Source organism: Leucoraja erinacea, chromosome 1 (assembly GCF_028641065.1).
Source record: "Leucoraja erinacea ecotype New England chromosome 1, Leri_hhj_1, whole genome shotgun sequence".
NCBI lineage: Eukaryota > Metazoa > Chordata > Chondrichthyes > Rajiformes > Rajidae > Leucoraja > Leucoraja erinaceus.
In genome coordinates, this window is record NC_073377.1 from 149326583 (window position 1) to 149387530 (window position 60948).

At 44.4% G+C, this 60948-nt stretch overlaps 1 protein-coding gene across 1 annotated transcript; it reads left to right on the forward strand.

Moving 5' to 3' along the window:
• Nucleotides 1–10667: 10667 nt before the first annotated feature.
• On the forward strand, nucleotides 10668–46729 carry fam241a (family with sequence similarity 241 member A). Its single transcript, XM_055645567.1, has 2 exons — nucleotides 10668–11069; nucleotides 45943–46729. Exons 1-2 carry the CDS (start codon nucleotides 10668–10670, stop codon nucleotides 46174–46176), a joined length of 636 nt encoding a protein of 211 aa, XP_055501542.1. The 3' UTR covers nucleotides 46177–46729.
• Nucleotides 46730–60948: the final 14219 nt, after the last annotated feature.

Consider the following 60948-nt stretch of genomic DNA (forward strand, 5'->3'; position numbering starts at 1 on the left):
ATCTCCTTATGACTATTATCCAGGCATTTCAAAGCCATGCATCAAATTGATTCTGAAATGTTTCTTTACTTTGTTGAACTGTCTGCAACCTAGAACCATCTGTATAAACAATGTAATGGGGTATTTTGTAATTGGGTTAGGGAACTGTCAATAAATGTATTAAATGATCTTTATTTATGATTGGCGTGTAGGGGTTGCCCCCACCCCCCCCCCCCCCCCCCTCGCATATATTCTGTGCCACAGGGTCCGATCAAGTACAAAAGAGAGAATAACACACGAGTCATGTTGGTCTTCTGGTGGTGCATTTGGGATTGTGTTGACTGTCTGGAGGTGTCAACTCGCACGAGGCTGAAGGGCTTGGACGAGCAGAGGCAAGGATTGGACCCGTGATGTTGGTTAGGTATCGTGTAGGGTGTTTGTTTGTGAAGAATAAAGAAGTTTAGTTGATCCAGTGCTTGACTCTGTTGGATGATCAGCCATGATCATATTGAATGGTGGTGCAGGCTCGAAAGGCTGAATGGTCTACTCCTGCACCTATTTTCTATGTTTCTATGTTGACTCAGTGTTTTACTGAACCGGATTAACAGGGAGAGAATTAGGAGCATAATTACAGGTACATGTGGCAATAAACTGACCTTGAAACTTTGACTTTGAAACCTTGATTAGTAATTCTGCTCCTTAACACTTTGCCAGCAATTACTGCTGTAAAATAAGCATGCATAAACATACTTCTCTCAGCCAAATGTAAAGCAACGCAAATAGTCAGCGACAGAACTGTCAGACCCAATGAATTAGCGGAACCAAGATACACTGGGGGAAGAACATCAGACAGTTATGTAGAAATAAGGCAAGTGTCGCAGTTCCACATATACACACATGAAACATTAAACCCATGCATAGTTTTTACCAATAACCAATCATTGTTTATAATGTAAATCAATATTTGTTTGAATGTCAGATTTATTAGTTTGCTCATAACACAAGTCAGATGAACATAGAAAAATAAGTCACTGGAACAGGCACTTTGGCTCACAATATCTGTGCTGAGCATGATGCCAAGCTGCACTAACCATGTCCACCTGCATATGATCCATTGCACTCCATTCCCTGCATATCCATGTTTTTCTGTCTCCTCAATGCCACTGTCATATCTGCCTCCACCACCACTAATTGCAACATGTTCCACGCACCCACCACCCTCTGTGTAAAATAACCTATCCGCGTATGTCCTTTAAACTTTGACTTTTTCACCTTGAAAGCTATATCCTCTAATCTTTGAATTTTGTAGCTAACACTCTCTAATCCAGGCAGCATCCTGTTAAATCTCTTCTGCACCCCCTCTCCAAGCTCTCTCATCAGCCTGGAGAAGGGTTTCGGCTGAAACGTTGCGTATTCCACGGCCGGGGTGGGGGGCACCTCTCAAAACATGGATGGGTAGGTCCCCGCCGCGCCAATTTATGTACTTGACACGCGATTACTGACGAGCTACGATGTTAAGAGCAAAGATACTAGAGGAACAATAGGATCTTTGGTTAGGACCTGGGGCATTACTGAACTCCACCAGCGCTATCTGTGGATTGGAAACCAATCCCATGGGCCGACTGCCAAGTGACCCAGGACACAAAGGAGGGGCACCTCTTCTGACGGGCGGTAAATTCAGTATAAAGTTAGTGCACACTCGGAGATCATGCACAGAACACTTCTACTACAACTGTCTGATCCACACTGTGAGGAACTCAGTGTAAAGCGATGAAGGCTCTACAGTTAATGATCGCGATCCTGCTGGTGACCGCGCAAGTCACCATTCAACTGGCAGGGGGGTCTGGTAAGTGTCCATTTGGTTCTGTGATTACTGCGTGGTAAATATATATATAATTGTAAACGTAAACACCATCGTCTCAAGAATTAAACCAGGATTTGTGCATTGTAGAGGTATGATTTCAATGTTTTTTTGTTTGAAGTATTTTGAAGATTATTTAGGGCCAACATGAGAGATGGGAGCAGGTGATTATTATTTTTGGTATTGCTCGACCTCCAAAAACTGGGGGATAATAATATAGGCCATCCCCCAGCTCAAAAATTGGAGGGGATATATCCTCCACCCAACCGCCTGATCGACGCCAGTTCCTTCCACGGTACAGAGAATTTGACAACAAAAACCTTTAAATGTGATATAATTTCAAGTGCTATTTTTTTTTTTTGTAGTTGGATAAAGGGACAAGAAATAATCATAACATTTCCTGATTTTGCAAAGTCATTCAAATTATGTTTTGCTCAGGGGGGAAAATCTGAGTACAGGTGCACAACCTTTTATCCGAAAGCCTTGGGACCAGACACTTGTCGGATTTCGGACATTTTCGGATTTCCGAATGGAAGATTTTTAGCGTAGATTAGGTAGGTAGCGCGGGCGGCTTGAAAAGTCTGGAGCGGCTGCTTCCTCCCCGGAGACCGGGGAATCATTGTAAATCATTGCATAAATGTTAGTCAGTTAGTTTGGAGGGATTTTATGGGGTGGTGGTGGGGTGTGAAGGGGGAAACTTTAATTCTTAGTCCCCTACCTGGTCGGCGACTCCCAACATCGCAGAGCTGGGGGCTCCGTCCGGCCGCGGGCGGCGCCGGTTGGAGCTCCGACCCCGGCAACTCTACCCCTGGCTGCGAGGCGCTCCAAATCCAGCGCCCCCCGCGGCCGGACGCCCGCAGTCCCAGCTCCGCGAATGTTGTGTGTCGGCGGCCACAGCGCTCCGGAGCTTACCGCACGGTGACCCCGTAAGGCATTGCCCGCTCCAATTGGGAATTGCCCAAAATTCAGATGTGACAAAATGGAGGATCTCTGCATTTGCAGAACCCGCTTGGTGACTTTCTGCAAATAGCTGCAGCTATGAGGGGCATGGCTCCCGGGTGTCTTAAGATGTATGAGGGTTTTACAGAATGAGCTGGGCTGGGCTGCAAATGCATGTTCAGGATTGGCTACAGGATAGGGTGTTTTACTAGTATTGTCAATAATGTTACATGGTGTAGGTGAAAAAGATACTTATCTTAACTACTAAACCAGGTTCGCTTCTTAATAAACAGACACCACACAAACTGTTTGGTAGACCAGTTCAAAACTTTACTTAACATCGGCCGATGGAAGGGAGGGAGAACTCCAGTCAAGTGACCAACACAGACACTTGACTGTCCTCAGCCACCTTCTCTGAACAACAGAATTACATTGCTTTAAATAGGGTTCTTTTGTCCCCTTAACACCTTCCACAGACATTAATCATGTCAGAGGTACAGGAAAAGGTTTCCACAGAATACATCACATCAAACCTTTTGTTTACATGGTACAAGATATACTAAAAACATTGGCTATTTGCTTTATCTCCAAATAGACCACCCCTAGCTATTTTCGCTGCTTCCTCTGTCATTTGGTCCCTCATAAACATAGGTCATTTGTTTACAAAGATGTGACTGTATTTCTCTCTTCCTTTATTGCCTCCTCCCCCATAAACATTGGTCATTTGGTTTATGGCATCTCACTTTAAAGATTTGACCAGCTAACTCTCTAGCTGCTCCTCTGCCTGTCACTTGGGAGACAATGTTATAGGATTTATTATCTCACACACACCCCAACCTGAGGCTGAGTTTCTCCAGCTTTTTTGTGTAACCTTCGATTCTCCAGCATCTGCAGTTCCCTCTTAACCTGAGGCAAGCCTAATTTGACACTAAATATAAGCTGTAAGCTAGCCCAGAAACCAATTTAATATCTTCTTATATTTTTAACTAAAATTCGGCTTCATCATAGGCACCATTGAATATTTGTTTATTTGAATTGTTTATGTTACCAGGGGAAATGTTTCTTTACTTTATTGAACTGTCTGCCACCTAGAACCATCTGGATAAACAATGTAATGGGGTATTTTGTAATTGGGTTAGGGAACTGTCAATAAATGTATTATATAATCTTTATTTATGATTGGCTTGTAGGGGTTGCCCCCCCCCCCCCCCCCCCCCCCCCCCCCCCCCCCCCCCCCCCCCCCCCCCCCCCCCCCCCCCCCCCCCCCCCCCCCCCCCCCCCCCCCCCCCCCCCCCCCCCCCCCCCCCCCCCCCCCCCCCAAGTATTTTGTGCCACAGGGTCCGATCAAGTACAAAAGAGGGAATATCACATGAGTCATGTTGGTCTTCTGGTGGTGCATTTGGGATTGTGTTGACTGTCTGGAGGTGTCCACTCACACGAGGCTGAAGGGCTTGGACGAGCAGAGGCCAGGATTGGACCCATGGTGTTGGTTAGGTATCGTGTAGGGTGTTTGTTTGTGAAGAATAAAGAAGTTTAGTTGATCCAGTGCTTGACTCTGAGTTGGATGATCAGCCATGATCATATTGAATGGTGGTGCAGGCTTGAAGGGTTGAATGGTCTACTCCTGCGAGTGGACACCTCCAGACAGTCAACAATATATTACCAAACATTTGCTGCATTTATGTTGAGTGGAGGCTATATCCCCTCCACTTTTTGAGCTGGGGGATGGCCTATATTATTATCTCCCGGTTTTTGGAGGTCGAGCAATACCAAAAATAATAATCACCTGCACCCATCTCATGTTGGCTCTAAATAATCTTCAAAATACTTCAAACAAAAAAACATTGAAATCATACCTCTACAATGCACTAATCCTGGTTTAATTCTTGAGACGATGGTGCGACACTTGCCTGATCGACACCAGTTCCTTCCACGGTACAGAGAATTTGACAACAAAACTTTTAAATGTGATATAATTTCAAGTGCTATTTTTTTTTTTTTTGTAGTTGGATAAAGGGACAAGAAATAATCATAACTTTCCTGATTTTGCAAAGTCATTCAAATTATGTTTTGCTCAGGGGGGAAAATCTGAGTATTTTGAAAGTATACGTTCTCCTTTTGATATATTTCATTTTGATTTGAATTTAGAATCATCAAACCATGACATTAATAAAGGGGGTATATGTTTGTGGAAACGTTACTTTTTTTAAAGTAAGACTTTCGAGAAATCTAAAATGCATTAGAAATATATATTTCAATGCACTGAATCTCTTGGCAAATGCATTAGAAATATATATATATTTCAATGCACTGAGTCTCTTGGCAAATGCATTAGAAATATATATATTTCTCTTGGACACAGTGGGTGAATCTTGGACCAGAGGACAGATTTAAGGTGATGAGAAAAGATTTCGTAGGAATCTGATGAGTACCATTTTCCACACAAAAGGTGGTGGGTAGTGCTTCTACTCAGCGGCTGTGGAAAGCATCTTGTCCGGAAATATTACAATCTGGTTTGGGAATTGCTCTGCCCAGGACAAGAAGGCTCTGCAGAGAGTAGTGCGTTCAGCCAAATGCACTATGGGAACTTCACTCGCCCCCCTGCAGGAACTATACATCAGGAGGTGCAACTCCAGAGCCAATAAAATCATGGGAGACCCCTTCCACCCCTGCAACGGACTGTTCCAGCTGCTACGGCCAGCCAAATGCCTCCGTTGCCATGCTGTGAGAATGGAGAGAAAGAGTTTCTTCCCAGAGGCTATTCGGACTGTAAACTCCAATCTCACCAGGGACCAACTTTACTGTACCACTCTACTGCTTTTTTTTAAAAATTGCTGTTTTTTCCCCTTTTCCTTCCGCCCACAATATTCAATATGGGAAAGAATATGTGATTCTGTTACATTCTGTTTGGAGTTTGTTTGATTGTTTGTTTGTCTTTTTGCCCAAAGTCCGTGAGCATTGCCACTTTTCATTTCACTGCACATCTCGTATGTGTATGTGACGAATAAACTTGACTTGACTTGGGTGTATGGAACAAGCTGCCAGAGGAGGTGGTTGAGGCAGGGACTATCCCAACATTTAAGAAACAGTTAGACTGATACATGGATAGGACAGGTTTGGAGGGATATGTACCAAAAGCAGGTAGTGTAGCTGGGACATGTTGGTGGGTGTGGGCAAGTTGGGCTGAAGGGCATGTTTTCACACTGTATTACTCTATGACTACATTATATCTTCACCATGCATGAATGCTTCAAAATCAAGTGGTCACATTTTAATACCATATACTCAAGCATTGAAACATAGAAAATAGGTGCAGGAATAGGTCATTCGGCTCTTCGAGCCAGCCCTGCCTTTCAATATGATCATGGCTGTTCATCTGAAATCAGTACCTCTTTCCTGTTTTTCCCCCATATTCTTTGATACCATTAGCCCTAAGAGCTAAATGTGACTCTTGAAAACATCCAGTGAATTGGCCTGCACTGCCTTCTGTGGAAGAGAATTCCACAGATTCACAACTCTCTGGGTGTAGAAAGTTTGTCCTCATCGCAGTCCTAAACGGCCTACCTTTTATTCTTAATCTGTGAACCCTGGTTCTGAACTACCCCAACATCGGGAACATTTTTCCTGCAATTACAGTAAGTGAAAATCTAGCAGGCAAGCAGGATGCTTTCTCCAACCACCCCCATTTGAAGGCCACTATCTTCCACCACTTATATCCAGTGCTTGGTGCCTACTTCCTCCAGGATGCACCTGGTCCATGCCGCTCACCAGTGCTAATTTGGCGCAGAGGCTCTCACGGCAGCGGTACAATGCCTCCGACGACCAGGGACTCTTGCACTGAGGCTGCTCCATGGCTGGAGTTGCAGCGGGCGACTCGCCAGCCCCGGCTCCCCATCCACATCTGCCCCCGCCGGTATGTAGAATAAGGAGTAGGCCTGAGTAGAATTAGGACTGAGATGAGGAAACACGTTTTTACCCAAAGAGTTATGAATCTGTGGAATTCTCTGCCACAGAAGGCAGTGGAGGCCAACTCGCTGGATATTTTCAAGAGAGAGTTAGATTGAGCTCTTAGGGCTAAAGGAATCATGGGATGTGGGGAAAAAACAAGAATGGGGTGCTGATTTTAGATGATCTATTTTCCTATGCTTCTGTTTCTATTTATGTGCCCACGTGTTATATTCCCGAGCCGAATGCTCATTTCTGTATAAAATGCTTGTGCCGCATTTTCGAATACAAGAAGCCTCTGCATTTCGGCATCGCAAAGTGCCCATTAGCCCAGAATTGTTTCGGTTCATATCTGTCCCAGGGTTAGTCCCAGTAAAACAAAATACTTTATTTTATGAGTTCTCCTTGTTCTGCACATTACCGAGTGATCAATTGATACATTCTTGCTTTGCAATTTCATGCAGACAATCCGAGTGATGTGGAGAACTATGATGCCCTGAAGATGGTGAAACGAGAGCGTGATCGCCAGCTGAATCGTCCACCTGTGGGATTTGATTTTGCAGAGGGAATGAATCAATGATCCAGAAGTAAATTCCATGAAGTTCCTAGCTGTATTAACCATGAATTATCGACAGGACGACAATTTTTTTGTGATTAAGTAGCTCTCATAACCCCTAACAGGACTCTCGTTTCACTTTTTTCCCCTGTTGCCAGACGGGCAACCTTGGCAGCTTTTTAGGTTGCCAAATGACATTTTAGGTGGTCATTTAAGATGGCTTGCATGACGCGTGCTCGGACGAAGTGCGTAGTTACCAGTCGGAATTATGCTCAATGAAGCATTCACATATTATTTCTGCTTCAAATAAAGTCACAAACTAATATATTCACCAATCAAGACATGATATATACCACAATGACATGCAGCAAAATTATAACACAGTATCTCAACTCTTTTTACACATTGCAATGAATGCAATTTTTATTATTTCTTTTCACTTCCAAACAAAAATGTGGTTGGATCATTCAGCGTATGATCAACTTGTGTCAATAAATCCCGGACCTTGATAACATATATGCTTAACCATGCACACTACAGATTGATGCAAGCATGCTTTCTGTGAAGGACCGAAAATTATCATGACATGGCCATAGCATGGGTCGTCACTGCTAATGTTACATAAACACTCTCGCTTCCCACATAATTTATCCACAACAAAATATACAGGTTGAAAGGAATTTTCTAAAGGCATTTTATGATAATAGCTGTTAAAACTGACTATACCCATCTGACAGGTTAAACATTACACTGACTAACAAGAGATGGCCAAAGGACATAAATGCAGCAAATGTTTGGTAATATATTTAAAGATGTCAAGACGCCACATTACCAGACATTCAGATTAGATGTATGTGGCAATGAAGATACCCAGTTTGTAAGCACCATTTTTAAAAAGAATTGTTGATAAACACTTTTTCCATCATTCCCACTTCAGAATTAACGTTAAAATTTTAACTGAAATATCTCCTGACCAAATTTGTGATGTACATGACTGACTGTAGAAGTAAAACCTGAATAAATCCAACGTATAGTTGTGAATGTTGCTCATTAAATAACTACAGTACTGATACTCCATATTAACAGCATTGATTTGCCATTAAAATGAATTCTGTAATAACGTGTCAGTGACAATCGAACACTGCGGTTTTAATGTTTCACGTGTTCAAAATTTAATTAATCCATCTTTATGGATTAAAACAAATAATAACATTGGGAATTAAAACATATTTGATTGCATTCCGTTATCAAACATAGTCAATGTTAGCTCTGAAGACATTTCCAGCACAATAGGGTGGGAGGGGGTGGGGGTGTATGAATCAGTGCAGGATGGATAGATGGGGGGGGGGGGGGGGGGGTTGAGAAGGCAATCTGTGTGGATTGGATGGATTGAGGCAGGGGAATTTGTGAGTGTTGGTTGGAGCAGGTTAAATTGTGAGGGGAGAGCGCGGGGGATGACAGTGGGGTTGAATGGGGGGGGGGGGGGTCTGTGCAGGATGGATGGGGGAGCAGTGCAGGATGAAGGGATGAGCAATGCAGGATGGATGGGAAGGGGGGTCAGTACAGGATGAATTGGGGGACCAGTGTAGGATTGATGGGGAGTGGCAGGAAATCAATGCGAGGAGGTTAGGGAGATCAGTGCAGGATGAATAGGGAGGTTTCATGGCAGTCGGGTCACGACCCATGACCCGTAATGTTGCTAGGCTACTCCAAATGGAGTACACGCCATGAGTCTCTAGAATTATCTACTGCAGAGACATCAAATTTCTCGGCCATGAAGTCTAGCATTAAATTTGCCGGTTTGTTCCTATAAGGTTGCCGGCAATCGTTACTTTTTTGCTTATCTCTCATTCATGTGTTCTATATCACTCTACATCATCATCTATATCTCTCGTTTCCCTTTCCTGTGGAATGGGTGACGTTTCAGGGTCAAAACCTTCTTCAGATTGAGAGTCAGGGAAAGGGAAATGAGACTTATAGTTTACTTTATTCTCACGTGTACAGTTAAACGCTTTTTGGTGCGTGCTATCCAGTCAGCAGAAAGACAATACATGATTACAATCAATCAATTTACAGTGTATAGATCCATGATAAAGGAATAATGTTTAGTACAAGGTAAAGCCAGCAAAATCCAGTCAAGGATAGTCTGAGGGACATCAAAGAGATACATAGTAGTTCAGCACTGCTCTCTGGTTGTGGTCGGATGATTCAGTTGCTCAGAGAGATTATGATGTAAAGAGATATGGAACAAATGAATGAAAGATATGCAACAAAGTAATGATGATAAAAGAAACGGGCCACTCATTCCTTCTCTCCAGAGATGCTGCCTGTCCCGCTGAGTTACCCCAGCATTTGGTGTCCTTATGCCCCTGTCCCACTTAGGAAACCTGAACGGAAACCTCTAGAGAATTTGCGGCCCACCCAAGGTTTCCGTGCAGTTCCCGGAGGTTTTTGTCAGTCTCCCTACCTGCTTCCACTCCCTGCAACCTCCGGCAACCACCTGCAACCTCCGGGAACCGCTCGGAAACCTTGGGTGGGGCGCAAAGTCTCTAGAGGTTTCCGTTCAGGTTTCCTAAGTGGGACAGGGGCATTACGTTTCACCCCATCAGCCGTCGCATACCACATAATCCTCTAACATTTTTGTCAATGGGATCCCAACACTAGTCACATCTTTCCATCTCTACCCCCTTCCGCCTTCTGCAGAGACCGTTCCCTCCGCAACTCCCTGGGTAACTCATCCCTTCCCACCCAAATCACCCCCTCCCCAGATACCTTCCCCAGCAACCGCAGGAGAAGCAACACCTGTCCCTATACCTCCTTCCTCGACTGTTCAGGGACCCTGACAGAGGCAGAGGTTCACTTGCACCACCTCTAACCTCATCTACTGTATCCGTTGTTTAACATGTGGACTCTGAAACATCGGCGAGATCAAACGTAGACTGGGCAATCGTTTCGCTGAACACCTTCACTCAGTCCGCCTGGACCTACCTGATCTCCCGGTTGCTAAACACTTTAACTCTCCTTCACATTCCCACACCGACCTTTCTGTCCTAGGCCTCCTCCAGTGTCAGAGTGAGGCTAAACACAAATTGGAGGAACAGCATCTTATATTTTGCTTGGGCTGCTTAGTGGAATGAATAGTGATTTATCTAACTTCATGTAACCCCTGCATCCCCTCTCTCTATGCCTCCCCACCTAAGTCACACCAGCTTCTCGTTCTCACCGAGCAAACAGCCTGTTTCCTTTATCATTGCTACTTTTTTTACATATTTCATTAATTTGTTCTAATATCTCTCCACATAATATCGTCTATGTCAGTCTAAAGAGGGTGTCGACCACCAGTGAGACCGTTTAAAGGTCTTTGCATCTTATTGCACCTTTCCCGAGATGCTGCCTGCCTGCCTGCCAGCCAGCCCGCCCTATGCTGAGCTGAGCTATTCCAGCCAGTATTTGCGGTGCCCGTCCAGGCTCCAGACTGTCGTCAGCCACCCCCGCCCTTGCGGCTTGGAAACCGCCCTCTCCCGGGCCGCCGTCACAAAGGCTTTCCTGACGCCGCGTTCTAAGGGAGGGGTAGGGGAGACCCAGCGCGAGCAGCTCGGGGAGCGGGCGGCGGCAACAGTAGCAAGTTGCACAGCAGCAGTAGCAAGTGGTACAGTAACAGTAGCAGTAGCAACAGCACTAGCAGTGGCAGTAGCAACAGCAGAGCGGTGCAGATCAGGCAGCCCTGGGATGGAGCGGCGCCGGACTGAGGGCGCTGCCAGCAGCCAGCGAAGGTTCGCAAACCCGCAGGTAAACCTCTGTCTGTGTGTGTGTGAGATAATGTATGTGTGTGCGTGTGTGATAATTTATGTGTATGCGATAATGTATGTGTGTGCGTGTGGGGGGTTGCAAGGGGAGTCTGACTGCTGTAAATCGGCACGTTTGCAGGGTTTAACTATGCGCCTCTAGGGGTTTAGTTGTGTGGTTGTGGTGGAAGAAGGGAGGGAGGAGGGGGGGGGGTGGTGGTTTCTGAAAGAAAATAAAATGTTGACAGCGAAAAAAGTCACCATTAATCCGTATTGGATTGTCTCCGCGAGTTACCCCCTTTAGAAAAACAGGCGAATGCAGCAAAATGTTTCGGATTCCTGGCTCTCTAGTCCGGCCATGTGACTGGATTTTGAGTTGTATTGTCGACATTTGAGTTTACATTTTTAAGGTAACCCTTCAAGCGGTTTTATTGAATGTAGGAGTGCGAAAATAGGATTCAGATTTGTATTTAATTTTACAGATTAGTTAGGTATTGCACAGCCAACGACATGAGGTGGAGAGTTTATATCGCAATGGTCTCTGGGACTTGTAGTGTTATTTGTAACTGATGAATGGAAATGAATTGTGTATGAAGGAGCTGCAGATACTGGTTTAAACCAAAGATAGACACAAAATACTGGAGTAATTCAGCGGGACAGGCAGCATCTCTGCCTCAGAGGGTGGTGGAGGCAGGTTCTCTGGATGCTTTCAAGAGCGAGCTAGATAGAGCACTAATAAATAGCGGAGATATGGGGAGAAGGCAGGAACGGGTACTGATTGGGGATGATCAGCCATGATCACATTGAATGGTGGTGCTGGGCCAAATGGCCTACTCCTGCACCTATTGTCTATTATCTCTGGAGAGAAGGAATTGGTGACATTACAGGGTCGAGACCCCTCTTGAGACTGAAGTCTGAAGAAGGGTCTCGACCCTGAAACGTCATCCATTCCTTCTCTCCAGAGATGTTGGCTGCCCCGCTGAGTTACTCCAACATTTTGTGTCTTATCAATGGAAATGATTTCTTAACTATCAGTGTACTCCCAAATACTTGCGCTGTTAACGCAATAAAATTTCCCCAAAACTCCCTCGTATAGAACCTCATTTGGGTTTATTCGAGTAGATGACCAGAAACATTTTAAAATAAGTGAGTTTGTGCAAAATCATTGAGGAAGGGAAGGTGGTTAACATGTTTTAGAGGTTTGGCAGTTGACAAATGGAGACCCCAGAAAAAATGTGATAATTAACTAAAAGAGAACTAAAAGAGAAACATTGTAAATAATCTCTGGCTCTGAAGGAATGGTGGCCTCCACCTGTATGGCAATGGAGAGCTGAAGGAGGAGGATGGTGTGATTAATCTTGCTGAAAAATCGAGGTGGAATGAGGCATTGTAACGGGATGGCATCCGTGGCCATGGATGAGAGTTTCAGTGGCTGGTGCAGAAATCTGGTCAGAGGATTTCTAGAAGATAAGTGTACGTTGTGGGTTACATCTACACATTCAAGGGTTTCAGAAAGAAAAGCAAGGTTGAAGTTCGCACGGCGTATTGAAAGGAATTTTTCTTTTGAGACGTTCAAAATAGCTTTAAGGGAGCGTGACAGTATCAAACATTGTTATCAGGATGAAACATGTTTAATACTTGCCACTTTTAAGCGTGAGAATATAAAGCTGTAATTTCTGTAAGTACAATGGTTCAGTTCAATGTAAGGTCATAAGACGTAAGTGATAGGAGTAGAATTAGGCATTCGGCCCATCAAGTCTACGCCATTAAATCAGGGCTGATCTATCTCTCCTAACCCTATTCTCCTGCCTTCTCCACGTACCTAGGTACGGTGGAATTCCATTTTTATATATAATTCAGTAAAAATCTTACTATATGTAGGCACAATCATCATCGGGTACAATAGTGTAAAAATAATATGTTACACTGAGACTTTGCAAGTCAGCACGTTTCTGGCGCCATCTTGTACCTTTCAAGTGCATAGTTGTTAAAAAGGTTAGTGTCTTAAATTGGGTGTAAAGGCCCTCTGTACTGGCAGTGGCATTGGGTTGTATTTGCAGGGTCGGCCGGGCCAGGTGATATTGTCAGTTCCCTCCACCACTTCTAAGCAGCTGCACGCCGTGTCCTACTGGCCTGTTCAGCCCCAGATGGAATCGAGCCCCAGGCTGTTGCAGGGCCTCCAAACGGTCCAATCCACCAACCCATTGATCTTGGCACATTGACCTGCGAGCCTGTCGTCCTTCATCTTGTGGTCACTGCTCGGCCTCTGTGCGCCCCGCAGCCGACCTTGGAACACCAAGAGCACCACTGAGGGCACGGGAGATGAGCCCCCAATCCGTTAACAAACAGCGCCTCTTTCCTCTGTCCTCTACCACCTATTCTGTTTTTGAAGATAGACACAAAAAGCTGGAGCAACTCAGCGGGTCAGGCTGCATCTGTGGAGAAAATGAATAGATGATGTTTCGCGTCGAGACCCTTCTTCAGACGGAGAGTCGGGGGAAAGGGAAAAAAGATAAAGACGGTGATATAGAGAGGTATAGAACAAATGAATGCTAGCTATGCAAAAAAAGTAACAATGATAAAGGAAACAGGCCATTGTTAGCTGTGTGCCAGGTGAAAAAGGGTTCCAGACAATGAGACTCAACGAGATGACTTTGAAGCTAGTACGACTAGGGTAGGGGAGGAATGGAGAGAGAGGGGATGCAAAGCTCACTTGAGGTTGGAGATACCAATATTCATACTGCTGGGTTGTAAGTTGCCCAAGCGAAATATGAGGTGCTGTTCCAAGCAGAAAGCAAAAATGAAGCAGATAGAGGTTATCAAAATAGCCATCCCTGCTGTCTGATGCACAAGAAACCTAAAGGTTTGAGGTTAGTAAGGCAAAGGAGAAATTGTGATCCTTCAGTAAAAACAAGTTAGTATTTGTGCTAACTTAAATTCCATGTTCATGTATATTGTGTATGTCAGGAATTCATCGACTTTAAGAGGTATTTTAACATCATAGCTGTGTGATTCCTGAAAGCTGAAATCTCATTAACTTTGCAGGATTGATCGGAGATTACGTATGTATTTCCTTTCGTGAATTTTCTTATTTTTCTTCTTTTTATAGTTCAACCCATTTCCATATTTTAGGCTTTAAAAAATATTTTCTTGGTAATCTAAGGTATGGGGTTGCATTGAGGTCAATATTTGAGTTTATACATCATCTAATGCGTTCTGAATGAAGGCTTGCATTCCTTGGAGAGATTATGTATGGCACAGTTCATCTTTAATTGGTGTTAATCCTGTAGGAGAATGATGGGCTAATAGTAACACTTATGTTTTTTCAGTCTGTCTATTTCTATAATCAGTACCTAATCTTAGCCAGAACATTCATTGTAAAATCATATGTAAATTTAAATGAATACACACAATTTTTAGAGGGAATTGGAAGATAGACACAAAATGCTGGAGTAACACAGCGGGACAGGCAGCATCTCTGGAGAGAAGGAATGGGTGATGTTTCGGATCAAGACCCTTTCTTCAGACAAGATTTTGTAAGCTTTCAGGCTTAACATTTTACCAGCCCCTAAAACAGAGGAATACAGAGATTGCTTATTAAAATTGCTTGCAATGGCTTTCTCACCTGATTATATGTGGCTTTGCATTGAACGGCATTCCGTTATAGTTATGTTTCAAACATCACTAAATTACCTGATTTGTTGTTCCGATGCTGATCTTTATTTTAATGCGTGGCAATTGTGTTTGTGTTGGCAACCTGGTGCCAGGCTTAGCAGAGTTTGGTACCTTGCACTTCTGATGAGGGTTTAAAAGGGAAAACAAATTGCTTTTGCTTTCTTTAGTTTAGGAGGATCAGTTGTGGTCTTCTAGTTCTGCAAGGAAATGTCTTGGGATGAACTTCCCTGATCCAATTGCAATCATTTGAATCCATGTTAGAATTTGTGTCAGGTCTGGGGAGGGAATGAACAGGGGATGCTTCTTCAGACAAACTTCATAAGCCAGTATTTATATTCAGAAATACGAGATTCCTGGTATGAATATACAGAATCCGATTCTTTGTAAGTCCCCATGTTTAGGAATTAATATTACTATTAATGGTATAAAGTAATGACTAATCAATTATTCATTTTATCTTGCAATGTAAATTATTATCAAAGGTATTGGCCGAGGATTCAATAAAATATTTCAGCTTCATCTAATTGGCTGCTTCAAAACTCGCCAATGAGGAATAGGCCTTGCATAATTTCATGATTTTCCAGTGATTCAATCAGTGGAATCCACTTTCAGAAGAAACCGTGCCTTGAGTTGATAAAAAGGATGAACCACGATTATCAGTCAGCAAAACTGTTAAGCTGAGCTATGAGGAGCCTCAGTGGAGGTGGACACAGAATGGGCCGGAGTGATAGTCAGCTGGGAAATCAACATGAGAACAACTTGGAGGTTGATGATCACACCAGTAGTCTGAACTGTCACCCAGTTTCCATTTGGTTTAACTGTAGTGGATTCAAGGTCTTGATTAGTAATTAAAGGGCTTGTCCCACTTGCCGATTTTTTTTTTTCGGCGACTGCTGGCGTCGTATCAGTGTTGCCAAAAGATTTTGAACATTTCAAAATCCAGCGGCGACAAAAAAAAATGTTGCGACACTTGAAAAAAACACCACGCGTCAATACGTCATCACGCCACGTCGCGACATGTCACACCGCAAATTTTTCGGTGACCTGGTACATCAGTCAATGATGCTGGCAGTCGCCGAAAAAAATCGCCAAGTGGAACAGGCTCTTAAGTTGAACAAACTACCTCAATAACTAGGTACATACATATGACAATTAAACACTCTTGAACACTCAAGGTGCAAACTAACGCTTTAAACTTCTAATCAGGAGTCAGGGAAGTGGATGGAATAATAGAATGTTCACAACATGGAAGGAGGTCATTTGGCCTATTGAGTTAGTACTGGCAGTTGGGTTGGTACTGGCATTGTGTAAAAAACAATGCAGTAAATCCCATTAACTCGTCCCCAGCCCCCTTCACTACTCTTGTGTTTGGCTAGCTCCAATTTGAATGATAGTGAAATCAGCCTCCAGTGTTACTTTGGCAGTGCATTCCAGATGGGGTGATGGAGATGAATGAACGGGCACGGTGTCTTACAATGCTATGTACGACAGTGATCGCAACTTCTACTGATGTGTGAATGGCCGCTGCCTTGCTAGGAGCTCATCCGCCCTTTGACAGGTCTTGTTTTTGGTTCTGCTGGGGATCCCCGGCCCCCTTCTCACTTGGCAAACTAGGTGGGGGAGACGGTTTAGTCGCCGACTATCCGATCATGAAGCAGGTAGCGCGGGATTGCATGGTGGCGGTGGGAACTCCCCCTGATCTATAGGATGCTGAGGAGAAACGCTGCTGTGGTGGTGGTCCTCTGCTCCTCTGAACGTGGAGAATGATAGATTGCAACTGGCGAGGTTAATAAATAATCACCCAGATACTATAAACCCACAAACTGAAGAGCTGGAACATTATTGCACGGGACCTCTCCCCATGTAAATATGCACAGAATATTTACAATGCAATAAATATTTTCCAGTCTGCTTCCAGGAAATTCTGTGGCGCACAAGGCCCCTGATCTCGTGCAGCTTCATTCATTGTACTAATGTCGACTGTTACCATTTTGAGGTTGGGATATTGTAGTTGGAGTGAGGCTGCCGTTGTTGATCTGAAGAAGGGTCTCGCCCCGAAACGTCACCCGTTCCTTCTCTCCAGAGATCCTGCCCGTCCCGCTGAGTTACTCCAGCATCAGGGGGCGCCGTATGATGGCTGCCTCGCTAACGGTCTGTCTTGTCTTTTTCCTTCTTTGCGTTTTGAGTTTGTTGTAAAATGTATGTTTTAGTTTATCTTTAGTTTTGTGTTATATGGGGGAAACTTTTAAAAATCTATTTCCTCGATGGAGATGCGACTTTATCCATGTCGTATCTCCGTCCGCACTGCGGCCTAACATCGTAGAGATGGCGACCTCTTGCTGGGACCTCGGAGCTCCAACCACGGGAGCCTGCAGACCTAACATCGTGTAGCTCGCGGTCCCTGGTTAGAGACCGACTTCAGGAACTCCAAGCCGTAGGAGCTTCGACCACCCCGACGCGGGAGGCTCAATCGTCGGCTGTGGGAGCTTCAATCGCCCCGACTGCGGATGGTTCGACTCCCCTGACCGCGGGAGAAAAGGAGGAAAGAAAATAAGACTTTATTGCCTTCCATCACAGTGGGGAATGTGGAGGAGCCGCTGTGGAGGCGGATGTTTATGTCAACATTTTATGTAGTGTGTGTCTTGGTGCTTTTTTGTTATGACTATGGCAAACCAAATTCTTTGTATGTGGCAAAACATACTTGGCTAATAATAATGTTTTCAGTGTAAACCAGCATTTGCAGTTCCTTCCTACACATTGTTGATTAATGGATGGGGTGGTTGAGCTGAAAGCCTGGTTTAGCAAATGCAGCTGTAATCAATGGTTGAGGTTTGTGGGTTGGCGAATTAAAGGCTGCAATTCTCAGTCATGGCATCGGGCTCTTTGGAAAGCTATTGATTCCGTCTGAGGGATCGGTGAGTGTGTTGGATTAGGAAACTTGAAATGGCGGGAGGGTGGAGGAGGAAGATGAGGAGGCACAGTGATGGTAGTGGGGGGTGGGGGGGTTGGCTGAAGAAGAGCAGCTCGATCAGTAGTCACTAAAGGGAGTTTATTTGCTTTCTAAAACCAGTATGAGACTTAACAAAGACACAAATCTGTGCTTCATGAACCCAGCAGAAGGAGCACACTCAGCGAGCCAGGCAGCAGTCCTGTCCAATGCCAGTGCTATCTGTATCAAGTCTGCTGTGAGCAGCAAGACTTGAAGACTTTTGCCTTCCGTCACAGTGAGGAGGTGCCTGGTGAACTCACTGTGGTGGATGTTGAATTTGTGCTTATTGTGCGTTTTTGTTATTTGTATTATATGTATGACTGCAAGGCAAGAAATTCTGCTGAGGTTCTAGCTGTCCCAAGTGTTGAGAAGGATGGTCCTATCATCGATACTGTGCAAAGTTCCAGTCAGCCATCCACCCATCCTTTGTGGAAAAGTACTGACTATGACATTATTGAATGACAGCATGAAGAGTTTATGTTTTATATATATTTTCGAAATAAACTTTATTTTAGAAATGGAAAATTTCCCTTTTAGTCTCCTGGAAACATCTTTCACAGAAGCATTGTACCAATAAGTGCTTGCGTAGCTTATAGTCAATGTGCACACTTTAATAACACTGAATACGCAAAAAGTATAATGAAGGCATGTATAATTGGGATCAGTGTTCCCCCATGTTTTACAGTAATACTCACAAGGACCTTGGAACAAATAGCCTTTTGTATATTGATAAATTCAACAGTTTTACATATTGAAGTGCTGCCATGCAACCTAGTTTCCTTTTGTGTCAGAATGAGGAAGATAAACTTGCAAAGTATTGTAAAATGTAAAACTTAATGAAATTTGACCCCATGTCATTTTTTTTTTTAAATTTGGCAATGTTGAAATGATAAATCTGTTCCTGATATTTGAGCAGAAAAAGTTGCTAAGTTATATTGAGGCAATATTGTTTTACAAGTGCAGGCTTGATCTTAAAATGTACCAGTCAACAGACGTAGACAAAGTTTTTTCTCAAACCTCGCAATCGTATGAGGGTGAAAATTCTAATGTAATAGTCAGGCCTTTGATGTACACAATGCTCCATTTGAGAATTCATGGGTTATATGATTATGATGATAATACTTTATTCTCACGTACCTAGTAGCTAGGTGCAGTGGAATTCTTTGTTTTTGCATACAAAGTACACAAAAGGGTCGCCACAAAGGGGTCAACAAAGTTATATAAAGTATTTGTTCCCCCACGCCAGGTCCCCCTTAGATCACGGTGACACGGTCTGTCTACCTGGGCCTGACTTTGTCCTCAGCCTGTCTCTGTTCGAGGCTCCGATTTGACCTTGGCTCCGACCCGACCACCTCATCTCGACCGCTCGTTCCCTGCCAGCCTCATCACCCGTGGGGCGAGTCCTCCTCCGTTGTCTGGCCGTGACAGGCGAGTCTGACCTGCTGACCGGGAGTATCCCGGCCCACTGCTCACCAGGAGTATCCCGGCCTACTGCTCACCAGGAGTATCCCGGCCCACTGCTCACCAGGAGTATCCCGGCCCACTGCTCACCAGGAGTATCCCGGCCCACTGCTCACCAGGAGTATCCCGGCCTACTGCTCACCAGGAGTATCCCGGCCTACTGCTCACCAGGAGTATCCCGGCCCACTGCTCACCAGGAGTATCCCGGCCTACTGCTCACCGGGAGTGTCCCGACCAGCGTAGTTCATAAATGTACATTCCTCCATGTAAGCTGTGACGTTTAATCTATAATATTCCTCTAATGGTCTACCAGAGTCATTCACCTCTCACCGTTACCTGGTATCTTTCCATTCCTGCTGATCATATTTGCGTGTTAATATAGTAGTTCCAGATGACCAGATGTCTTAACAGTTAATTGGGTAACCAGCACTTGAATCCAATGCGCTTGGTGATAGTTTTGCAATAACGGCTTTAAATGGTCTCGGTGTTTCCTAAAATAGTGATCCATCAGCTGTTTGATCTTGTTATTTACAACTACAGGAGTATTTGAAACTTAGAAGAATGTGATTTTTATTTAACTTGGTCAGAAACATCAGATCTTTGGAAAGTAAGAGTAGAATGAGAATTATTCTAGCATGAGCTTCATCAGGGACACCGTACGATGGCAACTCCGCCGGCAGTCTGTTCTTTTTTTCATCTTTTTTTAATATTTAATGTTTGTTAAAAAGTTTGTTTCAATTTTTTTTGGTTTGTCTTATGTGGTGGGGGGGGTGGATCGGGGGAAAGTTATTTTCAGGTTCTAACCTTGCCGGAGATGCAATTGATTTTGCATCGCATTCTCCGGCGTGCTCTGCGGCCTTCCATCGATGGAGCTGGAGGCCTCCTCGGACTGTCGTGAGCCCCAACGAGTGGCCCGGAATTAACATCGGAGCTAATCCCTTGCCTGGGATTGCTCCAACTGTGGCCTGTGGACTTTCCATCAAGGGCTCGCAGGTCGAGTCGGGAGCGGTGAGGAATGTGTAGGAGTCACTGTGGTGGATGTTCATGTTAAAATGTGTTTTGGGTGATCTGTTGCTTTTATTTGTATGACTGACTTGGCAAATGAAATTCCTCGTATGTTGCAAAACGTACTTGGCGAATAAAGTACTACAGGTGCACAACCTTTTATCCGAAAGCCTTGGGACCAGACACTTGTCGGATTTCGGACATTTTCGGATTTCCGAATGGAAGATTTTTAGCGTAGATTAGGTAGGTAGCGCGGGCGGCTTGAAAAGTCTGAAGCGACTGCCTCCTCCCCGGAGACCGGGGAATCATTGTAAATCATTGCATAAATGTTAGTCAGTTAGTTTGGAGGGATTTTATGTGGTGGTGGTGGTGGTGGCGTAGGTGGGTGAAGGGGGAAACTTTAATTCTTAGTCCCCTACCTGGTCGGCGACTCCCAACATCGCGGAGCTGGGGGCTCCGTCCGGCCGCGGGCGGCGCTGGTTGTAGTTCCGACCCCGGCAACTCTACCCCTGGCTGCGAGGCGCTCCAAATCCAGCGCCGCCCGAGGTCGGACGCCCGCAGCCCCAGCTCCGCGAATGTTGGGAGAAGGCGGCCTCCGCGCCCTGGAGCTTACCGCACAGCGACCCGGTAAGGCATTGCCCGCTTCCCGCTGGTATCCCAGCGCTGCGACGCCGCCGACTCCCAACATTTGCGGAGCTGGGGTGGGGGGCGTCCGGCCGCGGGCGGCGCTGGATTTGGAGCGCCTCGCAGCCAGGGGTAGAGTTGCCGGGGTCGGAGCTACAACCGGCGCCGCCCGCAGCCCCAGCTGGGAGTTGGCGGCCACAGCGCTGCGGAGCTTACTGCACGGCGACCCGGTAAGGCATTGACCGCTCCCCGTCTCTCCGACCAGGTAGGGGACTAAGAATTAAAGTTTACCCCTTCAACCCCCCCTTCACATAAAAGCCCTCCAAACTAACTGACTAACATTTAAGCAATGATTTACAGATGTTTAAGTGTCTCCCCGGTCTCCGGGGAGGAGGCAGCCGCTACAGTAGTACAGACCTGGGTTGACCGTGGGTCGTTTCGGGTCAAGTTTGGCGCCAAACGCGAGCTTTGGTGTGCAGACGACATCCTGGAAAAAATGGCCGGTTTTCGGAGTTTTTCGGTTTCCAGAACACCGGATAAAAGGTTGTGCACCTGTATTCTGATTCTTATTCTGAACACTGAACACTTAGCAATAGGGCACTGTAAAAGCTTTTGAATCTGATTTGGTTTCTTTGGCTCTTTTCTGGTTATTAATCTTTTCACATCAATAACACTTGTGCTGGGCTTTCCAGTTAGATTTCAGAATACTCTCATCTATCCTGATTTGACATAAATGGTTCTCGCATCCTTAATCCTGCATAGTTACAATAGCACTAAAGAAATATGAAACGGGTGCAGATCAGAGTTGCTGCCGCCTACATCAATGGTAAAAGGTCATCGGTTCAAATGCTCACAGTGAGGGAGAACTGTCAAGTCACCAATTAATGCTGAAGAGAATCGCCATCTCTGATGTTAAATTACAATGTGCTAATACACTGCTCCGCCAGTCTCCGTGATAATTACTAGCATATGTGGAAGCTCCATAATGATGCAGTATAATTAAAGGTCATTATACACAGTTAGTTCAGAAACGCAGATTTAATTCATCCGAAGATATACTGCACCGATTTGGCCCAATCAGTCAATGCTCAAGCTAATAATGCTCCACTCAAGTTTCTACACATCTTTCCTTTCTAAATCTATGGATGTTGTTGTTTTTTCCTTTGCATGTTTGGCCAATTTCCACCTTAATGCAACTCCCGCACGTGCATCAAACACCCTGTGGTGGGAAATTCCTAATTTCTCTGCCCAAAATTCGCAATGAGGTGTGGACCTTATAATTTCCACAGCAATATTTTGAACTTCACAGATATTCCCTAACCATATTATCAGGCCGTCAAGAGATTCATAGAATCCCGTGTATATTCTATGACAATTATAACACGCGGGGGGGGGGGGGGTGGCAGTGTGGTCATATGTAACAAAGCCACAAAAAAAACTGCAGATGCTGGAATCTTGAGCAAAATGTAAAGTGCTGGAGTAACTCTGGAAGAGAATGAACAGGTGACATTTTGAGTCCGGACTTTTCCTTATCCATGACCTCTAGCAGTACTGCCTGACTCGCTGAGTTACTGCATACTTTGTGTTTTACTGAGCAATCATTTTGATCTTTTTCATTTGAACAGCTATGTAATTAACTTTGATTTGAGTGAACTTCCTGCTGTACAATTAATGCCTTACAATTTTAAAATATCAGCCTGTGCCACTAGAGCAGGTTTCCAGGTTAATCTCTGAAAAATGGTTTATATAACAATGCACCTCTCCTTCAATGGTACACTGAATGGCGCACTAAAGTTGCAGCTGTGTGCAAAATGGAAGTTGTAGTTTTTCTTGGAGCAAAGAGCACTGTTGATTGAGTCAAGCTAATGTTTGTCAGCTGAAAGTTTGAACAAACTTACTTGGTGTTCTAACTTCTTGGATCATCTCATGTGTATAGTTGTACAGGGATTTTTTTTATCCACACCTGTGGTTGGTTTTAATACAGGGCATGGCAAATGCACAGTAATTTACTAGCAGGGAAGAACTTGTGTCAAACTATACCCGCTGGTTTTTGGATAATCTCGGGTACAAGCCCGTGACAAGGTTCCTCACGGAAGGTTGGTTAAGAAGGTTCAACGGTTGGGGATTAATGGTGGAGTAGCAAGATGGATTCAACAGTGGCTGAATGGGAGATGCCAGAGAGTAATGGTGGATGGTTGTTTGTCAGGTTGGAGGCCAGTGACTAGTAGGGTGCCACAAGGATCTGTGTTGGGTCCACTGTTGTTTGTCATGTACATCAATGATCTGGATGATGGTGTGGTAAATTGGATTAGTAAGTATGCAGATGATACTAAGATAGGTGGGGTTGTGGATAATGAAGTAGATTTTCAAAGTCTACAGAGAGATTTATGCCAGCTGGAAGAGTGGGCTGAAAGATGGCAGATGGAGTTTAATGCTGATAAGTGTGTGGTGCTACATCTTGGCAGGACAAATCAAAATAGGACGTACATGGTAAATGGTAGGGAATTGAAGAATGCAGGTGAACAGAGGGATCTGGGAATAACTGTGCACAGTTCCCTGAAAGTGGAATCTCTTGTAGATAGGGTGGTAAAGAAAGCTTTTGGTGTGCTGGCCTTTATAAATCAGAGCATTGAGTATAGAAGTTGGGATGTAATGTTAAAATTGTACAAGACATTGGTGAGGCCAATTTTGGAGTATGGTGTACAATTTTGGTCGCCTAATTATAGGAAGGATGTCAACAAAATAGAGAGAGTACAGAGGAGATTTACTAGAATGTTGCCTGGGTTTCAGCAACTAAGTTACAGAGAAAGGTTGAACAAGTTAGGGCTTTATTCTTTGGAGCGCAGAAGGTTAAGGGGGGACTTGATAGAGGTCTTTAAAATGATGAGAGGGATAGACAGAGTTGACGTGGATAAGCTTTTCCCACTGAGAGTAGGGAAGATTCAAACAAGGGGACATGACTTGAGAATTAAGGGACAGAAGTTTAGGGGTAACATGAGGGGGAACTTCTTTACTCAGAGAGTTGTGGCTGTGTGGAATGAGCTTCCAGTGAAGGTGGTGGAGGCATGTTCGTTTTTATCATTTAAAAATAAATTGGATAGTTATATGGACGGGAAAGGAATGGAGGGTTATGGTCTGAACGCAGGTGTATGGGACTAGGGGAGAATACGTGTTCGGCACGGACTAGAAGGGTCGAGATGGCCTGTTTCCGTGCTGTAATTGTTATATGGTTTTCTGGTTATATGGTCATACATTCATGTAAGCAATATGATATGCACAAGGATGTGTAAGCATGTGGAACTGTGTTTAAAACAAAAAGTATTAAGCCAAATTGAATATTGGAATAATTGGATTCCAAGCATCCTTGCAGAACCATACAATTACATTTCCATTTAGATGAAGATGTATAAAATGTTGGATCTTGGACTAAAGTAACTATCTATATTTGCTACCACATTCTAATTCAATGTTAAGGATGTGAAGCATCTCCTGACTAACTGGTGTATGGATCGGATCTTTGATGGATAATGTTTTCCTCAACTGTTTTTAAATCCTGGGTTTTAATATATTAATCCCTTTCTTGGTTACAGCGGACATGCAATAATGAACACCATTTTCTCTTTCCCCCACCCCCCTTCTGATCTGTTATAATAAGTGTTAACTGAACAAATTAAGGTTATTTGCGTATCTTAAATTTGTACGTTATGTGTGAGAATTTGGTCAGCTATGTTTCTAAGTAACTGCCCAGGTTTAGTTCAGTGATACAACGTGAAAACAAGCCCTACGGCCCACCAAGTCCACGCCGACACACAATCACCCATACACTAATTGTACCCTCACACTAGGGACAATTTACAGAAGCCAATTAACATACAAGCCTGTGCGTCTTTGGTGTTTCGTAGTATGCTCAGTGATTAATATGAATCCAAGAATTAGTGTTTTGAAGTATAAATAGACTCGCTGAATTGAATTTATCTTCATTGAAGAAAATTAATTGGTTTCCTGCTTTGTATCTTTTTTTTGTGTGATGTGGCCTATATTTAGCTAAAATGTCATAATTATCAGTTTTAGTCCAGAGTTTCCATATGCTATGCAGTATCCAAAATGCAGAATCCGGTTTTAGTTAACATTGAATGATTCTCGAAGAATATCATACATATTTTAAAGGAAATGGGTGGTGATGCTTGTTTCTATAAAATGGCATCTAAAGCAAATACATCTGACTGTCTTGTGCTTAATATATGTTTTAAAATATTCCAACTTGTGCTATTTATTTTCAAGTAAATTAAAATGTAACCTGTCCATAATCAATCATAATTGATTTATAGCAAGTAGTGAAGGGAAGCGCTGTTATGGGCCTGTCCCACTTAGGCGATTCAATTTTTATTTTAGGCGACTGTCATAGCCGTAGCAGGTCGCTGAAAAAACGGTGACTGGACCCCCCTATCACAATGACTGCGACAATGTCTACGACAAGCTACAACATGCTACCACTAGTCGACGTCAAGCTACCGACAACCGGCGACCCATTAGGACGTACACCTAGGACCACACCTACAACAACCTACGACCACACAGGCGACAACATACGTCCACTCGCGACAAGCTACAACCCTATCGGCGACAACTGAAGACAATTCATTCGGCGGTACCTGTCGCCAGGATGACATAGGTTGACGCCAATGGAATTCCCTGAAGTCATCACCGGCGACAACCTACGTCATCCAGGCGACAACCTATGACATCATCTACGTCAGGAGAAGACAAGCTACGACAAGCCCACAGTCGGCGAAAAGTTTTGAACATATCCAAATCCAGCGGCTATCAGAAATACACTACGATTCTTTGGGCGATTGTGGAGACTACTCACGATCATACAGGCGACACCCCAGCGACCGTGTGGCGACTGCCTAATTGCCTGTAGTCACCTAAAAAAATTGTCGAAGTGGGATGGGCCCATTAGCTTTGACATTAACATTTTGAAGCAATTGAATTACTTTTCTGGGTTTTGTCAAACTATTTAATTGAAAATGAAAGGTTATGAAGATGTAAGCAAATGGTTGGTCTAACTTGATCATAAGGATGAGTGTGCAGAAGAAATTATGATAAAATGAGTTGAATGTATGCAGATCTAGTTGCTGCAGGAGATAATGACCTTGTTTCTGCTTGGTATAACACCCTTTGCCATAACATGTTTGCCATAACATGTACTTTGAGTTGCAATTTTCAATGTTGTTGAGATCAGGGGAGGTAGAACGATACATTGAGATAATCTTCAACTCTTGCAACATGATATCGAAGCCAAACCACCAGTTATTTTAATAATCCAATAAATGCCTAATTTCCAACATCGGAATAATTCCACAAAATTAAAACAAAATGAAGCAGATTGTTTTGCTCCCTTTTTTTTCTTTAAATCTTTTTCACAAATCAAACCTATCAATTATCAAGAAAGCACATCAGCACCTCTACTTCCTGAGAAGATTACGGAGAGTCAGTTTGTCAAGGAGGACTCTCTCTAACTTCTACAGGTGCACAGTAGAGAGCATGCTGACCGGTTGCATCGTAGCTTGGTTCGGCAAGTTGAGCGCCCTGGAGTGGAAAACACTACAAAAAGTAGTAAACACTGCCCAGTCCATCATCGGCTCTGACTTTCCTTCCATCGAGGGGATTTATCGCAGTCACTGCCTCAAAAAAGCTGGCAGTATCATCAAAGACCCACACCATCCTGGCCACACACTCGTCTCCTTGCTACCTTCTGGTATAAGGTACAGGAGCCTGAGGACTGCAACAACCAGGTTCAGGAATAGCTACTTCTCCACAGCCATCAGGCTATTAAACCTGGCTCGGACAAAACTCTGGATCGTTAATAACCCATTATCTGTTATTTGCACTTTATCAGTCTATTTATTCATGTGTTTATATTTATATAATGGTATATGGACACACTGATCTGTTTTGTAGCAAATGCCTACTATGTTCTGTCTGCTGGTTGCAGGTCTTTTGAAAACACTGTCAGGCAGCTACAGCTTGTTCAGAACGCTGTTGCTAGAGTTCTAACAAAGACCAAAAAATTTGAACACATTACACCAATTCTTAAATCCTTACATTGGCTCCCTGTATGTCAGAGAATTGTTTTCAAAATCCTGCTGCTCACCTGTAAATCACTACATGGTTTAGGACCAAAGTATATCACTGACATGCTTCCACTATATAAGCCTTCTAGACTGCTAACATCTTCTGAAACCAATCTGTTAGTGATTCCCAGAGTAAATACAAAACATGGGAAAGCAGGATTTAGTTATTATGCAACAAATAGCTGGAATAAACTTCCTGAAGATTTAAGACTTGCCTCAACTTTGACCACTTTTAAAACAAGACTGAAAACGTTTATGTTTACTTTAGCTTTCAGCTAAATCTTAACTACATTGCACTTTTAACTTTTGCACTTTTTATAATGCATTTTTAATTTTGCTTTTCTTTTCTTTTAATTCTTCTATTTTATTTCATTTTATTGTATGGCATGTTTTTATGTGAAGCACTTTGAGTCTGCCTCGTGCATGAAATGTGCTATATAAATAAAGTTGCCTTGCCTTGCTGAAGCAAAGCAGGAATGTCATCGTTCTATCTGGGACACATGACAATAAACTCACTTGCCTTGACTTGATCTAGATGTACAAAGGCAGAATACTTTGGATGTAAACCTGAAATAACAAAATGCTGGGAACATGCAACATGTGTGGTGAATCTCCAGAGAGAAACAGTTCATAGTTTACATCCACAATCTTTTCAACAACATTTTCTGATCCTGTTTCTTGTTTGTTTTCTCTCCATGGTGAAACACATTCGGACCACAACTTGCCTGCTTACTCCTTCCGAACTGGAAGCTCCCATTCTGACGTTGAAGCAACTCCTGTAAAACTGGGACTAAGCAGTAGCTCCAGAGTTATGCCCCTGTCCCACTTAGGAAACCTGAACGGAAACCTCTGGAGACTTTGCGCCCCACCCATGGTTTCTGTGCGGTTCCCGGAGGTTTTTGTCGGTCTCCCTACCTGCTTACACTACCTGCAACCTCCAGCAACCACCTACAACCTCCGGGAACCGCACGGAAACCTTGGGTGGGGCGCAAAGTCTCCAGGGGTTTCCGTTCAGGTTTCCTAAGTGGGACAGGGCCATTAGTCTAACACTTTGAACAAAATTTCAGAATCTGTTGAGCAGCCAAGCTTTGTCAGGTCTTTATATTTTATCATAGAATGTGATGCTGCTGGAATAAAAATAATCTCTGGTCAAAGTCATAAATAATATCCAATGGTGATAAGACAGCGGTAAGTTTCTCTGGAGCATTCTCATCTAATTCATCTTTATTGTCACTGAGTTGGGTAGAACAATTCCCTGCTTCCATTTTAATTTCTGCTGTCCAAAAAATCCATCTGATAGTCACAAATGCTGGAGTAATTCTGTGGGTCAGGCAGCAATATACAGATATATTTATACTGTATTATAAAATATTCAATTTGACTGACTCACTGAGTTATTTGAGCATTTTGTCTATCATTGATGTAAGCCAGCATCTGCAGTTCCTTGTGATTACAAAAAATGGTGTGCATTGACTTATCCTCTTAATCCACATCATTACTTTTGGTGTTTAAGAAGGAACTGCAGATGCTGGAAAATCGAAGGTACACAAAAATGCCGGAGAAACTCAGCAGGTGCAGCAGCATCGATGGAGCGAAGGAAATGGGCAACATTTCGGGCCAAAACAAAGCAGAATTTCGGCCCGAAACGTCGCCTATTTCCTTCGCTCCATAGATGCTGCAGCACCCGTTGAGTTTCTCCAGCATTTTTGTGTACCTTCATTACTTTTGGTGTCTGGTCCTTCACTTTTGTTCTATCTTTGGTCCCCTCCCATTTCACATCACCTACTCTCTATGGTATCATCCAAAAGTATTGTGTAGTTTTCACATTTTGCTGAACATATCCAGCTCAAATTCACCGTCACAACTTTTCTCTGTTTCTAGGGAGTAGACTGCTTCGCAAGTATCCAATACTCGACAGCAAATCTAAGCCAACAAGATAGTGGGAAAACAAAATCTCCTTCGCAAATTAACTCCAGTTCCTCTGCAGTCAGCTAACTGTTCAGAACCTTGTTATCATCTTCAACCTTGATCATCTAGACTAACTTCTTCCCACAAGTGGCTCTGCCTCTTGCCTCTGCACATATGAAACCCACGGCCAAACCTTGGTGTCCTCCATTAAGTTGAAATCATTCAAACCCTTCAGCCAGTGTTCCATCTCGTCACCGCTTTCTTTTTTACTAGATTAGGTATTGGTTAAGCAAGGCTTAATGATTTAAAAAAATACATCCAGTGGTGCTGGTTTCCGGAGGGAACAGTGATGGACGCACCACACATCTCTGTCCTCGATGCAGCTGGCAAGCTCCTCTTTTGTCTCGACACATGCGTCTTCTATCAATGTCTTCAGCATTGTCTCCCTTGGGTGGGTTCCCACAGCATAACCTTGTTTGCTGGCAGTTCTGGGTGGCGGTGGCAGTGACCTGCGAGCCTCATCCTTCTCTACCTGATCTTCTCGGTCAGAGTGGAATCTCCGCGTAGAGCAGGGCGTTGGTGATGTGGTCCCTCCAACTGACATTTTGAACTGACACGCCGAACGCCTAATGTGCAAAAGTGAAGGTTTCTAATCAAGTGTTTCATGAAGCCTACCCATTCATTAAAGTCATTTAAAATGTGCTTTACAGTTGATATTCTGCAGAATGTGGTCAAGATGGTTCGTTGCTTAGGTTAATATTCTATGCAGCCTTTTTAATCTAATGTAGTTTGATGTCGCACAGAGGAAGTGGTGTAGACTTAAATTGCATTGCGTGCTTTTCAATTTTCCGTTTTCGTAAAATGTTGCTTCATCTCAGCGTTACAAACGATTTTTAAAAGTATGGGAAGAATAAAGCACAATGCTACACATAGCTTTATGAAATGTCTCTTGTGCACTTTGCAATACTCGAGGAGTATAGTATTATATTTCACATTCATCAGTATCTGGTATCTGTTGTCTTAAATTACAGCCCTTACTCATGTACTAATAATAAATGTAATCAGTGCTAACATGGACACGAGGACATTTTGCTCATCCTGCTATAGGAAGGATGTTAAAGACTGGAACGAATGCTGAGAAGAATTACGAGGATGTTGTTAGGACTTTAGTGCTTGAGGCATAGTGAGAGGTTGGACAGGCTAGGCCTTTATACCTCGGAGCACAGGAGACTAAGGGGTGATCTTATAGAGCTGTATAAAATCATGGAGGGGAGGAGAATCAATAGGGTGAATACACTGTATTTTAATCCAGAGTAAGGGGAATCAAGAGCCGGGGGACATAGGTTTTAGGTGAGGAGGAAACATTTTAATAGGAATCCGAGGGGTAACTATTTCACACAGAGGGTGTATATAAAACAAGATGCCAGAGGAGGTAGTTGAGGCAGGTGCATTACCACATTTAAAGGACATTTGGACAGGTACATGCATGCATAGGAATGGTTTAAATGGATACGAGCCAAATACAGGCAGTGTAAAGGGATATGAGCCAAATACAGGGGATAGTGTAAATGTGGCATCTTGGTCAGCTTTGACAAGGAACCTGTTTCTGTACTGTGTGACTATGATTATACAGTGCCCTCCATAATGTTTGGGACTGACCTGTCATTTATTTATTTGCCCCTGTACTCACCAATTTGAGATTTGTAATCGGAAAAATCACATGTGGTTAAAGTGCACATTGTCAGATTTTATTAAAGGCCATTTTTTTACATTTTGATTTCACCATGTAGGGATTACAGCTGTGTTTATATATAGTCCCCCCCCCCCCCCCCATTTCAGGGCACCATAATGTTTAGGACGCATGGCTTCACAGGCATTTGTAATTGCTCAGATGTGTTTAATTGCCTCCTTAATGCAGGTATAAGAGAGCTCTCAGCACCTAGTCTTTCCTCCAGTCTTTCCATCATCTTTGGAAACTTTTATTGCTGTTTATCAATAAGAGGACCAAAGTTGTGCCAATTAAAGTCAAATAAGCCATTATGGGACTGAGAAACAAGAATAAAACTGTTAGAGGCATCAGCCAAACCTTAGGCTTACCAAAATCAACTGTTTGGATTATCATTAAGAAGATGAGAGCACTGGTGAGCTTACTAATTGCAAAGAGACTGGCAGGCCAAGGAAAACCTCCACAGCTGATGACAGAAGAATTCTCTCTGTAATAAAGAAAAATCCCCAAACACCTGTCAGACAGATCAGAAACATTCCTCAGGAGTCAGGTGTAGATTTGTCAATGACCACTGTCCGCAGAAGAGTTCATGAACACAAATACAGAGGCTACACTGCAAATTATTACCGCCAGAGCGATGGCTGCCCTGCCAGCAGTCTGTTCGTTTTTCCATTCGTTTTGTTATTTTGTAGTGCGTTAAAAGTTTGTTTTAATGTTCTTCGATTTGTTTTATGCGCGGAAGGCGATCGCGGGAAACATTTTTTCCAGTTCTTACCTTCCCGGAGATGTGATTAATTTTCAGATCACATTCTCCGGCGCACTCTGCGGCCTTCCATCGATGGAGCTGGAAGCCTCCTCGGACTGTTGTGAGCCCCACCGCGGGGCGCGGATTTAACATCGGAGCTGATCCCTTGCCTGGGATCGCTCCCACCGCAGCCTGCGGACTTACCATCAAGCTCGCAGTCAGGAGAGGCTGAGTCGGGAGCTCCAACGTCGCAGAAGGTTCGACCAGCCCCGACGTGAGGTTCGATCGCCCGGCGCGGGGGAGCTGACATCCCCCTGTTGCGGGAGCTGATCGCCTCGACGGGGAGGGCCCGAACGCCGCCGGCTACGGGAGTCAAGATCGTCCCGTTCTCGAAGAGAAGGAACTGCCTAAGATCCAAAGCATACCACCTCATCTGTGAAACAAGGTGGTGGGGTGTTATGGTCAGGGCATGTATGGCTGCTGAAGGTACTGGCTCACTTATCTTCATTGATGATACAACTGCTGATGGTTGTAGCATAATGAACTCTGAAGTGTGTAGACACATCCTATCTGCTCAAGTTCAAACAAATGCCTCAAAGCTCATTGGCCAGTGATTCATTCTACAGCAAGACAATGATCCCAAACATACTGCTAAAGTAACAAAGGAGTTTTTCAAAGCTTAATAAATGGCCAATTCTTGAGTGGCCAATCACCCAATCTGAACCCAATTGAGCATGCCTTTTATATGCTGAAGAGAAAACTGAAGGGTACTAGCCCCCAAAACAAGCATAAGCTAAAGATGGCTGCAATACAGTCCTGGCAGAGCATCACCAGAGAAGACACCTAGCAACTGGTGATGTCCATGAATCGCAGACTTCAAGCAGTCATTGCATGCAAAGGATATGCAACAAAAAACTACTTTCATTTACATAACATTACTGTGTCTCAAACATTATGGTACCCTGAAATGAGGGGACTATGTATAAACACTGCTGTAATTTCTACATGGTAAAACCAAAATGTATAAAAATGGCCTTTATTAAAATCTGACAATGTGCACTTTAACCACATGTGATTTTTTTTCTATTACAAATCTCAAATTGTGGAGTACAGAGGCAAATAAATAAATGATGGGTCTTTGTCCCAAACATTATGGAGGGCACATAATGCATATATTGTTGACACAGAGTGCTGGAGTAACTTAGCAGGTCAGGCAGCATCTCTGGAGAACATGTTTCGGGTTGGGACCCTTCTTCAGAGTGATTGCAGTAGGATTAGAGAAAGCTGGAAGGGTGGTGGGACAGGAGAAAGCCTGGCAAGTGATAAGTTGAAGGTAGCCACAAAATGCTGGAGTAACTCAGCGGGTGAGGCAGCATCTATGGAGAGAAGGAATGGGCGATGTTTCAGGTCGAGACCATTCTTCAGACTGGTTTCAGGGAAGGGGGCGGGCTAAAGATAGAATATAGTCGGAGACAGTAAGACTAGAGGGAGAACTGGGAAGGGGAAGAGGATGGAGAGAGAAAGCAAGGGCTATCTGAAGTTATAGAAGTCAATGTTCATACTGCTGTGGTGTAAACTACCTAAGCGAAATGTAAGGTGCTGTTCCTCCAATTTGCACTGATTCACTCTGACAATGAAGGAGGCCCAGGACAGAAAGGTCAGATGGGGTATGGGAGGGGGAATTGAAGTGCTAAGCCACCGGGAGATCAGGTAGGTTAAGACGGACTGAGCGGAGGGCTACATTGACACAGCTGAGTGGATTTCTGATTGGCAGATGGTTGTACAAAGACCATAGATGAAAAGTCAAGAAGTGTGAGATAAGGATACAAGAGGTTCAAAATGTAAAGCCAGAGGAAGGAATATGGATGGAAGGGGAAAATGAGAAATTGGTGTGCATCCAGGTAGGGTACAGGAAAAGTGGGGATGTGGGGGGGAGAGAGGGGGGGGGTGGGGGGGGGGGGGGGGGGGTTGTGAAAATTGGAGACTTCAATGTGCGTGTCGTGGCTACCCAAGAGGAATGTGAGGTGCTGCTTCTTCAGTTTGCGTGTGGCTTTACTCTGAAAATGGAAGAGACCCAGGACAGGAAGGATAGTGTTGGATTGGGAAGGGGTGTTAAAATGGTTACTTTTCCTTTTCCTTTCCGGACCGTAGGAGTAAAATCTGTACGGGCATAGATGAGATGAGCGGTCACCAACTTTTCCCAGGGTAGAGGAATTTTAAACCTCGAGAGCATAGATTTAAGATGCAAAAGTTTTCAAAGGGAACTGAGGGGCAATCTTCTCACACAAGTGTGGTGGGTATATGGAATGAATATGGAGAAGCTGGAGAGGTGGATACAATTACAATGTTCATAATACATTTAGACGGTACCTGCATTGAAAAGATTGAGATGGATATGCAGGCAAATGGAATTAGCTCTGATCGACATCTTGGTCGGCTGGGACATGGTAGGGCAAAGGTCCTGTTTCCATGCTGTACAACTCTATGCAAGTACAATGGCATATGTGAGACCTGTGACTTGAGGAATTGGAAGTACAGGTGCACAACCTTTTATCCGAAAGCCTTGGGACCAGACACCTTTCGTAATTCAGAATTTGTCGGTCTTTGGAATGGAAATTTTTTTGCGTAGATTTTAATGGCTGGCTCAGTGGTAGAGTGCTCGGCTCATATCCGCAAGGTCGCGAGTTTGCGCCTTGATCCCGGCAGAAGAAGTTGGAGCGGGGCTGGGCTGGGCTGCTGCTGGCTGTGGGTCTCTGGGATCTCTGTGCTTGCGGTGGGCCTGGTGGTCGACGTCCAATTGGTCCTGACGTCTCCGGTGACTGCACTGACCTGCAGCCATCGCCGTCGTGAAGACAGTACAAAGCCCCCACGCCGGTGCAATGAGCGGGGAGCTGGAGAGGGGAGGGAAGGGGTCACACACATGGCTGGGAAGCAGAGGGGTGTAGGTGGGGTGAAATTGAAGGGAGCGACAATCTGCTGCTGCCTGCACGCTAAGTTTAAAAGTTCCCACGCAAGACTCACGATACACTGTGTATCGTGTCTACCGTGGGAACTTTTTAACTCAGCGGGCAGGTAGCAGCAGATTGTCAATTATTAACCCTCCCGCGCAATATACTCTCACCTTCTCTTTTATGAATGGGGATTTAGTTCCCCTTTCTTCGAGGACCGACCGGAGGTTCCGCTGTCACCTCTGCGGGCCGCCCTCGGTGAACGTCCTGTCTCCCTGTCCCTGGGATAGTAGGGGGCGATCAAACAGCACAATACCCCCCTCCCCCTCCAACTCCAGAGGAATCCGTTCCCCGATGGGCCGCTACGGCGACAAGTGGCAGTTCGCCCACAGCCCGAACTGCGCGACCCCAAGAACAAGAAGTACCTTCCACACTATCAGCTTCTGCCCATACACTGCGTGTTCCTCTGAAGTTGGAACGGGGCTGGGCTGGAGTTGCTGATCTGGGATCTCCGTGCTTGCAGTGGGCCTGGGGGTCGGTGTCCCGATGAGAGGGCGCAGATCGGGCTGTGGGCGAACTGCCACTTGTCGCCGTAGCGGCCCATTGGGGAGCGGCTTCTGGTGGTCCTGACGTCTCCGGCCAGTTTGCAGTTTTCCTCTGGTTGGAACGGGGCTGGGCTGCTGCTGGCTGTGGGTCTCTGGGATCTCCGTGCTTGCAGTGGGCCTGGGGGTCGGTGTCCCGTTCGTCCTGACGTCTCCGGTGACTGCACTGCGCTGCTAGAATCGCCGACGTGAAGACAGTGCAAAGCCCCCGCGCCGGTGCAGTGAGCGGGTTGCTGGAGAGGAAAGGGGTCACACACATGGCCGGGAAGCAGAGGGGTGTAGGTGGGGTGAAACTGTAGGGAGCGACAATTTGCTGCTGCCTGCACGCTGAGTTAAAAAGTTCCCACGCAAGACTCACGATACACTGTGTATCGTGTCTACCGTGGGAACTTTTTAACTCAGCGGGCAGGTAGCAGCATATTGTCAATTATTAACCCTCCCGCGCAATATACCCTCACCTCTTTTATGGATGGGGATTTAGTTCCCCTTTCTTCGAGGACCGACCGGAGGTTCCGCTGTCACCTCTGCGGGTCGCCCTCGGTGAACGTTTTCAAGGACCTTTCTTCAAGGACCGAAAAAATGTCGCTGTTCGGAGGTTTTCGTTATTTGGATCGTCGGATAAAAGGTTGTGCACCTGTACTGAGTATTTTCAGATGGAAAATTGAGAAGATGTTTTGACATTGGACATTGGGGATTTAAGTATGTGAAAGCGTCAGAAGCAAATAAATCCTTTTTTCACAATTGATTTGGAACAGTACAATATTGTTAATGCCTGATCATGCCGGATAATTACTTCTCCAGAAATGACATGGCCAGGAGATAAGTGATTTTAAACTAGTTAAGTTTTATTTACTGGAGGAATGGGTGACATTTTGGTTCGAGGCCCTTCTTCAGACTCAAAGTCACGGGAAAGGGAAACGACAGGTATAGACGATGATGTTGAGAGATACAGAGCAATGAAAGAAAGATGTGCAAAAAAAGTGATGATGATAAAGGAAACGGGCCATTGTTAGCTGTTTGTTGGGTGAAAACGAGAAGCTGGTGTGACTTGGGAGAGGGAGGGATGGAGAGAGAGGGAATGCCAGGGTTACTTGGAGTTAGATAAATCAATATTCGTACCACTGGGCCGTCAGCTGCCCAAGCGAAATATAAGATTCCGTTCCTCCAATTTGTGTTTATCCTCACTCTGACAATGGAGGAGGCCTAGGACAGAAAGGTCAGTGTGGAAATGGGAAGGAGAATTGAACTGTTGAGCAACCAAACATAGGCGAGACCAAACGTAGACTGGGCGATTGTTTAGCTGAACATCTTTGCTCAGCCCGCCTGGACCTACCTGATCTCCCGGTTGCTCAACACTTTAATTCTCCTTCACACTGACATACTGATGGAAAGGAATGGATGGAACAAAGGAAATGTTTATTTAGGGTGGGACCAAAATGGCTGGCTAGTGTGTTGTTAAAAGCAAGGCTGTGGAAAATGCCCAATTGGATTGATGAAATGAGAAAAACTGAGCAAATTTCTGCATGGGCAGAAATAGCCAGTTCTGATACAGACAAGAGAGATAGAGTCCAAAAGTTGGAGAAATTAATCTTGTTGTACTGAGACTGGCCATTGTGTGATACTTTCAGTTCCAATTGATGTCGGTACAAGCAAAATAATGGTTTAATTTGGTATATGTAGCAATGTTACAACATTTTGAGATTTAAAAAATCAAGTCTGTAATTTATCCCATTAGATAAAGCATAAAAATAAGTTTAATTTGACACCTAATTCACTTTCATATCTCAAGTATTTAAAAAGTTATGGCCATTTTCATACTTGGAAATTAGCATCTTGTTCCCTATTGATTTTCTATGGACATAACAAAAAAGCTGTGATCGCGTGCTGTCAAAAGGCCATAACCTTCTTAAAAATTAAGAGAACTGAAAGAGAACTGAATTTTCAGTTATCGTAGATTGAACCATTCTGAAACAAACATAAAATAATCTAACTTGGATGACCTGAAATTAAAGCATATAATTAGTTAGTTACCCAAGTGTAGCAAATTTCAAACTTCAATTACTAGAGCTAAACATCTATCCATTTCTTAATAAATGATTAACATTTTTAAATAGCCTAAGTGTCCAACTAATATTCACAAATAATTCACAATAAAACATGATTTTTAAATCTCATTTACATCAATTTATAGGCCAAATGGAAGGAATTTAGTGTTCAATTGCTGTAAATTAAAGTCCATTTTAAATCGGCTTTCTAGTGGGTTCCTGTGAACGCGCTGGTTTAGAACGTTCACATTGCGCTGGATTTGTGCCCTCAAATGCCCAGAAAAATACTGCGGGATATAAAGAGCCCAAAATGAGCTACTCGCTATAGAAAACTTTATATACAGGGTTCTTAAGAAGCCCCTTTTAATGTAAAAATAAGGTACATACCATTAATTGTTTGCTTTATAAAACCCTGGGGCTGCGAGAGGTCGCGGGTTTAGAGAGTGATTTTTAAACTACTATAACTATTATACAAGGCCATAAAAACTAATAATACCTTTTGCGACGGGATCTTTCAGCGATTTTTCGTTAATGATTTACTAGGCTGAACATCTTCGATTGGAACAGCCTAGTAAAAATCGCGTTTTAAACCCGCCCCCTCTAAACAGCGCCAAAATCGCGCACACGGCCTGGGGCAGATTCTCAACGACGATTCAGGTAGGTTTTGCAACATACCTAGTATATGTGGCTGACATTGAGAAATACATGCCCATTAATGTACATTGTAGCTGGGAGTGTCAGGACCTGTTACATTATGGGCTTTCACCCAGGAATTATCTTTTACTATTATTGTGGTAAACGGATTTTTTTTTTTTTTAGCACTTCATAAAAACAAGTCTGTTAAGTTTATTGTCAAAGACGACATACGCTGAGGCACAGGTACAATGAAGATCTTGCTTGCAGCAGCATCACAAGCCCAACGGCTCAGACTAAAACACAAAGACAAATTATACATGCATTGCACTTTCTTAATGAAAATAAATGTGCAAAAATAAAGGACATTTGTGCAAAATACAACAAAAAAAAAACAACAGCGTTATGTAATTCACTTCCTAAGCTTGTACTTTAATATGCCACTGTTTAATAGGTTGAATGGAAAATTATTTTTACATATGTCAGTGGGGTCAGGTATGCAAATGCGAATTGTATTGCATCATTGGAAATTTAATGGCATTGCACTTATTGCTGCAGTTTATTACTAGGAACATCTCTGGATGCTTTCAAGAGAGAGCAAGATAGGGCTCTTAAAAATAGCAGAGTCAGGCGACTGTGTGTAGCTGATTACTGCTGAGGATTAATGATTGTACAGTATTGCTCAGAGTTATCCTGCTGCACATTATATCACGAAAATTGCCAATGGCAATCATTTAATCGAGACTGTACTACAATTCTCATATTTTGTGCCGAATGTATTATTGTGACACTTTAATTGTATTTGAGTGATTTGAAGACCTTATTTTCATCTGAAGAAAAACTTAACATTATGGCACGAAAATATTCAGAGGTGGTTTACAGAGTTGTTCCATGTGGGGAAAAACAGGTACAGGTAGTCATACTATGTGTTTTCATAACATGAATTGGATATAATACGTCGAATTAGCGAACATTATTTGCAATACACGGTCGGTATTGGTCAGAAGGTGATTTTGATTGAGATCTAGTGAACCACTAAACTGAAAAAGATATAAGGGAAATTGACAAGCAGGGAAAAAGCTGTCTTACTAAAAAAACAGTCCAGGGAGAAAAAAATGCCTCCCCGCAGTAATCATTGTATTAAGAGCAGGAGTCTGTCAGTTTCATCATAAGTCACCATGGAAATTGACACTTTTCCATTGACACATGAGCAATGATACTGTATTAAACAATGTAACATATAGCCTTTAGTATTTGCAGAAACAAAAAACAACATCTATCTATCTATCTATCTATCTATATCTATCTATATATCTATAAAACTCTGGGGCCATCCGACCGACTGCCGTCTGGCGCCCTTCCTGCCTTTCAATTCGTGCCCGATACTCGCAGATGTCCAATTGGAATGGCCGATGCTCGCAGATGTCCAATCGGAATGGATCCATTTGCATGTACGGCTGCCGGCTGCATTTCTTCCTTTGATTCATTGCCACGCCCAATCCAGACGCTCAATCTCCGGGATCTTTTCCATTTCGGTAGAGATTTCGCTTTTCTTTCTAAGTATCTGCTCCTCATTACATTTCATCGTGTTTAAGTACACGTTTTTAATCAAATCCTTCCCCCCCCCCCCCCCCCCCCCCCCCCCCCCACCCCCAAGTATTTCAAAATTAACTGGCTTCTCCATTTACATGTCAGCTTCCAACACACTTCCAACAAAGTTGCAAGACAGGAACACTGAACTTTTCACTGCTGCAGCAGGCAGGGAAGGTGCCTGCTCAGGGAGGCAGGGCAGTGCTGGAATCTTACTTTTGAGAACGGCTTCAGTTCCATTGGAGGAGACGGGTGCATGGTGGAATATTGGGTTGGGGGATCACACCATTGGGGGAGCAGACCCAACGGGTCTGCACTTGGTCTAGTATATCTATAAAACTCTGGGGCCATCCGACCGACTGCCGACCGGCGCCCTTCCTGCCTTTCGATTCGTGCCCGATACTCGCAGATGTCCAATCGGAATGGCCGATGCTCACAGATGTCCAATCGGAATGGATTCATTTGCATGTACGGCTGCCAGCTGCATTTCTTCCTTTGATTCATTGCCACGCCCAATCCAGACGCTCAATCTCCGAGATATTTTCCATTTCGGTAGAGATTTCACTTTTCTTTCTAAGTATCCGCTCCTCATTTCATTTCGTCGTGTTGAAGTACACGTTTTTAAGCAAATCCTCTCCACCCCACCCCCCCCCCACGCCTAATCCCACCATCCCCCCGCCCCCCCCCCCCCCCCCCCCCCCCCCCCCCCCCCCCCCCCCCCCAAGTATTTCAAAAAGAAACTGGCTTCTCCATTTACATGTCAGCTTCCAACGCACTTTGAAACAAAGTTGCAAGACAGGAACATTCTGAACTTTTCACTGCTGCATCAGGCAGGGGAGGTGCCATTGGATTTTTTTTTAAATCGACTGCTGAGGGAGGCAGGGCAATGCTGGAATCTTACTTTTGGGAACGGCTTCAGTTCCATTGGAGGAGACGGGTGCATGGTGGAATATTGGGTTGGGGGATCACACCATTGGGGGAGCAGACCCAACGGGTCTGCACTTGGTCTAGTAGCTATTAAAAGGCCCTTTATTTTTGAAGAACCTTTAGGGGAACAACTGGGTTTTTGTGAGTCTGAAACTGTTTAACCTCCTAAATGAGCCCTTAATCCTCATTAATGTTAGATTATAGCTCATACCTCCCATAACTATGCTCACCACTAGGGCTGTCAATGATCTAATTTAGTCTCTGTCACCTCCAGAAGTGATTTAAATGCTGTCTGAAGAAGGATATCGACCCATTCCTTCTCTCCAGAGATGCTGCCTATCCCACTGAGTTACTCCAGCATGTTGTGTCTATCTTCAATTTAAACCAGCATCTGCAATTCTTTCTTATACAGTGATGTTAATGCTGTCTGTCCTTGCCTATGTCCCATTCACCTTGGCTCATTCAAAACTCTGCATTCAACATTCAACGTGTGCCCCGCTTGCTCATCACTCCCTATCCTTACTGGTGGCTGCCTGGTGGCTTTCAATCCTCTAACGCATCATATACAATTCTCAGCCTCGTATTTTAATATCTTTCCTCTCCCTGTACTGTCTGTCAGTTTAACATTTTCACAGCCTTCCTGCTATCTTTAATATAATGTATTAATGCTGAATAAATAAATGTTAATGTATTTGCATCTAATGTACCTCATTATTACTCTCAATGGGCCTCATTTAAAAAGGGAGGGAAGGCAGGAGCTTGCATGCAAGGCCCGAGGCTGCTGGTGAACCGGGAGAGCAAACAGGCTATAGACTCACCGATTCCCACAGTTATCTGGACTACACTTGCTCCCACCCTGCCTCTTGCAAAGATGCTCAATTTACTCTCACTTCACTTACTCCCAATTTCTTCATCTGCTCCCAAGATGAGGGTTTTCATTCTATTACATCCGTTGTTCTCTTCCTTCAGTAAACATGGTTCCCTCCCCTCTGCTGCATCTTCTCTGTGTCTCTTAATTCTCGCTCCCTCTCCCCCTACAGAGGAAACAAGGATATAGTTCCCCTAGTTAAGAATAAGGGGTAGGCCATTTAGAATTGAGATGAGGAAAAACTTTTTCACCCAGAGAGTTGTGAATCTGTGGAAATTTTGGTCACAGAAGGCAGTGGAGGCCGATTCACTGGATATTTCCAACAGAGAGTTAGACATAGGTCGTAAGGATAATGGAATCAAGGATATGGGGAGAAAGCAGGAATGGGGTACTGATTTTGGATGATCAGCCATGATCATATTGAATGGCGGTGCTGGCTCGAATGGCCTACACCTGCACCTATTGTCTATCTTTAGTCCTCACCATTTCGCCAGACCAACAGAGGTCACAGCCTTGGTGGGGCTGAGATGCCGGCCCACAAAGTCGGCCGCGGAGGTTAGCTATGGGATCTGCCGGCTCAAGCAGAGCCTGAGTTCCTGTGCCTCGGCCACAGGCGGCAAATTCAACCCACCGATCGGCCACGGAATTCAGCTATGAAAACAAATCTGCAAACTCTAGCCGGGCCGGAGTTCCAGAGTCCTGGCCACATGGGGCAAATTCAACCTGCTGAATCGGCACGGAAGTCCAAATGAGATCGGCCACTTCACCTGGCCTAGGCGTCACATTTACAGGGGGACTTCTGGGATGGGAGGGGGGTGGATATTTTGGCTGGATTAAAGGGGGGGTGGGAACGACCACCAGTTGCTGGAAAATTGGTGATGGACCTGTACCAGTTTCCCGCTGTTAAGATTATATCATGGTGCTGGGGCCCGAGGGCTACAATGTATGAATATTTGGTAGGTTTGATCTGCCCATGAGGGAGCTTGTCGGTGCAGTGATTCACACAGATAGTGGGCGTGGAAGATACGTTCAAGGCCATCGTCTCCTTCAATAAACCCGGTCTTTTTTAGAGGGGAAAAAGGCAAGTAAGCAGTTACATTAAGAAAAGACATGAAGCATGTAATGTATCATATATTGTTTAGTACTCTTTGAGATGATGAAAGTATATGTTCTGTCAGAGAGGAGGAAATGTAAGGATACCAGAAAGCATAATTTAGCAATGCAGCCCATGCCATCAAATACACTTTATGAAGTATACGAATGGCTTTTGTTTCTTTATTTGTCAGCTGTGAGTAAAACAGTATTTACTTTGCTTCCCTGATTGCTATAGAGGGAGTATTGGTGAGTTACTACCTAAAATCTTTGCTGTCCATAAGGTGAAGGGACTTATTCACCGATATTGGGTTGGACTTGTTTTGCCACAGTGATAATACAAGGGTAAGATCATAAGTCAAAATGATATGCATCTTGGAGAGGATGTTGGTAATGGTGCTATTGCCAACCACATGCTCTGGGCAGTTCTTGTTGTAGGTTTGGCCAAAATTGGCATTGTAGTTTTTAGCAAATTGCTATAACACATCTTACTGTTGTGAAAGGTGTGTGCATATCTGGAATGGTTGAGGTTTAGACTTATTATTGTCATGTGTACCGGAGTACAATGAAAAGCCTTGTTTTGCATGCTATTCAATAGATCAGATTACTATACAGCAAGCTAAACTCAAGTATAACAGGTAGAGCAGAGGGGAAGATGCAGAGTGTGTAATGTAGTTGAAGCAGATGCTGATCAAGTGGGCTCCAGTTCTTTTCATGATCTATTGAGCTTCAAGTGTTGGAGCTGCATTTATCTAGGCTAGTGGCTATTACTCCACCTCAACCTCTGAGCCTCATTGATGGTGAAAAGTCCGTAGGCAGTTAACTTGCCAGACAATGTAGTAAAACTAATCCTGCATGCTTATGCCCCTGTCCCACTTAGGAAACCTGAACGGAAACCTCTGGAGACTTTGTGCCCCACCCAAGGTTTCCGTGCGGTTCCCGGTGGTTTTTGTAAGTCTCCCTACCTGCAACCTCTGGCAACCTCCGGGAACCGCACGGAAACCTTGGGTGGGGCGCAAAGCATCCAGAGGTTTCCATTCAGGTTTCCTAAGTGGGACTGGGGCATTAGGGACCTTGTTGCTGCCAGATTATTGGAATTTCCGAAGATAGACACAAAATGCTGGAGTAACTCAGCGGGACAGGCACCATCTCTGGAGGGAAGGAATGGGTGACATTTCTTCAGACCTTTTCATTTTCTAATGCTGATCAGTGAGGAAATAAATTGTTGCGAAAAAAGCCACACAAAGTGCCAAACATACCAGCAGTCATGTTCAATGGTACAATGGTTTATTTATCATCATGAGTACAGAGGTGGAGCGGAATGCTAACAGAATCTCTGGATTGTTATTCTATTAACTTTCCAACCGGCTTTTAATTAATTTTGGATGTTACGCTGCAGAATAATACATTTTCCAGTGAACCTGGTATGTTTCAGGTACGTTTCAAGGAAGAGTGGGAAAGAGAACCAGTTTGTGGGAAAGAGAAGCATCACAGTATGCAGATCTGGAAGGGGGGCTTGAGACAGATGTGGGACCATTGGCAGATCCAAATAATCAGACAGTGGATTATCCTGCGTTTTACTGTTGCATGTGGCTAGTCAGGTCAAGTTATGGGGAGTCGTATAGCATTTAACTGGCATGACTTGAAAGTTGCAAGGTGGCACCCGACAGTGCTGATTCTCTGTGCTCTTGTGCATAGTATGATTTGACGGGATCAATCGCAGAACAACCATTCCGCTGTATCTCTGTACTCATGATAATAAATAAACCATTGTACCATTGAACAGGACTTCTGGTATGTTTGGCACTTTGTGTAGCTTTTTTCACAACACTTTATTTCCACACTTGTCAGCATTAGAAAATGACAATTGATGCCATGGCAACAATATTTGTCAAATGTCCTTGTCCATCAGCATTATTGTACCCATTTATGTGGGTAAATGGAATTGTACAGCGTAGAAACAGGCCCTTTGGCCCAACTTGTCCACGCCGATCAACGTGCTCCATCTACACTCATCCCACCTGCCAACACGTGGCCCATAACCATCTAAACCCATCCTATCCCTTTACCTGCCCAAATGTCTCTTAAATGTTATGATAGTACCTGCCTCAAGTACCTCCCCTGGCAGCTCATTCCATTTACCCTCCACCCCTTGTGTAACAAAAAAAGGTTACCCCTCAAGTCCCCCCCACACCCTAAGCCTATGTCCTCTGGTTCTTGAACCCCTACTCTGGGCAAAAGACTCGTTGTGTAGGTTCTGCTCTTGTTAGAATTCCCAAATTGCAACACATCACGTTTCTCTGCATTGAATTCCATCAACTGTTCCTTAGCCCACCCGCTGCAACTTTTCACAACCATCTTCACTATCTGAAATACCAGCCACTTTAGAAATACCAGCCACTTTAGTGTCATCTGCAAACTTGCTACTCATGCCTTGTACGTTCTCATCCAAATCGTTTATATAAATGACAAACAGCAGTAGGCCCAGTGCCGAACCTTAAGATGCATCACTAGTCATCGGCCTCTAGTCTGAAAAAAAAAACAACCTTTCCCCATCACCGTCTGCCACCTTCCATGAAGCCATTTGTCTATCCATTCAGCATATCTCTCATTGGAGCCCTTGCAATCTAAACTTCCAGAGCAGCCTACCATGCGGAACCTTGTCAAATGCCTTGCTGAAATCCATTAATGCAATGTCTACAGCTCTGCCCTCATAAACCTTTTTGATCACATCTTCATAAAAACTCAATCAGATCCATGAGACAATATCTCCCACATACAAAACCACGCTGACTCTTTAATCAGCCCTTGTCCATCTAAATGCATGTATATCTTATCCCTTAGAATACTCTCCAGTAACTTTCCAACCACAGATGTTAGGCTCACTGGCCTATAGTTCCCAGACTTTTCCCTGCAGCCCTTCTTAATTAGGGGCACTATATTTACAACCTTCCAGTCTTCTGCTAGGTATAGAAGTGAGATCGACCGATTGACCAAATGGTGCCAGCACAATAACCTGGCTCTCAACACCAGCAAAACCAAGGAACTGATTGGGGACTTTGGAAGGGGTAGGATAGGGACCCACAATCCCATTTATATCAATGGGACGATGGTGGAAAGGGTCAATAACTTCAAATTCCTGTGTGTGCATGTTTCCGAAGATCTTTCCTGATCCCAGCACACTGACGCAATTATAAAGAAAGCACATCAGAGTCTCTACTTCCTAAGAAGATTACGGAGAGTCGGTATGTCAAAGAGGACTCTCACGAACTTCTACAGGTGCACAGTAGAGAGCACAATGACTGGTTGCATCGTGGCTTGGTTCGGCAACTTGAGCGTCCAGAAGCGGAAAAGAATGCAGAAAGTTGTGACCACTGCCCAGTCCATCATCGACTCTGACCTCCCCACCGTCAAAGGGATCTATCGCAGTCGCTGCCTCAAAAAGGCTGCCAACATCATCAAGGACCCTCACCATCCTGGCTGCACACTCATCTCTCTGATGCCGTCAGGTAGAAGGTACAGGAGCCTGAAATCTGATACATCCAGGTTCAGGAACAGGGGCTTCCCCACAGCCATCAGGCTATTAAACTCGCCATCAAACTAACTCTGAACTATAACAGCCTATTGCACTTTATCTGTTTATTTATGTGTGTGTATATATGGCCTATGCTAATGTAGACACACTGAACTGTTCTGTATTTATGCTTACTATATACTGTTGTGCTGCAGCAAGCAAGAATTTCATTGTCCTATCTGGGACACATGACACTAAACTCTCTTGACTTGACTCACTCGTATTTAATGTCTTGTGAATGTGAGAACATGTGGAGCTTGCATGAACTTTTCAGTTGTGCTTGGCAAAACACTGCACATTACTCTCTCTCCCCTTTTCCTTTTCACAGGCTCCTATGGTTGTCGCAGAACGTACTACTGATGACTACAAGAAGATGGGCACATTCTTCGGGGAAATCAATAAATGTCTAGTCAACATTGGCTTCTCGCGGATACCATTTGGGACTCGTGTTGTGGAGCCAGTCGTAATGGTTTTCTTTTGGGTTCTGCTGGGATTCCTTGGACTACAAGCGTTATCTTTGGTGGGTGCTCTCTGCCTTGTTATTATTTTCATCCAAGAATAAAAGATGCCCGAAGAATGTACTTGAAATTCACTTTTCTACTTTGTACGTTATATAATTATGTTCAGAATTTGTATTGATGTGAATATGAATATTTATTATTTGGATATATAATATTCAAAAAGAACTTTAAAGTATTGCTATGTACCAACTTTTTAAAGCTTTTTTAATCTTTGCAAAAAAAAGTGTACTGTATATAAGTGTACAATATTGACAAGGCTGTGGCTGAAATGCAATATTTTTAATGAACATTTCATTTTGGACACCATGTGAATTTTTTTTTGTGGAGAAAACTCAGGGCATGAAGAATGAAATAGTTGCCAAATTATTCATGGGTAAAAGTCTTGATTATTGTAAAGTTATTCTCACTGTAAACTTTTTAAGCAAAGCCTTGGCTTTAGCAACAGATGTGTCTTTGGATTCTTCTGTAGCACACTAAAGTGAAGAGTTACTTGAAATGTTTTTCTCATGCCAACTTTGATTTCATTGGTATTCTTGAAACTGCTGAGCAATACATGGATATTTAAAATAAAAACATTTGTAGCAAAAAAACCCACAGTCGCTTTGTATGCCTTGATTTATATCGTTTCTCTTCCAATTGTCCTTTTTTCTGTGAAGCAATGCTCTAGCTTCACAAATCAACATTGAGAGAAGAATATATATTAGGTGGTGTGTATATGGACAAGCTGCCATGGTAGAGACAAGTACAATTGTGACATTCAAAAGACATATCAACGGGGATATGGATAAGAAAGGTTTGGAGGGATATGGGCCAGGGGGAGGTATGTGGTGATGATGATGATAATTTCTTGTCACTTGTAACTAGGTACAGTAAAATTCTTTTTTTTTTTTTGCATACAAAGGAGACGGTCATCACTAAGATGCTGACAAAGATACAAAATGTACTCCCTGCTTCCTTAACACCCCCCCCCCCCCCCCCCACCGTCGGATCGCGACACCACCCCTCCCCCCCACGCCAAATCCATCTTTGATCTCAGCGGCGACACCGGACTACGACCCCAACCAGCTCCGACCTTGACCTGACCAACTCCAACCTTGACCTGACCCGCTCCAACCTTGACCTGACCCACTCTGACCTTGACCTGAACTCGACCCGACCTCGACCTGGCCTCGACTCGACCCACTCCGATCTCGACCTGACCCGCTCCAACCTTGAGGCTCCGACCTCGACTAACTCGCTCATTCTACTCTAAGTGTATGATTGAGGTGTGAGGCTATAATAGTAAGATTAAACGAGAACTTACCAGTTTGAAGTTTGATCTGTATTTTATGAGGAGTTACGATGAGGGACTACGTGAAGAACCCGTCCAGTACGCATGCGCGGCATACTTCAAAGCAGCGGTGTGGAATCACAGATAGACACAGTTATTGAAGTAAACATAGTAAAGATAAGGAGACATCAGTTTATGAATTTGACCCATATTAATGAGGGTTGGAGCAGAGGGCACGTAATCCCTCATCGTAACACCTCATAAAATACAGATCAAACTTCAAACTGGTAAGTTCTCGTTTAATCTTACTATTTTACTTCGGAGTCACGTGAGTGACTACGTGAAGATTTCAAAGCTCTGTGATTTCAAACCATGTAACAGTTATTACTACATCACTGCCGAAGTCTTTGAGGGAGGAAGTGTGTTATCGTAATCAACCAATGAATCTGTTTGTAGAAAAACACAATGGTATTTTTTACAATAACAATGAAGAAATTTAAAATGCTCCCCTGGGCTTAATTTAAATATTTGCAGACTGGAATATTTCCTGCAAATAAAACGGGTTTTGTCAACAGCTTATAATAAATTTTTCTGAACGTTTTACCCCCACCATCCTGCTGTAGCCAGGATGTGGTTTATAGGCACGTCCATTCTTTTTGCCGTTGACGTGGAAGCTTGTCCTGTGGAATGAACTTTGAACATGTTAGTTTTATCCCAGCAGCTTTAGTACCTGCTTGAGCCATCCCGAAATGGCTCGTTACCCGACCACAAGGTTTTTTTGTGACTGACCCACAAGGCTTTTCATCTCCCTCGAATATTTAGGTTGTGTCTATGTAGGATAATAGGGTCATGGCACATTACCGTGTTTCTGGCGGGTAAGCCCGGATTCCACGACTGGATTAGGTGTTCCTGGTCTGCTCTGTTTGACCATTCCCTGGACAATGATAGAGATCTGGTCTGGAGCTGTGAGCATGGTGTCCAGTTGCAATAGGAGTAGTGACTGGACCCTCTGTGCAGCTCCAAGTGCCATCAACATGTGTGTTTAGAGCATAGATGGTTCAGGTTGAGGGATCTGGCTGGTGGGCATCCCCTGAGGTATGGCAGTACCACACTGACATCCCATATATGGGTGTACCTGGTCTAGGGGTTTAGAGTTGTAATACCCTTCATAGATTTACCACCAGCCAGTGGGACCCCATGGCCTGTTGTCCTGGAGCTGGTTTTGAAAAGACAGGCAGGGCAATTCTAGCTGTGTTGATGGTACTGTAGCCGAATCCTTTATCATGGTGAAGGTTCACCAGGAATTCCAGTACGTAGTAACTGTAGCGGTTGAGTAGGTGGTCCCTGTATCCAAGCAGTACTTCTCCCATATATTGATGCTGGACAAGTGCTGTAGTCCAGTGGATGTTCAGAGGGATGCTGACATGGTGTCGACGGTTCGTTATGATAATCCCAGTCCCAGAAGTGGTTTGTGCAGAATCTGCAACCCAGGAGCTTGATTTTCCCATGGCACGGATGGCTTGTGCCCGACTCCGAGTGTTAATAATTCTGGGTCACTGGGGAATACCATCGAAGTTTCAACAACCATGTTATGGAGTATTGGGAACCATGGCTGCGTAGGCCAGTCGGGTACTATCAAAAATACCTGAAGCAGAGTCCATTTGTACTGTGCGTAGTCCCCGACTGATGAGGCAGAAGGGAAGAAATACATAGAAAAATAATTTCCCCAATCCAGCGCGAACGCATTTGCTGCTGCTGCCTCAGGGTCTGGTTCCCAAGCGACATACATAGGTACCTGGTGATTTAGCGTTGATGCAAATAATCGATATCTGGCGTGTCATATAGCTTGATAGTTTTAGTGAAACTTTTTTATAAAAACATCTAATCGATGTTGTCATTAAATTTATGTGACCTGGTGTCTGTCACTGTATTTAGCTTACCTGGCAGGTAAGTTGCTGATAGTCAAATACGTCTTTGGACACACCATTGCCAAATTGTGTTGACCAACTTGTCGCATGATACCGACTTTATGCCGCCCATATGGTTAATGTAGGCCACCACCGTAGTATAGTCTATTTATAACCGTACATGCAAGTGCTTTAAATCCATAAAATTCACCCAAACATTTTTAGATAATTAATGCCCAGTGTAAGTGGTAACCCCACCACTGTCGTTCTGATATTACTTCAGTGGGTAACTTCATGAGACGCTCAATGACGACCTGTATGTCGTTTTTGATACTAAGGTCCGAATTATGTAGCCAGAAATGCTACCATTTTCCCAATTACTCTGTTACTTGTCGAGTAGTTGGTAGTTTGTTGACCATTAATTTGTTGCATGTTTGTGCCAATTCAACTATGTTGTCTCTTGGCAACATTATAGTCACGTAGACTGAATTAATTATGAAGCCCAAGATAGTCCAAGAAAGAGGATGGCTTCAACTTAGATTTATCTGGATGCAAGACAAACCCCAGGGTTCCGAATAACTGTTTGTTAGTTAAACAGTTAACAAAATCAAATTCATGGCCTTACCTAGCATATAGGATATCGCCAAGACATGCCATGACAATATGTTTTTGTCTTCTGAATATTGCCAGAGCTGGTTTTAATGTCTGGCCAACTCTCTTGGGCTGATGTGAGCCCATTGGATAACACTTTAGACTGCTATAGCTGCGGCATCCAGATAAATTTCAGGTATCTGCGATGATCCTAGTGAATGATACTAAATGGTAAACATCTTTAAGATGAATGCTTGCCATAAAGTATTCTATGGAATTTGGTTGTTTGGCAGTAACAACCGTTCCATTTTGAAATGTATATACTTAACAGACATATTTAGTGAAATAAAGTCAATGATGATACGACATCCACCATCTTTTTTGGGTTTAGTTTTTTGAATATATTTGCAAGGGTTCAAGTTTCCCCATGATGTCCCTTTCTTTAACAAAGAGGGGGGAAAAACCCCTCTGGGGTGAATGTTGACCTGGTGGATTTTTCTAGTGTGAATTGTATTCACTAATGCCATTGAGTATATACTATCACTCGTGATAGACTCCCATGTTAGTATTGCTCTGTACACTGGAAAGACCAGACCCACCTACCTCCATGGTTGTGGGTATTCTTCTGTTTCCTATGGTCCAATGAATGTTGCACGTCGTCTGACGTGACGGTGACGTTGGGGGGTGGCACATTTTCCAGGGGGTCCGCTCCGGGCCCTGGTCTAAGGAAGACTTTCGGGGATAGATGCGGCCCCAAGCTTTCATCAGTCCGATATGGTAGACGTTGACTGATGGATGCGGTAGGGTGCTGCTGCATAGGAATTACTGTTTTTGGTTACTCGTCCTCTCTCTTCACGAGGGGTTCCCACGTAGCTGTCCACTACACCTAGCAGCTCTTCCTGTTCCTGCACCCTTGCATACTCCCGAGATCTTCAGCCATTGCCCCTGTTCTTGACCAGCCCAGCCCTGGTCACCAAAGCTCCTCTGGGAAGGAGAGAGCAATGGACAGTGCAGAAACACTGTGGAGGGAGTGCCTGACCTCCCTCTGCGAGAGCACCCCCCTGGGGCGCATCTCGCTGGAGCTCCTGCTCCAAGAGCCGCTCCTGCAGCTCAGGCGGCTGTCTCTCCCCCTCCTGGGTGGAGAGACGTCCCCGTCCGATGTCGGAACCACCGGCCGGTTCTTGCATATACATCCAGCCCGCTGCTCAGGCGCTAGCGGGGCTGGGCTCGGTCGCGGTGTCGGGGTAGCGGACCGCCCGGTAAGCGGTCCTACCGCCTGTTGCTGTCCCCGCAATGAAGACGCTCCTCCGTGGTCGAGCGGGCAGGTGCAGGCGGCTGTCTTTCCACCTGGGGGTGGAAAAAACGTCCCGTCCTACGAGTCGGAACCACCGGCCCGACGCCTCCGTGGCGTTCTTCCCAGCCCGCTGCTGAGGCGCTGACGGGATGGGCTTGGCGCAGTGTCGGGAGCGGAGCGCTGGTTAGCGGTCCTGCCGCGGTGATGCTGCCCCCGCGATGGAACGGTCTTCCGTGGAGTCGAGCGGGGGCAGGACTGCACCGTTGTTGCCCCCTGGATGAAGGTGAGTCATGCGGGGACAGGTCTCCCTCGTTGCTGCCCCCGCGAGAATGGGCTCGAGCGGGGACAGGTCTCTCTCTCACCGTTGCCGCCCCTGTGTGGAGTGGCACCGGCACCGGCACAGCTCCCTGTCCGTGGACCGCAGCGTGTGCGGTCCTGGTGGCGTCTTTCCCCCCCCCTTCCGCGAACGGAACACTCCTTCCCCGGAGTCCAAGGGGGCCGCTTGCGTGTGGAGTGGCACCGGCACAGCTCCCTGTCCGTGGACCGCAGTCCTACGGGGAACAAACAGACGCGAGGGGCTGTTAGAGTGAAGGTAAGTACTTACCTAAAGCTTCGTCTTTCAGGTTGTAGCGGGAGCCCTGACTCCCGCCTGCCGCTGTTGCCTGCTGAAACGTAATGCCGCGCATGCGTACTGGACGGGTTCTTCACGTAGTCACACACGTGACTCCGAAGTAAAATTGTTGGTGTATGTTGACATGTGGGGCTAGTTCGGTGAGGCAGCTTGGGCAACATGAAAGAGTTGTTCCAAATGGACCTGTTTCTATGCTGTATAGCTCTATTACTCTCACGTGGAATGAAGAGAGCACATTTGGGAAACAATGCCACAACAGCAGTATATAAATGGGGTGACAGTGTAAATTGATGACATTTATGATGACATTTATTAATTATTCATTATTATGACATTTACAAAATACATTTATGTTGGAAAATTGCAACATGATCATATTGAGTCACATAGCAAGGCACCAGGCCCTTTGGTCCACAGAGATTGTGTAAGCCAGGAGTGGGGAACCTGCGGCCTTAAGCCCGCATGCGGCCTTCTAGGCCATTAAGTGCGGCCTTTTGAATGAATCCAAATTTTGTAGAACAAATCCTTTTTTTTATTTTTTAAATCAATATGTTTTTGTTCGTCTTTATTTTAATCTTAAAATAAACGTATTTAAAATATCAAAGAGTAAAAGAAGATTCAACAAAATAATGCTCCCTGACTTTTGAATGAATCCAATTTCGAATGAAACTTTCCAATCAGGTTTCAGGGCCCACCACAGCACAAGAGTCTGTCTTGTTGAAGGTACATAATGACCTATTCCTCACCATTGACTCTGGCAACTGTGCAATCCTGCTTCTTCTCGACCTCAGCGCTGTATTTGATACTGTTGACCACACCATCCTAATTGACCGTCTCCAGTACTGGGTTGGTATTGATGGCACTGCGCTGAGCTGATACATCTCCTACCTCAAAGATAGGAGTTTCTCTACAAACATAGGCAACTCTTTCTCCTCCCCAGCTAGCCTTTGCTGTGGGGTTCCACATGGCTCCATTCTAGGCCCCCTCTTCTCCCTGTATATGCTCCCCTTAGGCCAAGTCATTCAAAGGCACGGCATTTCCTTCCACTGCTATGCAGACGATACACAGCTCTATCTCCCCCTGAAACCCAAGAACCACTGCCTCGAGGATATAAAGTGTTGGATGGCCCAGAACTTCCTCCAACTAAACAAGAGTAAGTCTGAGGTCATCCTTCTCGGCCCCTCGGACTCCATCAAAACGGTAGCAGGCAGCCTTGGAAGCCTTACCCCATTACTCAAACCTCACGTCAAAAACCTTGCCGTGATATCTGACTCCGCGTTGAAATTTGACAAACAAGTCAATGCCGTGGTAAAAGCTAGCTTCTTCCAGCTTCGGATGATAGCTTAAAATAAAACCATTCCTCCAATTTGACGACCTTGAAAAGATCATCCACTCATTTATCTCCTCCTGCCTTGATTACTGCAACTCCCTTTACACTGGCATCAGCCAATCATCCCTGTCCTGCCTACAATTGGTCCAAAATGCCGCAGCGAGACTCCTGACGGGCACCCGAAAAAGAGACCACATCACCCCGATTCTGGCCTCTCTCCACCGGCTCCCTGTGCGGTTCCGAATCAATTTCAAGTTCCTTCTTTATGTCTACAAAGCCCTTAGCGGGCTCGCCCTCACCTACATCAAAAATCTGCTTACCCACCATACCACCTCTAGGTCCCTCAAATCGGCCGACTTGGAATTACTGACCATCCCGCGGTCTAGGCATAAGCTCAGGGGCGACTGCGCTTTTGCGGTTGCAGCTCCTAGACTATGGAACAGCATCCCTCTTCCCATCAGAACTGGTCCCTCCATCAACTCTTTTAAGTCTAGACTTAAAACTTATTTCTACTCTCAAGTCTTTCTTGAGGTCCTCTGAGGGAGCGCTGTATGTATGTATCTATGTATGTATTGTTGATCTATGTAGCACTGTTTGCAGCACATTAGTACCTGCACTAATGTAAAGCACTTTGGTCAACGAGAGTTGTTTTTAAATGTGCTATAGAAATAAAATTGACTTGACTTGACTGACGGCCACAATTAAAACATTAGTAAGTCATGAGGGCTATTTTAACACCTGTTATGCTCATGATTCAGTTCTAATGCGACTCTAGAATGTACGTTAACCGCCCTGCCTGACTGGTGCCACCACCACCTGAGGCTTGTTGACAAGAGGGAAGGTGGAGAGTCCGCAGACCATCCAGTCTTCAGTATTATCAACTTTTTATAGCGCTGCATGTGGCTTTCCATTTGAAGTTGAATTTGAGAATAGTTAAACCATGTATTGGTTTGACTTTTTTTTAAATTCTGTCTGCCTAACAGCCCATCATGTCAAAGAAAACCAAGAGAACGCTGAGGGAAGAAAGTTTTTAATGAGGATTGGGAACTGCAATATTATCTTGTTTCTGCTAAAGATAAGATGATTTGATTACTTTGTAATACTGCAATATCAACATTAAAGAAATCCAATGCTCATCAGCATTATGCTACTCATAAGGGCCACAAATATTCCAAATTAGAGAGTGAGGCGTGAAAGGTTGCATTGCAGAAATTAAAAGATGAAAAGCAACGGTATAGGCAGTTATTTCAAGCAGCGGTAAGACCCGGAAATAATGCTACTGTAGCGACTTATATAGTAGCCTATATACTCGACGGGGGGGGGGGAGCCATTTAGCGATGTAGAAATTCTAAAAGAATGCATTGTCGAAGTTGTAGGATGCTTAACCCCCGATAAGGATTCAAAGTACAAACATCTGCCTCTTTCAAGGAGAGCTATAACTGATCGACAGTGTGAATTAGCCCTCAACGTAACAGAACAACTTCACGCAATACTCTGAAAGGAAAATATATTATTCAATCGCTTTGGATGAATCAACTGTTACTACTGACTCGGCACAGGTTTTATACTTCATTCGGGCCATAACAGAAGATTCTTATTCACTAATAATCCCATCCTTTAGCGCCTGGGCCATTGGCTTTTATGCATTGGCATTTCCAGTGCTCATCAAAATATTCAAATGTATTGAGAGTACCTTCCTTCCTCATCCAACTGCAAGAACGTGTTCTGGATTTGAGTCATTCTCTGAACACAAGAATTCTTCCTCAAATCTACAAATCAGTTTCCACACTTTGACTGACTCTATGACTCTATGTACCACTTACAATAAAAACCTGTGACCATTAATTATCGATACCACCTGAAGACACCTCTCACTATGCAATCTACCCATGGCCCTCAGTCTTGTACACCTCATCCGGGACGGTCTTCAAATCTGAGCCCAGCCTGTCCCTCCGCAGTGGAAGAATTCCATCCCAGGCAATGTCCTGGGAGGGTAACATGGAACAGCTATATGGGCAGCTTCCTCACAATTCCAGCAACCTGGGTCAGATCCTTACCTCCAATACTGCCTGTGTAGAGTTGGCATGTTCTCCGTGATTACTTGGTTTTTCTAAGTGCTCCATTTTACCACAACATTTGAATGATGTGTGCGTTGATGGGTGAATTGGCCACCACATATTGTCTGTAGTGTGTCGGTAAGTGATAGAGCCTGCGGAAATGTTGATGAAATCTTTGCACACACTCCACTGAAATCACCCGCTTCCTATAATGTCTCGACCAGATTTGCATGTGACCGCGTACAGCTATGGCCTAACAAGTGATTTGCTGTAAAACCCTGTTATCTGGCATGCTTGGGAATTTAGTTACACCCAGGACTATTGGATGATAATCTTAATAATATGTAAGCACACCTATAATTCCTATTTTTGATGCACTGTAAAATAATAAATGGCCTGGTGAACCACAGTGAGTTGAAAGAGAGCATGGTAATTGGGTTCCCCGGATATGGGAATCATCACCCATTAGAGCCAGATGTCAAACTCTCAGGATTGCCAGGTCATGGAGTGAATATTCAGTGTTTTACAGTATATAGTTGCAGCATAGCCTCCCTCCTCATTACTTCCTAGATTCCTAATGTTCCAATAAACTGCGAGAGGGATTTTTTTACCCTCTCCCAGAGGTCGGATGGGCCGAATGGCCTGATTATACTGTCACTTACGACCCCCCCTCCCCTCCTTCACATTTCTTCCCTGTGCACCACCTGGATCCACGTCCATTGCTTCCACTAAACTCCCTCATCCTCTCAACCCCCCCACCTTTACCTACATCACTTCCTCTGGCCTCATGCCTCTTCTCTCCTTATTTTACCTGCATTTGTTTCTCCTTTTTTTTATCTCTGTTCTTTGTCCACCCATCTGCAATTAACCCCCTTCACCTGGATCCAACTATCTCCTTCTTTTCTTCTAGCTTTCTCCTCCCTCCTCTTCTTAGCAAGTCCACATCACAAGATTAGACATTGTTCAGCCAGAACTGAACACACTTCTCTGCATCTGCATACAATGGCGTCTTGCGCTTCTTGTGCTCGTGTGTCGTGGTGGAAAGATTGGTGGGAACAATGCCACGACGTGAACGCTCTTTCCTTGACCCCTCCTCCCTAGGTAAATCAGCCTAAAGGAGGGTCCCGTCCTGAAATGCTTCCCATCCATGCTCTCCGAAGGTGTTGCCTGACCTGCTGGGTTACTCCAGCACTTTGTGTTTTTTGCTGAAGGTTCCAGCATCTGCAGTTCCTGGTGTCCACAAGAGAAATGCAACAAGTTGAGCAATATCTGTGGCGGCAAAGGAATGGTCAATGATTCCGGTTGAGCCCCTGCATCAAGACTGGGAATGTATTTGGAAGATGGTCATTATAAAGAGGTAAGGGGAGGGTAAGTCAGGTTGGTGGCTCGGGTGGAATCTAGTGGCATGCAGGACTCAGGAACTCCTTGTGTCCGTGTGCATTGTGTATATCCTTGCCTTATTAATCTTAACATTGTTCGAACTTCAGATCCAGCTGCCCTTTCGCTTCTCCTCTTACAAATTCATCAGCATTATTCTCTAGATAAAGACTACTTTACTGTCAATAATGTTGTCATTTTTTAGTTTAGTTTAGAGATACAGAGCGGAAACAGGCCCTTTCGGCCCACCGGGTCCACGCCAACCAGCGATCCCCGCACATTAACACTATCCCATACCCACTAGGGACATTTTTTTCATTTACCAAGCCAATTCGCCCACAAACCTGTACGTCTTTGGCGTGTGGGAGGAAACCGACGATCTCGTAGAAAACCCACATAGATCACCGGTGAAAACGTACAAACTCCATACAGACAAGCACCCGTTGTCGGAATCGATCCCAAGTCTCCGGTGCTGCCAGCGCTGTAAGGCAGCAACTCTACCGAAGACACAGTCTGTTGTCTCATTTGGTGTATGGTGTCCAAATGGTCTAGAAAGTCTCATGACATACAAATTTATATATGCGTACATATATGCTTCATTATAGCTAATCCGGGTATGCATGCATATTGTGGTTAATTTGGAGAGCTGCTTATATTAAGCTGTTGTGTGAAAATATCTCACTTAGTTTCAGAAACTGATTTAATGTCATGTGGCCAGAGTTTTTGTAAACGTCACTCAGCTGCTATTTTGGTCATGCACTCTTGGAGTGCACGTCTGCCTTAGTCATTCCAATTAATAATCATGCTAGCAATGCCAATAAAAGACTGAGCTCATTAATATTATGAGGATGCAATGGAAATATGTTGCTTACTGGCTATTTGGCCCACAATTAATTTGTCAATGGTTGCTCTTAAAGTCTCTTAAAATTTCACTCTCTGTCTCACTCTGTTCCCTAAAACAGGCAAATCTCAATTAGAGTGTTGAACTTAAATTGCCAGACTGCTTCAAAGTGATCAGAAATTTCCTTGCAAATAAATAATGGGAATACCAAAGTCTTGCACTGAGTTATAGATGCATTATGTGCCCTTCCATCATGTCTTCCCACCATTTGTGACTAAATTTTCCTTCCAACGTCCTGAGAGGAAACTTTTTTACATCAAGGGTGGTGGGTGTAATGGGGCTGTCCCACTGCGGCGACCTAATTGGCGGGTTTAGAAGAGTTTGAAAAAGCGTCATGTTGAAGACCTCCTTTGAGTATGTAGAAGACCTCCTTCGACTATGTTGAAGACTGGCTTCGGGAAAATTGGACACTGGATAGTGGAGAGTGAAGATGAACTCCTTCGATCTCCTTCAACCTCCCTTCGACTATGTTGAAGACTATCTACGACTACCTTCGACTACCTTCGATTACCTTCGACTACCCTCGATTACCTACGAATAACATGCCAACCTACTACGACCTACTTCGACTAAACCTACGATTAAATAAAACATCGATTTTTTTCCATGGCGACCTTTTGTTACTCGCGGGCATTTTTCAACATGTTGAAAAATACGCCGCGACCTAGCTGAGGCCTCGAGTAAGCGGGGACTACTCTCGAGCATGAAGGAGAATTACAAAGACCTCCTAGGACCTGTGTCGACCGTGTTGCGAGTATGAGTCGAGGGCAAACTTTTCTCAACTCGCCAACTAGGTCACCGCAATGGGACAACCCCTTAAGGAACAAGCTGCCAGAGGAGGTAGTTTAGAAATGTACTATTTCAATGTTTAAGAAACAGACAGGTACATGGATCAGATAGGTTTAGGATGGGCCATATGCAGGCAGATGGGACTAGTGTAGATGAGGTATGTTGGTCGGCGTCGGCAAGTTGGGCTGAATGGCCTGTTTCCGTGCTCTATGCCTCTGTGATGACACAGTGATTCACTTGCACTTCCTTTTATTTCCAAATTTTCATTTCAGATTTCCAACATTGGCACTTTTTTAAGTTTTCTGCTTCCGGCCAGTTTGAATAAGACTATGTTTTTGCTCTTCACAGCCGTGACCTGACCTTCCGGCCTTTCCCATTGCACTAAAATAAGAGCAGATGACACTGGAGGTATACATCAGTTCAGGCAGCATAGGCAGAGCGACATCAAGAAGGTTAACATTTCAGGCCCTTCATCGGATGCTGCTTGCTCTACTGAGTGCTTTCAGCATCTTCTCATTCCGTTTCAGATTTCCAACAACTGCACTGTGTATTGCATCTCACAATTCTGGCTTTATGTTCTTTTTATTTCTATGTTTTTTTATCTATTTACACTTTGCCCTGATTGACTGCCTTTACCACCCTCTCTCAATAAACCCTAATGTGCAACATCCCTCTTTCTTCGCCTCCACCCTATCATAGAAACATAGAAAATAGGTGCAGGAGTAGGCCAATCGGCCCTCCGAGCCTGCACCACCATTCAATATGATCATGGCTGATCACACAAAATCAGTGCCACGTTCCTGCTTTTTCCCCCGATAACCCTTGATTCTGTTAACACTAAGAGCTATATCTAACTCTTGAAAACATCCAGTGAACTGGCCTCCACTGCCTTCTGTGGCAGAGAATTCCACAGATTCACAACTCTCTGAAAAGGTTTTTCCTCATCTCAGTCCTAAATGGCCTACTCCTTATTCTTCAACTGTGACCCCTGGTTCTGGACTCCCCCAACATCGGGAACAATTCCCCTGAACCTAGCCTGTCCAATCCATTGAGAATTTTATATGTTTCTATAAGATCTCCTCTCATCTTTCTAAATTCCAGTGAATATCAGCCCAGACGATCCGTTCTTTCCTCATATTGTCAGTCCTGCCATCCCGGGAATTAACCTGGTAAACCTACGCTGCTACCATTGATATTCCTTTTCTTTGCTGCACCCTCCTTCTTCTCCGCGATGCATATTTCTAAATTTACCCTGCTTTAATGCAAGCTCATTAACGCGCAGTGTTAAATCTTTGTCTTGCTCTCCTCAGAAGTTCACCGAGTAGCTGAGCTTTCACACTTCCTGTTTTTATTTCTGACTTGGCGGATCTGAAAGGGAAATTGTGCACTTTTTGTTCCATGTGGTCAGCCATCATTTCAATTTCTATGCCCATAATTGTGTGATTTTATAGAAATCACACTGACCAAGTGCAGACCCGTTGGGTCTGTTCCCCCAACGTGTGGTTGCGGGGGGGGGGGGGGGGGGGGGGGCAAGCGGGTACACCAACACTAACTACCCCCCCCCCCCCCATCCCGCACACACGCTAACTAACCCCCTTGATATATTAATTTGCTCCTTTTACCCCATAACTCCCCTATCCACTGATGTATAGCCCCCAACACTAGAGAGTGAGGGCAGAGAGAGAATGGGGAGAGGCAGAGATAGAGGGGCAGAGACAAGGGCAAGACACAGAGGGAGAGGGGGGTGTAGGGGAGGAGGAGAGGGAGGGTGGGGAGAGAGAGATGGGAGGAGAAAGAGAGGGGAGGAGAGAGAGGGGAAGAGAGGGGGGGGGTTGGGGAGGGGGGGTAGGGGGGAAGAGTAGAGGGGAGAAGGGGGTTTAGAGGAGGGAGGGCGGGGGTGGGGGGGGTAGAGAGAGAGAGAGGGGAGAGAGAGAGACATCCATTCCAACCCCTTTCATGGAGAGCCTCCTTCTCTCAACTCAGGATAAACCTGAACTTGTCTCACTCACTCTGCTACTAATGTCCTTACTCAGGTACAGCCCTCTGAGCCTATCAACACTGTGCCCATCTGCCTATCTTGACACCTGGTTAAGGTATACCTTAATGATAAAACTCTAATCCTTCCTTTCAAATCCATGGTCTAGAACATCCCTATTATTCTTATTTAATTCAAACCTGGAGCCCATTCAAATTAAAAATAAGACATAAAAGTGCTGGATTAACTCAGCTGGTCAGGCAGCATCTCTGGAGGACATAGATGGGTAATGTTTTGAGTCCGAAGAAGGTTCCTGACTCGAAATGTCACCTATCCGTGTCCTGCAGAGGTGCTCCTAATCCATATTTTGTGTGTTCCCATTAAGTGCAATCGGCATTAAATTTGGGTGTTCATTGAAACGATATTAATAAGTAACTTGGGTCTAATCTGCAACTATCAGATGAATCAGATTAATTCTTCGCACACTGCTTCACCATGGGACCTATTGCAAACATAAAGCTTAAGGTTATGCTTCTCAACCCACAGAACACTGCAGCCCATGTGACATACTGATTAAAATAGCTGTTGAAATGTGAAGTTGGTTATACAATCATTACACCTGGACAAATAGATTAACCTGTGGTTTGAAGAGAAAACAACCTGCTATGGATGTGGAAAGTGGTGAAAAGGC

Coding starts and splice junctions, on each gene's coding strand:
- fam241a (XM_055645567.1), top strand. CDS start 10,668: ATGCTGCCTGCCTGCCTGCCAGCCAGCCCGCCCTATGCTGAGCTGAGC. Junction 11,070..45,942: donor GAAGGTTCGCAAACCCGCAG/GTAAACCTCTGT, acceptor TCCTTTTCACAG/GCTCCTATGGTTGTCGCAGA.